Here is a 72089-nt window from a genome sequence, read left to right as displayed (position 1 = left end):
TTCTTATTTCTTCTATTTCCTGGCAGAACAAAACTCTTTTTCAATCTTTCTTGAAGTCTCTTATGTCCTTGGCCTATATATGATGGAAAAAAAAAAGTAACCTCTCTTTGGGATTTAATTAGGTCCCTTTAAATGTAATCCCATGATACTATGGAAAAGGTTTTACTCAGCAGCTTTCAGGGATGTAGTATTTACTTATATAGGATTTTCAAATTCTTAAACACTTCATTTATATCTTCTCATTTAACCCTTACAATAGAACTCTGAGGCATAAAAGGTATATGGTAAAAATATCATTATTCCTAATAGGACAGGAGTTCTTAATTTTTTAAAATTAATTATGCAACACCACCATCATATCAGTCTAGTGAATTTTCAGCACAATGTTTTAAAATGCATATTTGTATGTATGTATAATTACAAAATAAATCAATGATATTTTGATTCAGTTATTATGTTTTGAGAAAGTTCAGGCATCACATTAAAAATTCCTGTAATGGAGTAAAAATTCCTTTAGGGCAGGAGGTATTTTATTTTGCATTTTGTATTCCAAATGTCTAGCACAGTACCTGGCATATAGCATACACTCAATAAATGCTTCCTTGCTTGGTTATATATAAGGAGTCTTTGTCTCAGAGAGTTTTATTCATTTTTCCAACAATATAATTCATACTTGAATCAAGGCCTTATATGCCAAAGCATAGGGCAAAGCAGTGCATATACTCGGACATGACATTTCCTTCCCTGTTCCTCTTACAATAAGTGGGACAAAGATAAGGGTATAATCTATGGTCAAGGAACTCAATTAAAATAGTAAGCACAGGAAATCAAATTCATGACCATGGTCACTCTCACCTGATCTTTAAAAATGAGTTAAACAGCTTTGTGTGGGTAACAATCTTTCATGAAAAAAAGCAGAGGATTAGGGACAAAAGTATTGAAATTTTGATTTGGTTAAGAACAAGAATATGGCAATAATGAAGACTGTCATTTGTTTAGATGTTGCTTCTTATCCATAATTACTTCTGTGACTATGGACAAATCGTGAAACCCTTCTGTGTCTCCAGACAACTAAGACTAAGTTATTGATCAATAACTAATGTCACGATTCAATAAAAGCCAGTCACATAGATAGTAAATGTTTAAAATCAGGTTAGGGAAGACGAATCTTCCTGACTCCCAGCCTGGCACTCTATCCACTGTGTGATCTAGCTGCCCCTACTTTTTAATAAAGATACACTATGATCAAATGATTATTAGTAGCATTTTGTTTACAGGGCAACAAAAAACCCTTTTCCTCTGCTGTACTTCCCAACTAAGGAGAGCTAGCAATGAGTCAAGAAACTATTCAGATGTTCCCAGTATTTTTTTTAGAAGGGTTGAGTTACAGTGGGATAATTAAGGAACCTTTAAATTAAGAAACCTTTATATAAATTATTCTAAACAAGGTTGACCAAAGTGAATAGCTCATAGTTAAAATTTCTGGCAAAAGGTGTTCCACAGGAAAAATAAATTTCAAACTAATCAAATTTATTTGCCCAGAAAATCCCATGAACAATATTAAAATGAATGACATGTGAAGATACGTCCCTCAAGTCAAAGGACTGGTGTGCTATGGTTCAGGGTCCTGAACAACAACAACAAAAATGGAAGCGAATTAATGGGAATCTGAATTATAAGTCAAAGTCAAAAGTTTGTAAATTTTAGCTATTATTGTAGCCACTATTCCTGAGACAACAGCTTAAATGAAAGTGGAAATCTAGGTTCTGGAAATATCCCTTTAAATGATTTATGAACAATGGTGCTGTTGCTTGGTCATTTTCAGTCATGTTTGAGTGTGACTTATATTGGGGTTTTCTCCAGCTTGTGTTATAGATGAAGAAACTGAGACAAATAGGGTTGTGACTGGCCTAGGGTCATTCATCTAATAAGTGACTGAGGCCAAAATTGAACTTAGAAACATATCTTTCTGATTCCAGGCTCAGCATTGTATTCATTGCTCTGCCTAGTTGCCCATTTATAAACAAAATTGAATATCAATAAAATTGATTTAACTTGTTTTGCAACTACATTTAAATAAGTTAAATTCAGGTCACTAAATATCACAAGAACTTTTTATTTACTCCTATGTTCTCATAAGCATTTTTGTTCACTGATTCCTATTCACTATTCCTTTAATATAGCTATAATTTGTATTACTCTGTTCTATTTCTGTCTAAAAAAAACAACAAAAACAAACAAACAAACAAACACATTCTGAAGCATTTCTTCTCTTTTTCTTTTGCTGATGGAATTGGGGTTAAGTGACTTGCCCAGAGTTATACAGCTAGAACGTGTTAATTCCCTCAGGTAAGATTTGAACTCAGGTCCTTTTGACTTTAGGACTAGTGCAGTAGATAGCTGCTTCATCTAGCTGTCCCTGAAGCATTTTTTAAGGATCTTTTTATATTGACTTATATTCCTCCTACTTGTGATTGTATTTGCACTTAATATTCTATTACCCTAATTTACATATTTTATTCAACTAGTCTTCCAAGATACATGCATTTTTTTCATATATCTAAATAATAATGCTATGAACATCAAAGAATATATACATCTTCTTTTTCTTCTTCTTCTTCTTTTTTTTTTTTTTTTTTTTTTTTGGTTTTGTTTTTGTGTTTGATAACACTTTTAGGGTATTTTCCCAACTAAGGAAAAACTGGGTCAAAAGATGGTATTATTTCTGTAACTTTTATAACATATTGCCAGATTGTTCACAAAAAAAGATTTGACAAGTTTACAATTCCATTTACAAAGAATGTGTGCATTTTTTCTTTATATCCTTGCCAGCACTGAGCTTCATTGCTTTAATTTTTTTTCTATTCTGATGAATATGAAGAGGTTACTCCATTTAGTAAGGCTGAGAATTTTTAGGTAGTTGTTAAAATTCCTATTTTTTATTTTAAAAATATAGTAAATTTACACACATTTTAAAGCACTTTCTTATGTCCTCAGGCATCACATTCTTATCTATCCTATTTTCCACAAACATTTTCCCATATCTCTTCTTTTTCCTTTGATGATAATTTTGACATAGTGTATGGAGTTTGTCATCTTACCATGACTAAGAAAAACTTTTATTTCATTAACTTTCTCATTGTTCATGTTGGTGTGTTATCTATTCTTGATTCCATCCTGAGTTTTCTAGTATAAGGTAACTGTCTGGGATTTTATTCCTAGCAGGTTCTTGCATTTGGAATCTGGATGATTTATATCAAATTCTAACTGTGCTTTTTAATTACATAGGATCCTAGGTTTAAAAATAAAAGGAATTCAGAGAAGTCATCTAGTACAAATAAACTAAATCTTAGATCAGTTAAGTGACTTGCCTATGGTAATTGAGACTGAGAGAAAGGTGATAGACTCAGTAGCTAACTGGAAAGAACAATGACTAATGTCACCATTTAATGAAAGAATACTGGTCCTGAAGACAGGAGGCCTAAGATCAAATCTGGCATGAAACATTTATAGGTATATAAATTTCAGCAAGCTATTTATTTTTCAATTGCTCCATTTCACTTTAAGATAAAATGAGGATAATAATAGCTCCCATCATTAGTCTGCAATGATGCTCAAATGAGATAATATTTGCAAAAGTGCCTGGGACTTAGGTGTCATAGTAGGTGTCACATACAAGCTAACTCCCCTCTCCAGGGTCATGTAACTTGAACTTGAATCTAGGAATTCTGACTCTAGAATCAGGATATCTTCCTGCTGTCTTTCTACATATATTAAGGGGGGGGGGGAATCCTTTCATAGTTCTTCTTCCCTTGAATTCTATAGACTTCCCTTAATAACAAATTCATCATCTTTATCTTCATGTCCCAATTTTCTCCTTTAGGGATGGCATTATAGCCCTTGGAATACTGGAGAGGAAGTATAGGAGATGGAAGTAAGGATATAGGTAGGTTATGTTACATACACATCTTTCTCTCAGAGTTAATGCTTGACCGAGAAAAGGTCTGTGTTTGCTTGGGGGAGGGTCAATCAGAATGGGCACAGACTGAGAGGAGGCAAGCCAGAGAAAGAAAGGCAGCTCACACAGCTCAGACCTGAGGGGGAGGGGTACGATCTCTGCCATTTATGCAAAAAGGCTTTTACTCCAGTGTGGATACTCTGTCTTGGCAGCAAGCCAGGAGCAGCAGAGAGGGTGTAAATACCTGAGGTGAAGAATAAAACCCCAGAAAGCTAGCGTCTCTTGGGACCGGGCCACCCCCAACCCCCACCTGGACTGACTCAGTGCATGCTCAGAGCCTCAGAGCACAGACTCAGTACAGTCATCGCTGTCCTGTTAGTGCCTCTCTGCTGCCCTCCCCCCCCCCAGTCTGTAGAGGAAGCCAATTAACACCATCCAGCCTCATCACCCCCAAAGCAGACCAATTGTTTCTCTTGTCAATTTGGTTTCTTGGATTCCACTATGACAAAATGAACAAAAAATCCGAAAGGGCTCTAACCATTGACAGCTTCTGTATGGAGAGAGAGCAGACTTCAAATACTGAGGAGACTAAAAACCGACTGTTCCCAGAGGAATCCCCTAAGAAGGATATGATCTGCTCCTCAATACAAAAGAATCTGATAGAGGAAATCAAAAAGGCTCTCACAAGAGAGCTAGAAGAGAAATGGGAAAAGGAAAGGAAAGATTGGAAAGAGAGCCTGAAGAAGTCATCCCACACATTTCAAGACAGAGTGGATAAAGAAATCAAATCATTGAGAAACAAGATTAGTGAACTGGAAAAGGTAAACAACTCCAAGGAAAACAGGACTAGTGAGCTGGAAAAAGAAAACAGCTCTCTAAAAAATAAAATGGATAAAATGGAAAAAAATTCCATAGAAGATAAAAACTCAATTGGACAATTACAAAGAGATATAAAAAAAGTGAGTGAAGAAAATACATCATTGAAAATTAGACTCGGACAAGAAGAAATGAATGACTCTAGGAGAAACCATGAGGAAGTCAAGCAAAACCAGAGAAATGAAACAATTGAAAAGAATGTCAAGTACCTTATTAGAAAGACAACAGACTTGGAAAACAGATCCAGGAGAGACAATTTGAGAATAATCAGACTCCCTGAAAAAATGTGAGGGGAAAAAAAGAGCTTGGACACTATTTTTGAGGAAATTATCAAAGAGAACTGCCCAGACCTTCTGGAAACAGAGGGTAAAATAGACATTGAAAAAATTCATCAATCACCTACTGAAAGGGAGCCTAAAATCAAAATGCCAAGAAATATTGTGGCCAAGTTCAAGGACCATTAGACAAAGGAAAAAATACTGGAAGCTGCTAGAAAAAAAGCAATTCAGATGTGGAGGAGCCACAATAAGGATAAACCAGGATCTAGCAGCATCCACATTAAAAGAACGAAGGGTCTGGAATATGATATTCTGAAAGGCTAAGGAACTTGGTATGCAGCCAAGAATAACTTACCCAGCAAGAATGAGCATCGTTTTCCTGGGAAGAAGATGGACATTTAACAAAATAAATGAATTTCATCTATTCTTGATGAAAAAAAAACAAATCTACATAAAATGTTTGCTCTTCAAATACAGAACTCAAGAGATTTCTAAAAAGGTAAAAAGAAATCTTGAGAACTATACTTCTGTTATAAAAATATGTAAAGAACATATGTACAATTTGTCCGGGAAACTAGAGGTGGAAAGGAAATTATATCTTAAAAAGTGTATAGTGGTGGTACTACATCTCATGAAGAGGCAAAGGTAACCTATTATATCTGAGAGAAAGAAAGGAGGGAGATGAACATAGTGTGTATCAATAGACATATTCGATTTGTGGTGAAACTTCTTCCACTTCATTGAAAAGTGAGAGGGAAGGAGTAAGCTAAGGGGAAGGGAATACAGAAATTGTGAGGAAAAGGGGTAAAATAAGGGGAGGAACTTTAAGGTGGGGGAGGGATCCTAAAAAGGGAAGGCTGTGAAAAGCAAGTGGTGTTCACCAGTTTAATACTGGGTAGGGGGGTAAGAGGGAAGGAAAGGGGAAAAGCATAAGCAGGGGTTAACAGGAGGGCAGGCAATATAGAATTAGTCATTCTAACCATAAATGTGAATGGGGTAAACTACCTCATACAGAGGAAGCAGTTAGCAGACTGGATTAAAAGTCATAATCCTACTATATGTTGTTTACAGGAAACACACCTGAAACTGGGTGATACATTCAAACTAAAAGTAAAAGGGTGGAGCAGAATCTACTATGCTTCAGGCAAAGCCAAAAAAGCAGGGGTAGCCATTCTCATCTCAGATCAAGCAAAAACAAAAATTGATCTAATTAAAAGAGATGAGGAAGGGCATTATATCCTGCTAAAGGGCAACATCAATAATGAAGCAGTATCGGACTTCCGGCCAAGATGGCAGCGTGGAGGCAGACAGCTGCTTGAGCTGCTCCTTTTCTCTCAGAACTTACTTCATGACAAGCCTCTGACTTAATGCTTGACCCAGAAAGAAATCCACAAATAATCACCAAGAGAAGACATCCTTGAAAGTTGCCAGAAAAGGTCTGTGTTTGCTCGGGGGAGGGTCAATCAGACTTGGCGCAGACTAAGGGCAGGCAGCCAGAGCAAGACAGGCAGCTCACACAGCTCAGACCAGAGGGGGAGGGGTGTGATCTCTGCCGCTTCTGTGAAGGGGCTTTTGCCCCAGTGTGGATGCTCCGTCTTGGTAGCAAGCTAGGAGCAGCAGAGAGGGTGTAAACACCGGAGGTGAAGATTAAAACCCCAGAAAGCCAGCATCTCTTGGAGCCCGGCCACACCCAACCCCCACTTGGACTGCCTCAGTGCGTTCTCGGAGCCTCAGAGCACAGACTCAGTACAGTCATTGCTGTTCTGTTAGTGGCTCTCTGCTGCCCTGCCCCCAGTCTATAGAGGAAGCCCATTAATACCATCCAGCCCCATCCCCCGCAAAACAGACCAATTGTTTCTCTTGTCAGTTTGTTTTCTTTGATTCCTACTCTGACAAAATGAACAAAAAATTCAAAAGGGCTCTAACCATTGACAGCTTCTGTGTGGAGAGGGAGCAGACTTCAAATGGTGAGGAGACTAGGAACAGACTGTCCCCAGATGTATCGCCTGGGAGGGATATAAGCTGCTCCTCAATACAAAAGAACCTCATAGAGGAAATCAAAAAGGCTCTCACAAGAGAGCTGGAAGAGAAATGGGAAAAGGAAAGGGAAGCTTGGCAAGAGAGCCTGGAGAAGTCATCCCATGCATTCAAAGACAGAGTGGATAAAGAAATCAAATCATTGAGAAACAAGATTAGTGAGCTGAAAAAGGTAAACAACTCCAAGGAAAAAAGGATTAATGAGCTGGAAAAAGAAATCAGCTCTCTAAAAAATAAAGTGGATAAAATGGAAAAAAATTCCATAGAAGATAAAAACTCAATTGGACAATTACAAAGAGATATAAAAAAAGTGAGTGAAGAAAATACATCATTGAAAATTAGACTGGAACAAGTAGAAATGAATGACTCAAGGAGAAACCAAGAGGTAGTCAAGCAAAACCAGAGAAATGAAACAATTGAAAAGAATGTCCAGTACCTTACCAGAAAGACAACAGACCTGGAAAACAGATCCAGGAGAGACAATTTGAGAATAATCGGACTCCCTGAAAAATGGGAGGAAAAAAAGAGCTTGGACACCATTTTCGAGGAAATTATCAAAGAGAACTGCCCAGACATTCTGGAAACAGAGGGTAAAATAGACATTGAAAAAATTCATCGATCACCTACTGAAAGGGACCCTAAAATCAAAACACCAAGAAATATAGTGGCCAAGTTCAAGAACCACCAGACAAAGGAAAAGATATTGGAAGCTGCTAGAAAAAAGCAATTCAGATATGGAGGATCCACAATAAGGATAACCCAGGATCTAGCAGCGTCCACATTAAAAGAACGCAGGGCCTGGAACATGATATTCTGAAAGGCTAAGGAACTTGGTATGCAGCCAAGGATAACTTACCCAGCAAGAATGAGCATCATTTTCCAGGGAAGAAGATGGACATTTAACGAAATAAATGAATTCCATCTATTTTTGATGAAAAAACCAGACCTACATAAAAGATTTGATCTTCAAATACAGAACTCGAGAGATTTCTAAAAAGGTAAAAAGAAATCTTGAGAACTATACTTCTGTCAAAAAATATGTAAAGAACATATGTAAAATTTGTCTTAGAAACTAGAGGTGGAAAGGAGATTATATCATAAAAAAGTGTAAAGTGGTGGTACTACATCTCATGAAGAGGCAAAGGTAACCTATTATATCTGAGAGAAAGAAAGGAGGGAGATGAACATAGTGTGTATCAATAGACATATTCGATTTCTGGTGAAACTTCTTCCACTTCATTGAAAAGTGAAAGGGAAGGAGTAAGCTAAGGGTAAAGGAATACAGAAATTTTGAGGAAAAGGGGTAAAATAAGGGGAGGATCTTTAAGGTGGGGGAGGGATCCTAAAAAGGGAAGGCTGTGAAAAGCAAGTGGCGTTCACCAGTTTAATACTGGGTAGGAGAGTAAAAGGGAAGGAAAGGGGAAAAGCATAAGCAGGGGTTAATAGGATGGCAAGCAATATAGAATTAGTCCTTCTAACCATAAATGTGAATGGGGCAAACTGCCTCATAAAGAGGAAGCAGTTAGCAGACTGGATTAAAAGTCAGAATCCTACTATATGTTGTTTACAGGAAACACACCTGAAACTGGGTGATACAGTCAAACTAAAAGTAAAAGGGTGGAGCAGAATCTATTATGCTTCAGGCAAAGCCAAAAAAAGCAGGAGTAGCTATCCTCATCTCAGATCAAGCAAAAACAAAAATTGATCTAATTAAAAGAGATGAGGAAGGGCATTATATCCTGCTAAAGGGCAGCATCAATAATGAAGCAGTATCAATATTAAACATATATGCACCAAGTGGTGCAGCATCTAAATTCTTAAAAGAGAAATTCAGAGAACTGCAAGAGGAAATAGATAGCAAAACTATAATAGCGGGAGATCTCAACCTTGCACTCTCAGAATTAGATAAATCAAACCACAAAATAAATAAGAAAGAAGTCAAAGAGGTAAATAGAATACTAGAAAAGTTTGATATGATAGATCTTTGGCGAAAGCTAAATGGAGACAGACAGGAATATACTTTCTTCTCAGCAGTTCATGGAACCTATACAAAAATTGATCATATACTAGGGCATAAAAACCTCAAAATCAAATGCAGTAAGGCAGAAATCATAAATGCATCCTTTTCAGACCATAATGCAATCAAAATAACATTTAACAAAAAGCCAGGGGAAAATAGACCAAAAAATAATTGGAAACTAAATAATCTTATATTAAAGAATGATTGGGTAAAACAGCAAATCATAGACATAATTAATAACTTCACCCAAGAAAATGACAATAATGAGACATCATACCAAAATGTGTGGGATACAGCCAAAGCAGTAATAAGGGGAAGTTTTATATCTCTACAGGTCTACTTGCATAAAATAGAGAAAGAGAGGGCCAACGAATTGGGTTTACAACTAAAATTGCTAGAAATGTAGCAAATTAAAAACCCCCAGACAAACACAAAACTTGAAATTCAAAAAATAAAAGGTGAGATTAATAAAATAGAAAGAAAAAAACTATTGAATTAATTAATAAAACTAAGAGTTGGTTTTATGAAAAAACCAACAAAATAGACAAACACTTAGTAAACCTGATTAAAAAAAGGAAAGAGAAAAAGCAAATTGATAGTCTTGAAAATGAAAAGGGTGAACTCACCAGTAATGAAGAGGAAATTAGAACAATAGTTAGGAGCTACTTTGCTCAACTTTATGCCGATAAATTTGATAACTTAAATGAAATGGAAGAATACCTTCAAAAATATAGCTTGCCCAGATTAACAGAGGAAGAAGTAAGTAGTCTAAATAGTCCCATCTCAGAAAAAGAAATAGACCAAGGTATTAACCAACTTCCTAAGAAAACGTCCCCAGGACCAGATGGATTTACATGTGAATTCTACCAAACATTTAAAGAACAACTAACTCCAATGCTATGTAAACTATTTGAAAAAATAGGGATTGAAGGAGTCCTACCAAATTCCTTCTATGACACAGACATGGTACTGATACCTAAACCAGGTAGATCGAAAACTGAGAAAGAAAACTATAGACCAATTTCCTTAATGAATATTGATGCTAAAATCTTAAATAAGATATTAGCAAATAGACTTCAGAAAATCATCCCCAGAATAATACACTATGACCAAGTGGGATTTATACCAGGAATGCAGGGCTGGTTTAATATTAGAAAAATTATCAGTATAATTGACCATATTAATAATCAAATTAATAAAAACCATATGATCATCTCAATAGATGCAGAAAAGTCATTTGATAAAATCCAACATCCATTCCTACTAAAAACGCTTGAGAGTATAGAAATAAATGGACTATTCCTTAAAATAATAAGGAGCATATATTTAAAATCATCAGTAAACATCATATGTAATGGTGATAAACCAGAAACTTTCCCTGTAAGATCAGGAGTGAGACAAGGTTGCCCACTATCACCATTACTATTCAATATAGTACTAGAAACTCTAGCCTTGGCAATAAGAGCTGAGAAAGAGATTCAAGGAATTAGAGTAGGAAATGAAGAAATCAAATTGTCACTTTTCGCAGATGACATGATGGTATACTTAGAGAACCCCAAAGACTCTGCTAAAAAGCTATTAGAAATAATTCAGAATTTTAGCAAAGTCGCAGGATACAAAATAAATCCACATAAATCCTCAGGATTTTTATACATTACCAACATAATCCAACAGCAAGAGGTACAAAGAGAAATTCCATTCAAAATAACAGTCGATAGTATAAAATATTTGGGAATATATCTAGCAAAGGAGAGTCAGGAATTATATGAGCAAAATTACAAAACACTTGCCACAAAAATAAAATCAGATTTAAATAATTGGAAAGACATTCCGTGTTCTTGGATAGGCCGAGCGAATATAATAAAGATGACAATACTCCCCAAACTAATCTATTTATTTAGTGCTATACCAATCAGATTCCCAAGAAACTATTTTAATGACCTAGAAAAAATAACAACAAAATTCATATGGAAGAATAAAAGGTTGAGAATTTCAAGGGAAGTAATGAAAAAAAAAATTAAATGAATGTGGTCTAGCTGTACCTGATTTAAAGCTATATTATAAAGCAACAGTCACCAAAACCATTTGATATTGGCTAAGAAATAGACTAGTTGATCAGTGGCATAGGTTAGGTTCACAGGGCAAGATAGTGAATAAAAATAGCAATCTAATCTTTGACAACCCCAAAGATCCCAAATTTTGGGATAAGACTTCATTATTTGACAAAAACTGCTGGGAAAACTGGAAATTAGTATGGCAGAAACTAGGCATGGACCCACATTTAACACCACATACTAAGATTAGATCAAAATGGGTCCAAGACTTAGGCATAAAGAACGAAATCATCAATAAATTGGAGGAACATGGGATGGTTTACCTCTCAGACTTGTGGAGGAGGAAGGAGTTTGTGTCCAAGGGAGAACTAGAGACCATTATTCATCACAAAATAGAAAATTTTGATTACACCAAATTAAAAAGTTTCTGCACAAACAAAACTAATGCAAACAAGATTAGAAGGGAAGTAACAAATTGGGAAAACATTTTACAGTTAAAGGTTCTGATAAAGGCCTTATCTCCAAAATATACAGAGAATTGACTTTAATTTATAAGAAATCAAGCCATTCTCCAATTGATAAATGGTCAAAGGATATGAACAGACAATTTTCAGATGATGAAATTAAAACTATTTCCACTCATATGAAAGAGTGTTCCAAATCACTATTGATCAGAGAAATGCAAATTAAGACAACTCTGAGGTATCATTACACACCTGTCAGATTGGCTAAGATGACAGGAACAAGTAACGATGAATGTTGGAGGGGCTGTGGGAAAACTGGGACACTGATGCATTGTTGGTGGAGTTGTGAAAGAATCCAACCATTCTGGAGAGCAATCTGGAATTATGCCCAAAAAGTTATCAAAATATGCATACCCTTTGACCCAGCCATATTACTACTGGGCTTATACCCCAAGGAACTACTAAAGAAGGAAAGGGACCTGTATGTGCCAAAATGTTTGTGGCAGCCCTTTTCATAGTGGTTAGAAGCTGGAAGATGAATGGATGTCCATCAATTGGAGAATGGTTGGGTAAACTATGGTATATGAATGTTATGGAATATTATTGTTCTATAAGAAATGACCAACAGGAGAAATACAGAGAGGCTTGGAGAGACTTACATCAACTGATGCTGAGTGAAACTAGCAGAACCAGAAGATCATTATACACTTCAGCAATGATACTGTATGAGGATGTATGCTGATGGAAGTGGATTTCTTCAACATAGGGAAGAGCTAATCCAATTCCAATTGATTAATGATGGACAGAATCAGCTACATCCAGAAAAGGAACACTGGGAAATGAATGTAAACTGTTATTTTTACCTTCTGAATCCAATTCTACACACATATATTTTATCTAGAATATACTGTAATATATTTAACATGTATAGGACTGCTTGCCATCTGGGGGAGGGGGTTGGGGGAGGAAGGGAAAAAATCTGAACAGAAGTAAGTGCAAGGGATAATGTAAAAAATTACCCATGCATATGTAATGCCAAAAAATGTTATAATTATAAAATAAAATAAAAATTAAAAAAAATAATAATGAAGCAGTATCAATATTAAACATATGCACCAAGTGGCACAGCATCTAAATTCTTAAAAGAGAAATTAGGAGAGCTGAAAGAAGAAGTAGATAGCAAAACTATAATAGTGGGAGATCTCAACCTTGCACTCTCAGAATTAGATAAATCAAACCACAAAATAAATAAGAAAAAGTCAAAGTTAGATATGATAGATCTTTGGCAAAAGCTAAATGGAGACAGAAAGGAGTATACTTCACAGCAGTTCATGGAACCTATACAAAAATTGATCATAACTACGGCATAAAAACCTCAAAATCAAATACAGTAAGGCAGAAATAGTAAATGCATCCTTTTCAGACCACAATGCAATTAAAATTACATTTAATAAAAAGCCAGGTGAAAATAGACCAAAAAATAATTGGAAACTAAATAATCTTATACTAAAGAATGATTGGATAAAACAGCAAATCATAGACATAATTAATAATTTCACCCAAGAAAATGACAATAATGAGACATCATACCAAAATGTGTGGGATACAGCCAGAATAGTAATAAGGGGAAGTTTTATATTTCTACAAGCCTACTTGTGTAAAATAGAGAGAGGGCCAACGAATTGGGCTTACAACTCAAATTGCTAGAAAAGGAACAAATTAAAAACCCCCAGACAAACACAAAACTTGAAATTCTAAAAATAAAAGGTGAGATTAATAAAATTGAAAGTAAAAAAACTATTGAATTAATTAATAAAACTAAGAGTTGGTTCTATGAAAAAACCAAAAAAATAGACAAACACTTAGTAAACCTGATTAAAAAAAGGAAAGAGAAAAAGCAAATTGTTAGTCTTGAAAATGAAAAGGGAAAACTCACCACTAATGAAGAGGAAATTAGAACAATATTTAGGAGCTACTTTGCTCAACTTTATGCCAATAAATTCGATAATTTAAATGAAATGGAAGAATACCTTCAAAAATATAGCTTGCCCAGATTAAGAGAGGAAGAAGTAAGTAGTCTAAATAATCCCATCTCAGAAAAAGAAATAGAACAAGCTATTAACCAACTCCCTAAGAAAAAAGTCCCCAGGACCAGATGGATTTACATGTGAATTCTACCAAACATTTAAAGAACAACTAACTCCAATGCTATATAAACTATTTGAAAAAATAGGGATTGAAGGAGTCCTACCAAATTCCTTCTATGACACAGACATGGTACTGATACCTAAACCAGGTAGATTAAAAAGTGAGAAAAAAAACTGTAGACCAATTTCCTTAATGAATATTGATGCTAAAATCTTAAATAAGATATTAGCAAAAGGACTTCAGAAAATCATCCCCAGGATAATACACTATGACCAAGTGGGATTTATACCAGGAATGCAGGGCTGGTTTAATATTAGGAAAACTATTAGTATAATTGACCATATTAATAATCAAATTAATAAAAACCATATGATCATCTCAATAGATGCAGAAAAAGCATTTGATAAAATCCAACATCCATTCCTACTAAAAACGCTTGAGAGTATAGGAATAAATGGACTATTCCTTAAAATAATAAGGAGCATATATTTAAAATCGTCAGTAAACATCATATGTAATGGTGATAAACTAGAAACTTTCCCTGTAAGATCAGGAGTGAAACAAGGTTGCCCACTATCATCATTACTTTTCAGTATAGTACTAGAAACTCTAACCTTGGCAATAAGAGCCGAGAAAGAGATTCAAGGAATTAGAGTAGGAAATGAGGAAATCAAATTATCACTTTTTGCATATGACATGATGGTATACTTAGAGAACCCCAAAGACTCTGCTAAAAAGCTATTAGAAATAATTCAGAATTTTAGCAAATTTGCAGGGTACAAAATAAATCCACATAAATCCTCAGCATTTTTATACATTACCAACACAATCCAACAACAAGAGATACAAAGAGAAATTCCATTCAAAATAACGGTCGATAGTATAAAATATTTGGGAATATATCTACCAAAGGAGAGTCAGGAATTATATGAGCAAAATTCACAAAACACTTGCCACAAAAATAAAGTCAGATTTAAATAATTGGAAAGACATTCAGTGCTCTTGGATAGGCCGAGCGAATATAATTATGATTACAATACTCCCTAAACTAATCTATTTATTTAATGCTATACCAATCAGACTTCCAAGAAACTATTTTAATGACCTAGAAAAAATAACAGCAGAATTCATTGGAACAACACAATGTTGAGAATTTCAAGGGAAGTAATGAAAAAAAAAATTAAATGAATGTGGTCTAGCTGTACCTGATTTAAAGCTATATTATAAAGCAACAGTCACCAAAACCATTTGGTATTGGCTAAGAAATAGACTAGTTGATCATCGGCATAGGTTAGGTTCACAGGGCAAGATAGTGAATAAAAATAGCAATCTAGTGTTTGACAAACCCAAAGATACCAACTTTTGGGATAAGAATTCATTATTTGACAAAAACTGCTGGGAAAACTGGAAATCAGTATGGCAGAAACTAGGCATGGACTCACATTTAACACCACATACTAAGATAAGATCAAAATGGGTCCAAGATTTTTGCATAAAAAACTAAATCATAAATAAATTGGAGGAACATGGGATGGTTTACCTCTCAGACTTGTGGAGGAGGAAGGAGTTTGTGTCCTAGGGAGAAGTAGAGACCATTTTTGATCACAAAATAGAAAATTTTGATGACAACAAATTAAAAAGTTTCTCTTCAAACAAAACTAATGCAAACAAGATTAGAAGGGAAGTAACAAATTGGGAAAACTTTTTTACAGTTAAAGGTTCTGATAAAGGTGTCATCTCCAAAATATAGAGAATTGACTTTAATGTATAAGAAATCAAGCCATTCTCCAAATGATAAATGGTCAAAGGATATGAATAGACAATTTTCAGATGATGAAATTGAAACTATTTCCACTCATATGAATGAGTGTTCCAAATCACTATTGATCAGAGAAATGCTAATTAAGATAACTCTGAGATATCATTACACACCTATCAGATTGGCTAAGATGACAGGAAGAAAAAATGATGAATGTTGGGGGGGTATGGAAAACTGGGACACTGATGCATTGTTGGTGGAGTTGTGAAAGAATCCAACCATTCTGGAGAGTAATCTGGAATTATGCCCAAAAAGTTATCAAACTGTGCATACCCTTTGACCCAGCAGTGCTACTCCTGGGCTTATATCCCAAGGAAATACTAAAGAAAGGAAAGGGACCTATATGTGCCAAAATGTTTGTGGCAGGCCTTTTCATAGTGGCTAGAAACTGGAAAATGAATGCATGTCCATCAATTGGAGAATGGTTCGGTAACTTATGGCATATGAATGTTATGGAATATAAGTGTTCTCTAAGAAATGACCAACAGGAAGAATACAGAGAGGCTTGGAGAGACTTATATCAACTGATGCTGAGTGAAATGAGCAGAACTAGGGGATCATTATACACTTCAGCAATGATACTATATGAGGGTGTATTCTGATGGAAGTGGATATCTTCAACATAGAGAAGAGCTAATCAAATTCCAATTGATCAATGATGGACAGAATCAGCTACATTCAGAAAATGGATACTGGGAAATGAGTATAAACTGTGAGCACTGTTTTGTTTTGTTTTGTTTTGTTTTGTTTTTCTTCCCATATTATTTTCAGCTTTCGAATATAATCCTTTCTTTGCCACAACAACAACAACAAAATTTAGTTCTGCACATATATATTTTACCTAGGATATACTATATTTAATATGTATGGGAATGCCTGCCATCTAGAGGAGGGGGTGGAGGGAAGGAAGGGAAAAATTTGGAACAGAAGCTAGTACAAGGGATAATGTTGTTAAAAAAATACCTATGAATATGTACTGTCAAAGAGAATGTTATAATTATAAAAATTAATAAAAAAATCTTAAAAAAAACCTAGTGTTCCAAATTATTTTCTCTCTCCCTTCCCTCCACTCCCATTCCTAGACAGCAAGTAACACAATATATGTTAAACATGTGAAATTCTTCTATATTTATTTCCACAATTATGCTGCACAATTACTTTATTTTTATTTTATTTTTCCTTGTGGGGTTTTTTGGAATTGTTTTGGATATTTGCTTTGATTGGAGTAGCTGACTCTCACAGCTGATAATCTTAAATGTTGCTATCAATTCTCCTTCTGTTTACTTCATTTTTAATTGGTTCCAGAATATCTTCCTGATTTTTTTTTAATCCTTCTGCTCATTATTTTTTTGTTTTTCCTTTTTTTAATGTATGAGAAAATTGGGGTTAAGTGACTTTCCCAGAGTTACATATCTAGTGAATGTTAAGTATCTGAGGCTGGATTTGAATTCAGGTCCTTCTGAATGACTTCAGAGTCAGTGCTCTATCCATTACTACATTTAGCTGCCCCACTCATTATTTCTTGTAGCACAATAGTTTTGTATATATTTGAGAAATGAGCCAATTATTAGAGGAATTTGATGTAAATTTTGCCCAGTTTCCTGTTTTCCTTCTAATTTTGGTTGCATTAGTTTTGTTTTTGCAAAAGCTTTTCCATTTCAAGTAAGCATTATGCATTTTATTTCATGTGCTTTTTTCTCTTATTAAGTCATAAATTCTTTACTTATCCACAGATCTGACAGGTACATTTCCCCATAAGTATTATAACATCATGCAAAATGTGATGGTTTTGATTCCTCATTACCTATTCATATTAACTATTCAAATTCCCTTAATTTCTTTTTCTTAACTTATTGTCATAGCTAGCAGTTTTAATATAATTATCTCTGGCTATTCTCATGATGATTACTCTGCTGAAACAAAGGCTGGTACAAGGACCTCCAGAAAACTAACCAGAACATTACAGTGTCTCATCCTTTGTGTAATAGTGGTGAAAATAGACATATTTGCTTCATCCCTGATTTTATTGGGAAGGCTTCAGGTTTATCCCTATTACAAATAATGCTAACAAATAGAGTAGTTGATCAGTGGAATAGTTTAGTTTAAAAGACACAGTAGTCAATGACAATAGTAATCTAATGTTTAATATACCCAAAGCCTCCATCTTCTGGGATAAGAACTCATTATTTGGTAAAAAATTTTGGGAAAATTCAAAATTAGCATTGCAGAAGCTAGGCAATTACCCACACCTAACACTGTGTCCAACATAAGGTTGAAATGTGTTCATGATTTAGACATAATGAATCATGCTACAAGGAAATTCGAACAAGGGATAGTCTACCTCTCAAATCTGTGGAGAAGGAAGGAATTTATGGTCAAAGAAGAACTAGAGTACTTTAAGGAATGCAAAAAAAGTACTGGAAAAATGATTTTGATTATATTAAGTTAAAATATTTTGTATAAAAAAAACTAATGTAGGCAAAATTAGAAGGGAACCATGGGAATTTTTTTTTATATATCTAAGGGTTCTGTTAAAGTTTTCATTTCTAAAATATATGGAGAATTGACTCAAATTTATAAGAATGCAAACAATTCTCCAATTGATAAATAGTCAAATGATATGAAAGATAATTCTCAGATGAAGACATTAAAACAATTTCTTTTCATATGAAAAAATGTTCTAAATCATTATTAATCAGATAAATGTAAATTTGACAATTCTGAGGAACCACTACACTCTTCTCAAATTGACTAAGATGACAGGAAAAGATAATGATGAATGTCCTTGTAGGGGATCAAACCATTCTAAGGAGTAATTTGGAACTTTGCCCAAAGAGCTATTAAACTGTGCACACCCTGAGATTCAAGTGTCTCTACCAGGTTTATATCCCAAAGAGATCATAAAAAAGTGAAAAGGGCCCATATGTGCAAAAATGTTTGTAGTAGACATTTTTATAGTGGCAAGGAACTGAAAAATGAGTGGATTTTTATCAGTTGGTGAATGGCTGAATAAAATTTGGCATATGAATGTAATATAATATTATTATTCTATAAGAAATGATTAGGAGGATGATTTCAGAGAAGCATGGAGAGACTTATGAGAACTGATGCTAAGTAAATTCAGTAGAGCCAAGAGAATACCGTACACAGCAAAAAACAAGATGATCACTCGATGTGGCTCTTTTCAGCAATGAGGTAATTCAGGCCAATTCTTGGACTTGTGATGGAGAGCCATCTGCAATCCTGAAAGAGACTATGGAGACTGAAGGTGCATCACAACATAGTATTTTTGCCTTTTTTGTTGTTGTTTGCTTGTGCTTTTTTTTTTTTTTTTTCCTTTTTGATCTGGAGCAGCAGTGTGATAAATGTGAACATATGTTTAGAAGAATTGTACATGTTTAACCAATATTGGATTACTTGTCTAGGGGAGGTGAAGGAAGGGAGGGAGAACAATTTGGAACCCAAAGTTTTGCAAGGGTAAATGCTGAAAACTATCTTTACATGTATTTTGAAAATTAAAAAAATACTGTGAAGAAAAAAAAAAAAAAACAATAATGCTAGTTCCGGATTTTAGATAGATACTACTTATCATTTTAAATAACTCACCATTGATTCTTGTACTTTATGGTGTTTTTCTTAATGAGAATGGGAATTGATTTTTAAAGGCTTTTGTCTGCAATTATTGATACAATAATATGATTTTTGTTGATTTTGATGTAGCTTGATTAAGTTAACTTCAATAGTTTCCCTAATGCCGGTTCTGTATTCTTGATATAAATCACACTTAGTATGACATCTATGATATATTGCTGTAATCTTTTCTTTACAAAATATTTCATTTAAATTTTTTGCATTGATGTCAATTAATGAAATTACTCCATATTGTTTTTTCTCTCCCTCATATAGTTATTAAAAACATAGTTGCATCATGAAACAAATTTGATAAGGTGACTTCTTCTTTGCCCATTTTTTCAAATAGTTTACATAATATATTTTTTCTTAAATATTCAGTAGAATTCATTCTGAAATCCATCTGATCCTGGAGATTTTTCTAAGGGAGTTAATTGATGGCTTGTCCAGTTTCTTTTTTTCCCAAGATATAGCTATTTAAGTATTCTTCTTCTTCTTCTATAAATCAGTACAGCTTATATCTGTAAATATTCATTTATTTCACTTAAATTGTTAACTTTATTAGTATATAATTTATGAACAAAACAACTGTTCATAATTGTTTTAATTTCATCATCATTGATATGATATATACCCTTTAATTTTTGATGCTGTTACCCTAGTTTTTTTCCTTCTAAATTAACCTATGATTTGTCTATTTTATTAATTTTTTCATAAAATAATTCATCTCTTTCATTTGTTAGCTCAATTTTTTCTTTTAATTTTATTAATCTTCTTTGATTTTCAGGATTTCTAGGTTAGAGTTTATTTGTATATTTATTTATTCATTCACTTATTTATTTTCAAGTTTTTTTTAGTTGCATGTCAATTTGTTCATCTGTTTTCTTTTCTTTTACTGATTATGCAGTTATAAATTTGTGACATGCAGCCAAAATATAATTCAGGGTACAATATGACTTTTTCCTTCAATATAGTTTTTTTCTTGCATCATGGTCTGTAAAGAATGCATTTTAAATTTTTGCTTTTCTGCAATTGGGTGTGAAATTTGTATGCTCAAATACATGCTCAATTTTTCCTATGGTACTACATATAGCTGAGAAAAAGGCATACTCTTTTATTTTTCTGTTTTCTTCAGAGGTTTATCATATCTATTTTTTCTAAGATGCTATTCACCTCCTTAACATCCTTCTAACTTATTTTATTGTTAGATTTGTATAGTTCTGAAAAGGGAATATTGAGGTCCTCCACTGGTACTGATTTACTATTTCTTCCAGCAATTCATTTAATATTCCTTTTAGATTTTAGATGCTATGTTATTTCATGCATTTATCACTGTATTTTCTATGGTTCCTTTTAGAAAAATGTAGTTTCCTTGCTTATTCATTTTAATTAGATTTATTTTTCCTGAGATCAAGATGCTGTTTCTTTCTTTTTTACCTCAGCTGAAACAAAATAAAATTTTCTCCTTTCCATAAGTTTAACTCTGTGTGTGTCTCTCTATTTTATGTGTTTTTTGTAATAAATTACTATATATATATATATATATATATAGATAGATAGATAGATAGATATGTATAGATATATATGTGTTTGTGTGTGTGTATGTATAGATAGATAGATAGATAGATAGATAGATAGATAGATATATGTATTGTTGAATTCTGGTTGGTGATCTATTTTCCTAACTGCTTCCCCTTTATGGTTATATTCATCTTATTCACATTTAAAGTTATGAATACTAACTATGTATCCATTTCCCTTCATCCTATTTTCTTCTGTTTATCTTTTTCTCACTTTTTAAATCCTGTTCCTACTCTCAAATATATTTTGCTGCTTGATCACTACCTTATTTTATTAGCCCTCCCTTTTATTATCCTTTCTTTCCTCTTTTCCCTTTCCACTCCAGTTTCTGTGTTGAATAACATATATTTTTAGTATCACCTGCATGTATATGTATGTATGTCTGAGTTTGCATATGTATGCATTTATGTATACATGTGTAGGTGTATTTGCTTTTTGAACCAATTTAGATGTGAGTGAGAGTTGCTTGTCTCATTTTTCTCTGTGCCATATAAGCTTTTTCTTGAACAACTCTTTTATGTGAGATAATTTCCCCTATTCTTCCTTTACCTTACCCCTTCTCCCAGGATATTCCATCTTTCTCACATATTCATTTATACATTATTCACATATTCACATATATATATATATATATTATTCCAATATATTCAAATCAATCTTGTACTCTCATTCTTTATATATGTATCATCTTCCCATATAGAAAGATATGTAGATTGTTTCTCTTTCATGTTTCTCTTCTTCTGATTGAGCTTTGTATTTGAAAGTCATATTCAACTTTTGTTTTTTCATCAGAAATGCTGGAAAGTCCTCTGTTTCATTTATTATTCAATTTTTCCCTTGAAGGATTATACTCAGTTTTACTGAATAGGTTATTTTTTGTTGTAATCTCAGATCTTTTGCTTTCTGGAATATCATATTACAAACCCTTCATTTCTCCATTGTGACAGCTACTAAATCTTATGTAATTCTGATTGTGGCTCCATGTTTTTAATAGTTATATTTGGTTCCTTGAAATATTTTCTCTTTGACCTAAGACTAGAATTTAGTTCTAATGTTCCTGAAAATTTTCAATTTGGAATCTCTTACAGATTGTAATTTGCAAATTATTTCCATTTTATTCTTTGTTTATAAGAGATCAGGGTAGTTTTTCTTGTTAATTTTTAAAAATATTATGTCTAGGTTGTTTCTTTGATTATGGCTTTTAGGGAGTCTTAATTCTTAATTAAAAAAATAATTCTTAAATTATTGCTTTTTATGTTGAGAAATTTCATATTTTAATTCTTTTTTCTTGTTTTGAATTTGTTTTTATTATTTTTGATGTCTCAGAAAATAATTAGTTCCCCCAATTCTATTTTTAAGAAATTATTTTTTTCAATAAGCTTTTGTATCTCCTTTTTCATTTGGATAATTCTGCTTTTTAATTACTTTTTTCTTTAATGTATTATTGTATCACTGTTTATTTGGCCAATTCTATTTTAATGTGTTATTTTCTTTACTATCTTTTTTGTGTATATCATTTACCAAGCTGTTCATTGTCATTTTATAATTTTCTTCTCATACTCTCATTTCGTTCTAATTCTTCCTTGTTACTTTGATACTGAAAAACAAAAATAGCTTAACCAAGAATTCTTGTTTTGCTTGTGTCTGACTCACATTCTCTCTCCTCTTTGATACTTTGTAGCTATTTTGACTTCATTGTTTTTTTCTGTGTTTGTGTCTTGGTCATCCCTGCCACCAGAGTACTTTTTATGATTAATTTCTTTGTTGCTGTTGCTATTTGCTCATTTTCCCATCCTATTTCTTGATTTTGAACTTTATGTTGAAGTTAGGCTTTGTTTCTGGCACAAGGGTGAGGAGAATTTTCTGAAGTTACAACCTTTTTCTCACTGCTGTTTTCAGAACTAGATCATTGTATTTGGAAAATTTTGTTGTTTCCAAGGTGGTATGTTCTGAGAAGAGGTGTGCTCACTCTCTACTAATCTCTGGTTCTTACCAAGAAAGATCTCCTAATATCTTGGAATTGCAATCCACACTACTACTCTGAATCCATGCTCCCTTAAGATCAGAAAATACTGTTTGTTAGGGTTACTGATCCCTTGGAACTAGAAATGAGACTGTTTCACAGTGTACCTGATCCCTGTAGTCAAAGGTGATACTGCTTTTTATTATTCCTTTACCCTCAAGACCAAAAATATTATTTTCTACCTTAAAACTATGTCCCAAAACTTGGTATAGGCAAAAGCTTTCTATAGTCCTTCATCCAATGTTTAACAAAGGGTTCACCTTTGACCTATTCCTGACTAGATGCCTGATTCTCTTATTGTCCTAGCTTGAGAGTTCTTAAATCTATGGTTGCTTCTATCACCACTACCTAGTCCCATCATTAGTGTTTTATCCATGAAGACTCTGGGCCAGCCTCTGCCCATATTTTTTGTTTATCTTTTTTGTCCTTCTAAATGGTCTTAAGTGTAAATAATATTTCACTCTCACCTTTTTTTTGGAATCTGCCTCTCCAGATATCAATTTAAGGCATTCAAGTTGCTTAGTAGAAATGTTGGAGAAGCCAGGTGAGTATTTTGTCTACTCTGTCACATTGTCTCTATCCCAAGAAGTTCCAACAAAAGAGGATTTTAAACATGCTGTGTAATGGTAATGCTCTGTGGTCTCTCAGTTGTAATCCTTCTCTGGGAGGAGATTTCTTTTCTGTATAATCCTTTTCTCTGTGAGCAGGTTTCTTGCGAGGCTTCTGGAGCTTCTAGCCAGAGCAAAGGTAGAATCTCGAATCCTCTTCTTCCTGAATTCTGGCTCTGAATCTCCTTGAGCTTCCCTGAAGTTCTCCTGGGAAGTCTTGTTCTTCTCCCAATCTAGACTGTCCCCTTCCAGACTGCCATCCAAACTCAATGTCCCAGTCTAGACTGCTCTTCAGACTCAATGTTGCCTTCTTTTATCCTCACAGAGAATGGGCTCGTGAGAACTCAGGGGCTTGTGGGAAATACTTCAACCAATGAACTTGTTCCTTTTAAAGGTGTAAACTCCTTTAAATATGTAAACTCCTTTTCAGTAGTCTAAAGGTGTAAACTCCTTTTAAAGGTTTGAACTAAAGGTGTGAATTCTGAGCTAGAAAATTATTTAGACAATCTGAGTTATCGCCTTGTAATCCTAATATCTCCCCCTTTTTTTTGATTTAGAACATAGGGTGGTCATGGCCTTGAAACATAAATCCATCAATATGGGAGGTATTACACATAATTACATAAATTATATAAACACATAGTAACATAACACATGTTAGAAGTGATGTACCAAATAACATGATCAAATAATCATAAATTGAGAATTTATACATGTCCATAAGTCCATTGTCCATTAATTCATGTGCCAGAAATCCAATAATTCCTGCAAGTTTTGAAGTCCTCCAATAATCTCATCGTGTGTTAGGAAATCCAATGTTTCCCACTGGTTTTAAAGTACTTTAACAGTCTTCTTATTAGCTATGCTCTTTCAGTGTCAGATGTTTCTTAGATTTTCTCCTCTGTTTTGAGGTCTTTCTCTTTTTCTGTCTCTCTCTGATGGACAAGATGAATATGATTCATTGGCACCCATCTGATTCCTTCTTCATCTGAAGAAATACAAGCAAACCCTCTCTCCCAGGCAGTTGACCTATCTAATTTCCTCCTATTTACCACTTTCTAAATCTCTTCTCATCCTCTGGCAATTACATTGGAGCTATTTGCACTGGATAATGCTCTGTTGGTTTAAAAGGCCTGCATTCTCCCCAAGTGTAATCCATTTCTGCAATCTGATTGCCTTTTGGCTGACTGATCAGGTAATGCCTTTCTTCCATGTGATTGCTTTTCTGCTGTTGATCAAATCAGAGTCTTGACATTCTAAAGGCTTTTTGGGTATAGCCTCAGTTGCTATCATGTCCCACCTATCTTTTGATTGATATCTTGGAGCTGGGCTCCACCTCTAGTTTCCCTGAGTCAATCTGCATTCTGAGGCCCAGTGGAAGCCCTTGTGATAGTTTGGACATGGAGTTTTAGGGCTTCTCTCACCCTGTCTTCTCACTCTATCTCTATATCTACACTGAGCTCTTAGATGTCCAACAACTTTTCCACGTTGAAAACATCGACGAATTTCTCTAGAAGTCCTTTGCCAAGAGGGACCTGTCTTTCTATGTTCATCATAGTCAAGGTGTAAAAAGTATTTGTTCCCACTGTAGCACAGCGTCTTATGATCTCCTCTAAAGAAACATCTTTGTCTAGTCCCCATATAATTCTTTTGCAAATCTCATTGGCATTTTCCTAAGCCAGATGTCTGGTCATTATTTCTGTAGCTGTATTTTCTCCAGTAGTTCTTTTGACATCAGTCTGCAAACGTTCCACAAAATCCACAAAAGGTTCATTGGGACCTTGCTCTATTTTAGTGAAAGCCTCCCCCCGATCTTTCTGTCCAGGGAGGGAACCCCAAGCTTTTGTTGCAGCCTTAGAAATTTGCTCATACACTGTCATGGTATAATTAATGTGTTCTGAATTCTTTCCATACTGACCTTCACCAGCTAATTGCTCAAAAGTGAATTGTGTGTTAACTCTTGTTTCCAAATTGCATCTGACTTGGATCTTACATAATTCATGAAACTCTGCAAGCCACAACAGATTTTTTCCAGGTTCTAAACATGTCCTTGCTATGGATTTCCAATCATTTGAGATTAGGACTTCATAAGACAAACCATCTAGTAACATTTTAACATAAGCTGATACATCCCCATAAAGGGTACAACTATTTTTCAAATCTTTAATTTTATTCAAATCTAAAGGTGTATATCTTCTCCTTTTTTGACATACAGAGTCAATCTCTTCAATCACAGGATATGCATGTGTAAAATCACTTATATCCTGTCCTTCACTCTTAGCTTTAACCAATGCTTTTTCTAATCTTGTCATAGGCTGCTTCATAGGCTGTTTGTGTCACTGCCTCTTCCCCTCCTCCTTCTTGCTCCATCCCTGAAGGCTCAATTGAGGGAGGAGATGGGAAATGTTCCTGTTGTTCAGAATTCTACTTAACTCCATTGTTATCTGATTCATCCTCTTCACCTAGTTTAGTTGGATCCTCCCCCTCTGGCTCTTTCTTCTTTTCCTTTAGTCTAACAATTTTTAAAGCCACTTGGATTAAATTGTAGGTATGAAGTGTATCTTTGGAAATTAAGTTTGGTTTGTAATCATAGTGTTCTCCTAGTAGCTCTCCTACTAATTCCCATTCATCTAGATCCAATTCTTTTTCCAGAGAAAAACAAGGACCTGCACAGTTTTTAAAAGTTCAGTGATCTCCTCCAAAATTATAATCAATTTTTGGCTTTTCATAACCTTGATAATGCTCTCTAAACATTTTCCTTGAACAGAAACAAAAGGCTGTTTTTTAAACATTTGTCCCATTTCACTGAAATTTTACTTTAGCTCTTTAACAAAGTTTCCTTGTTACTCACGATTATTTCTGGGTCAGAGAGACTTTTCCACTGAGATCTGGATCAGAGGCTTTTCCACAGGAATCAGGATCTTGTCTATCCCTGTTTGGGTGCCAAAATGTCAAGGTCCGGGTTAGCTCCTCTGAAGGGCTCAGAATAAGTCCTAGTCAGGATAAGCAAAAGTCTTTGCCCCATGTTGTGGGCACCAAATTGTAAATGTTCTGTGGTCTCTCAGTTGTAATCCTTCTCTGGGAGGAGGTTTCTTTTCTGTATAATCCTTTTCTCTGTGAGCAGGTTTCTTGCGAGGCTTCTGGAGCTTCTAGCCAGAGCAAAGGTAGAATCTCGAATCCTCTTCTTCCTGAATTCTGGCTCTGAATCTCCTTGAGCTTCCCTGAAGTTCTCCTGGGAAGTCTTGTTCTTCTCCCAATCTAGACTGTCTCCTTCCAGACTGCCATCCAAACTCAATGTCCCAATCTAGACTGCTCTTCAGACTCAATGTTGCCTTCTTTTATCCTCATAGAGAATGGGCTTGTGAGAACTCAGGGGCTTGTGAGAAATACTTCAACCAATGAACTTGTTCCTTTTAAAGGTGTAAACTCCTTTAAATATGTAAACTCCTTTCAGTAGTCTAAAAGTGTAAACTCCTTTTAAAGGTTTGAACTAAAGGTGTGAATTCTGAGCTAGAGAATTGTTTAGACAACCTGAGTTATCACCTTGTAATCCTAGCAATCTTGGCCCTTCTTGTTCAAAGAGAAGAACCCTGTACTAATCCAGCAAGAATTTTTCCAGATCAGGCTGATGGGACAAAAGGAGCCATGGATTTGAAATAAAAAAACCTGTATTGAAATCTCAGCTATATAATTTCCTAACCATATGGTCATAGAAAAATTATTTAATTGCATTGTGATTTTGATTTAAAATATTATATAGGTATAATGCTAAATCAACAATAAACCAGTATCATCTCAAAACATACAAAAATAGACAAGCAAGAAACTTTGGTAAGGGCTAAACTAATCACTTTTGTTTTGCATCTGAAATGGGGCAAATACTAAGAAAAGAGCCTTCCCCAACCCAAGGGAAGCATCTAGTTTAAAGATTGTCTGGATAAACTAAAAAAAAAAAAGCCTAAAGTTTTAAAATCTCATCCCAATCAGGATTTTTGGAAATCTCTTTCTTTATCTTTATCCTTTTTCGTCTCCTGCTCAGAAGTTTCTTTCTCCACTTGTTTTGGTCTGTCACTTTTATTCTACTGTACCTATGCATAATATGTGTAGTAGCTCTGTGGATTCCTTTAAGTGCTCTAAAATCCCCCCTGCTATGGGAAGCTTTTACTGATCTCTCCTTTTTCTGTTGATTATTTTCACTTTGTTTCTCTATATACCTGGTATGTACATAGTTGTTTGTATTTTATTTTCCCCATTAGAATGTGAGCTCCTAGAGAGTTGGAACACTCCCTCTCCCTCTCTCTCTCTCTCTCTTTTTCTCTCTCTTGTATTTTAGGTACTTACCTGATATATGATAATATATAGTACTTTAAGTTTTACAAATTTTTTTTTCTTTTCTTCCAAACAACTCTGGGTATTGAAATAGATATTAGTCTTTTCTGTCTAACTCTGTATGACTTCATTTTGGATTTTCTTAGCAAAGATCATGGAGTGACTTGTCATTTCCTTCTCTATCTTATTTTATGAATGTTGAACTGAAGCAAATAGAGTTAAGTGACTTGCCCATGCTCATATAACTATTGTTTGAAGTCAGATTTTGACTCAGGAAGATGAATCTTCCTGATGTCAGACCGAGTATTACTAGGCTATATAGCTGCCCACTGATGGTATTATTGTCCTTATTTTATAAAAGAGGAAAATTAGGTTCAGAAATATTTGTGAAGAGGGTTATGGTCCCTTTAAGAAACTATTCCTTTCAGATTGACCTTTCTGATTCCCAAGCCCTCCTGGTTGATGCATTATCAATTCAGGAAGCTAGGACCTTTGATTCACAAATTCTGGTCAAAAGCACCCCCTTTGAATTCTAATAGGATATCTGGGCTTGTCCCATCCCCTACTGGGTCTGAGCCAACTTGGTCTCTCACAGCCTCCATTGCATCTGAGCCAACTTGGGACTCCGCCCATGGGTCCTCTTTAGCTAAATCTCTCATCATAAAAAGAGCTAAACCAAAATCCTCTCTTTGAAGAGGTTCCAAACTTGCTATCTACCATACTTGGTATCCCAAGGAGCCTCTACCAACTGGAATACTGTTTCCAGTTCCATCTTCTCTTTACCCTCACCTATTTCCTTAACCAGACTTTAACCTTACTTCCAATCCCCATAATAAACCTCTTTTAGCAATCTAGGTTTTAGGATCTGTAAATTCTTTTATAGAGGACTTCTTGTGCCATCAGAAGGGAGTTCCCAAAACTCCCTACCCTTGCACTGAATCCAAAGGGGTTGCAAAGGAGCTCCATTTGACTCCCTGAACCCCAAACTTTCCACTAGAACTCATATAACTCCTTGACCACCAGTAACCCTAAGTTCATTTGGGTTCCCCAAATCTAAACCTCATCATTTGGAATTTGCAATTCATCATATAAGTACTATATTAAGTGTTAAAGCAGTGCACAAATGTACTTCTTACATCATAAACTGTGCCATTTATATGATACTACTATAGTAAGTTATGTGCCAGTGTATATAAGCTGCAGTAGGAAGTATCTGAGGATATCAAGCTGGAAGTACCCTATGCTTGATTGGACACAAGTCCTTCCTTTCATAGATGGGACTGAGGCCTATTGTGGCTTAATGACTTCTTCAAGGTCACGAAGTTATTAAATGACAAAGTCAATATATGAACTCTAGAACTCATGAGCTTTCCATTTCACTAATTTATAAGACAGTAGTAGAGGGCCTTGAAAGACAGACTTCATTTTATGAAAAGAAATTTGTCATTGAGGCCAAAAACTAATTAATTTTTGAATATGGAAGATGATAGTAGAATGCTTAATGTTTAAATCATTTAAATCATTTATTTACTTTTCAATAGCAGAAAGTCAACAGGCATTAGTTTGGTCTGTCTCATGATTCACCTAGTCTTTCCTCTTGCCAAACATGCTAATCCTTCATTTTCCTAAATGCTAATTTATAAATTGAGATTTTTTGAATTATAATGGGATATAATCTCATTTTAATTCTTGATTTCCTTCTCTTTTCTGACAACAATCAGAAAGAAGTAAGAGGAGGTAATGTCTAGAGGTTAGAAAATAGTGGATCAACTAGTTCAGCCAACTCAATCACAGATTATCTCAGTTGGCATCTAACCTTAGCCTCTAGCAACTTTCCATGTATCTCTGGCAATGTGCCTCCAAGGAAGTAAATATAAAGACCATTCAGATCACACCAAGGCCTCTGTTCATACCTATTTCAGAATTACTCCAGATGCTGATTCCTTCCTGGGGATAGAAAACAAAGAGTTGCCTTTATAATGACTTTGCAAAAGTTCCTTGCTTAAGTTTAGGCCTTGCTGATCTTGGTTGCCTTCCAACCAAACCCTGGCTCCTCCTAGGAATTTTGTCTTTGGCAGGTAATCTGTTGGCCCCAAGCTTTTCACCATTTTTGTGATTATCTTGCAGATCTTTTAAGATCAAATGAGATATTTGCAAACCACATTAACTATATTTAAAGATATATGTTTGGTCCCTTCCCTTCCCATACTTAATTTTCCATCTCTAGACCAGGAAACCTTTTTTTTTTCCTGCTTTATTCCCTGGAATGAGAGACATGTTGAACTTGATTCATTTTTTTATCTCTCCTCTTAGGAGCACAGATAAAAATATACCTACATACCCACTCCTTCATTTTCTTCTACCTCTCCTTTGTAACAAAATTCGAGAGAGGCTATTTTAGGGTTTATGTACAAGGAAGAAGCAGAAAATATAGATTCTAAAATAATACAACATAGAAGAATTTAGAAGTATTTTAAAGAGATTCTGCTCCTATGCAGAATATTTTATACTTAACAAAAAGGAAGCTAAGTTTAATCAGTATAAGCATTTATTAAATGTTGACTTGGTACAGTCTGGCACATAGTAAGTACTTAATAAATGGTTATTGACTGATTATTTATTAGACATTATGTTGTGCCCAGGAACATTGTTTAGATCAATGTTTTGAGCCCTTGTTCCTGGTCCAATTAAGTTTTAAAGATGGTTTTATTTTATTTAAATATCCCTGTCACCAAACCCATCAATATGGGACTGTCTCCTTGTTGGTGGAAGTGAATGAATTGTCCTATGTGAGGGATGTGGTACTCAGCAAGTCCCCACAATGGGGATTCTTCAAATAAAATCTCCTCTTTAAGAAGGTTCCCAAAACCTTCTTTGCATAATATCTAATCCATTTCCAGTTTTGAAAGAAGATGGAAGAAGTAGACTCTTCTTCCAGATGATAAAGACTGGTTAGATTTGAAAAGTATAGGCAGCCTCCATCATATTACTATTCTCAGATTGCTACTCTAGAGGCATTGAGGAATTTATTTTTGGGTAAGAATCAGTAAACTCTCTCTTGACTTAGCTGCATTATTCATTCTCAATGGACAACTCTTTTATTCTATATTGTCTAATATATGTTCAGCATTTAGGTAGAAATTAGGAGGTATTATATAGGAAAGGGGTCAAATCTTGATCATAAAACTTAGGGTCTTCCTCTCCTTCCCAAGTGACAAAGTGATCACAACTAGATGAAAGTCAAATGTATCCTCTAGACAAACCAGATTTAAGAGAAAAGAAAAAATATATTAGCCTGGTACCCTCTCTCTCTAAGGAAAGTAGAGTAATGGCCTTTGGCTGCAAGATCTTGCTTGCTCTACTGGAATAGTAGCCTTAGAGAAGGGGGTGGGGAGAAAAAGCTAGAGGTCCTATTTTGCTTCTGTGAGTCACACAAGGAAAGGTACTAGCCATATGTAAGACCTCTCTTTCTCTCTCTCTCTCTCTCTCTCTCTCTCTCTCTCTCTCTCTCTCTCTCTCTCTCTCTCTCTCTCTCTCTCTCTCTCTCTCTCTCTCTCTCTCTCTCTCTCTCTCTCTCTCTCTCTCGCTATTATTTATCTCTCTGTTGTAAGGGAAAAAAACACTAATTTATATGGGATAAAGATTACTCTTGAAAAAGGAAGGTTTTACAGATGAAAGACAAGAATGGTGAATTTGATATTCCAGGCAAAAAAGAAAAGACAGAATTGGAGATGAAAGCTTTATATGGTAGAAGATAATATATAAGCACAGAAGGGTTGAAAGATTGTAGAATATAAAATGGAAGGGTAAGAAGTCTGGAAATACTCCTTTGGTTAGTGGAGATACATGGAGATGTTTTAAGTAGAGGAGTGACATAGTCACTTTGATATAGGAGAAATAAAATTTCCATCCATTAGTAGCACCAGGGACTATGATTCTAGTATATTCAGAGTCCCATATTTGTGTAAGCCCCCAAGTTGAGCATTTGTCTTACACTGACAGTTCCCCCATTAGGCATTATAATTTTTAAAGCAATTCTCATGGGTTATTTTATCTAATCAATTACTAGGTAATACTCCAAACTAAAATAAACTTCAAAGTTGGAGCTTTATCACTTCACTTCTGGTATATGTTTGGAATACCAGTTTCAAACTATTATATTATTTAAACTATTTTTTCTAGTCTTGTCCTAAGTTCATTGCCTAGACTAGAGACATGAAAAAAATCTGTGATGGCTTAGGCACCATACTATTGAGATTCTAATATCTTTTCCAATTTCATGTGATTAGAAAAAATTACTTGATCATATAAATATTATATTATGTTTACTAAAACAACAAATAAACAAAATCAATGGTTAGAATTCATTGGATAAATTGAAACCACAGCTCCTTTAACATATGATTCTGTGCTTGGTTTTTCCCAAGTCTGTCTAGAGAACATATTGATAAGAAATAATCCCTCAAATATATATATATATATATATATATATATATATTTGTTTCAAAGATAAAGTGTTTGACTCATTCTCACTCTCGGTTCATTATCATATTTACTATTCACAATGTGATTGCTGCTGTAATGACCCTTACTTGACACCTATTCTGTGGTCTAACAGTATAATGGTTCCATGATTTAATGTTCACTAAGCTGTAGACTGGAATTCACAAAGATTAGATAGGTCTAGATATAGGTAGCACATCCTATGATGTGAGAGTCAGTCACAAAGAGGTGATATTTGAAGTGAGAGAATGAATGACTAATTTTCTAAACTACAGACAGAGAAAAGGTGTCTTCTTTTAATATCTCTAGGTAATGAATTGATAATGAATTCCACAAACTGAGCATAAACTCCAGAAAAAGAATTGGTGATTTAGTTAAGAAAGACATCAGAATAGAATCATCCAAGAAAAACTTCCTGGAAGGAAGGGATTTCAATTGAGGAGGCCTTCCACATACTGATCCCAAGTATTTTGGCAGAAATTCTTGCCTTCTCATTAAGACCACACACAGGGACTTTGACTCTATCATCAATTGGGTAACACACAGAAAACATTCTTTTATATTTTATCTTACAGTAACAACTCTGGCAGGAGCAGAGCATTATCAAGGGAACAATGTGTGTCAAAATAAAACTAGTTTTTATGGATGTCTCTAGATTTGAATCACCCATTGCTTCCATAAAAATAAATCCTAACCAGAGATTGAATCATAGTTGACCCCTTCCACTCCTTCATTTGCCATATCCAGAAAACATCATCATATCCTATTCGTTCTTCTTATTGAACAGATCACATAGTATAGTAAAATGAACTGTCAAACTATTGTCAAAAATGTGGGTTCTAGTCTCAACTCTGTGGTTTGGGAATTGTGAGCCTCCTGATAATAGCTTGCCTATTTTTCCTGGGAAATACCCTAAGCATAGCTAATACCAGATTATTTTATAGTTGCTTGGAATTGGAAGCAGAATAACTAATCAGTCAGAACATTAAATTACTGGAAAAAAACAAACAATCTGCAATTTCATTTAGGCAGCAGTTTTCTATGTGGTATAACAATGTAGATTCTGGGATTGATGTGAGGAGGCAGGAAGACCAAGGTTTGAATTTCTCTTTTTGTATTTATTAGCAGCATTTCTAGGGGCAACTCACTAAACCATTCAGAACCTCAGTTTTTTCATGTACAAAATGGGGATAAGCTTGCAGCTCTCTTATGGCCTTTTTATGAGGATGAAAAGAGTTAAAACATTGCCATTCTCTGAAGTTATTATTCTAGAACTACTTCATTTCTCATCAAAAATCATAGAAAAATTGTTTTCACTTTTTGTCTTATTTCTCACCTATTCACTTCTTGATTCCTCCTCTCTCTTCCCTTCTTCTCTTTTCTCTTTTCCTGTAGTTTTTCTTTTTTCCTTTCCTAATTTCTTCTCTCCTTCCTTCCCCTCCTTTTTCTCTTTCTTCCTCTCTACTCTTCTCTCCCTTTCCTCTCTATTCCTTTTCTTCATTCTCCCCTCTCTTCCACTCTGTTTCTCTTTCTTTTCTTGATCCCCTTTCTTATTTTCTTTTCCCTTTTTACTCTTGTTTTTTCCCCTTTTCTCTTCTTTACACATAGTCTTCCTATGATTTCATCAGTTTCTTTGTGTTTAATCTATTTTTGAAAATTCCTTCTTCATAGCTATTCAGTCCTTAACTGCCTATTGAATGTCTCTATCTAGATATCCTACAGGCATCTCAACTTCAACATGGTCAAAGCAGAATTTACTATACTTTTCCCTAAACTTCTCTACTTTTGTAATAGGAAACACTGTCCTTCTGGAAACTCTAGTTTTTTATTCTAGAAGTAATATTGTACTTCACCTATCCTTCATTTCAAATCAATTGCCAAGTGTTGTCAATTTTATCTTAATGGCATCTCTTTAATCTGTCCCCTTGTCTCCACTCATACCACAATGATCTGAGTTCATGCACTTATCACCTTATATCTTTAGTATTGAAATAGTCTATACATTGATCTCTTTGCACTGTCTCTTTCATTTCCAGGCCATTGTCAATATAGCAGCCAAATTGATATTCCTTTTGAATCAAAGATGTAGGTCCTATTCTCATTCCTTTGATCAAGAAGTTCTACTGTCTTCCTATTGTCTCTAGAATTAAAAACAAAACAAAACAATAAAAAAACAGTTTTACCCTTTGACACATTCTGTCTCTAACCTATCTTTCCAGGTTGATAATATATTATTTCCTGTCATATACACTATATTTCAGCCAAACTGTCCTATTTTTTGCTTTCTGGGGAGGACATTTTGTCTCCTATCTTTATGTTTGCATTACTGAAAACCATACCTGGAATGTTACCTCTTTTCAGTTCTGTCCCTTAAAATTCTCAGCATCCTTCAGAGCTCAGCTTCATTGTCCAATTATAAGGTAACTTCCTATAATAACAACCTTTGGAGAGAATAGTACTAGCAAAATCCCTGAAGTTTTAGAGTTAATTATATTATATTTAAATTCTCTCATTTTACACATAAGAAAACTGAGACATATAGAATTTATTTTCTTTGACTAATGTCTTTGACAGAGATGAGATTAGAGAGAATTAGGTCTGACTTCTGATCATATAGGATCTTTCATCATTTTTTAAAAATGACTTCATTATGTTATAATAAGTAACATTAAAGTAATGCTTACTATATGCTGGTGACTGTACTTAGCACTTACAATTATTACCTTACTTGATCCATACAACAAACCTCTGAGGCAGGTACTTTTATTATTATTATCCTTAGTTTAGTTAGTAAATGTCTGAGATCAGATCTGAACTCAGATCCTCTTGACATAAGGACTGGTTCTCTACCCACCATGTTACTATTAATAGTTATCCATCTTATTTATAGATGAAAACAATTACATCCTGGGTAGGTCATGTAAAACCCGGGGCACAGGGTTAACTTCAGCTTAATTTAAAGGTCACCAATTTTAACTTTCTTCCTGCTCACGTCAATAATTCTTCTATCAAATAGAATCTGTAAAAATTTGAAAGATCCCATGCTTTTAGGTCTCTAGAGACATTTAGAACAGGAATTAGATCTTCTGATTTAAATTCTGTCACATTGAATTCTGCTTTGATCAGAACAAAATCCTTTTGCAAATGACAATGTAAGCCCTCTTCCCCACGTGGCAGAGATAAAAATAGATTTCTTGCTTTGGGGAGTGCAATCACACTTCACCTTTTATTTCCCTCTTCCATACTCCCTCTTTCCTCTCCAAAGCTGAGTGTCCAAAGTGACAAGCTTAGTTTACATATGACAGTATGAGGGATAGGGAGTAATCTAATGATTTCACTGGCATAGGGAATCCCAGGTGAGGAAACTCTTTCAGTGGAAGAAAGGTAACATTTTCTCTGCCCCTTATATTCTTAGAGAGCTTTCCTAGAGAACTTAGAATTAAGTAGTTTGACCATAGACACCATATAACCTATATGTGTCAGGTCCAGGCTTGAACTCAAGTCTTGGCTCAGATTCAGCTTTTAATATATCACAACAGAAACAAAGACACTGAGAGATCACACAGCTTTTTATCTACCAACAACAAAAATAGCTCACATTTCTAGAGCCTTATGAAATTAGCAAAGCACTTCCCTCACTTCAACACTGTGAGTTAGGTAGTGTTAGTAAGATTATTCTATTCCAGATGAGGGAACTGAAGCACAGAGTTATAAAGTGACCTACTCATGAACATAAAGTTAGTAGGAGCCAGAGCTGAGAGTCAATTTATGATGTTGAGACTCAAAGACTAGTAATGAAATGCCTTTTATTTTAAAAAAATTTTAAATTTTATTTTTTTATTACAGCTTTTTATATATAAAACATATGCATGGGTAATTTTTCAGCATTGACCCTTGCAAAACCTTCTGTTCCAACTTTTCCCCTCTTTTTCCCCACCTCCTCACTTAGATGGCAGGTAGTCCCATACATGTTAAATGTATTAAAATATATATTAAATACAATATATGTATCCATATTTATACAATTATTTTGTTATACAGGAAAGATTAGATTTAGAAAGAAGGTAAAAATAACCTGAGAAGACAAAAACAAAAATGCAAGTAAACAATAACAGAAAAGTGGAAATGTTATACTGTGGTCCATATTTAAAGATTTTTTAAAAAATCATTGGGAAAGAGGAAGATGGTCCTCTCTAATGTTTCAATCTTGTTCACAAAACTTGAATGTTTAAGCTTATTGTCTTTTTGACTTTCTGTGGACAAAGATAGTCATGATCTATTGCATAATCCATTAGTAATAAATCTTCTCTGGTATTTAGCAAGGTTGTTCCTCAGACAACTAGATCTGGAGAGATATCTGAAGCTGATTTCATTTTGGGAAGATTTAGTAGTTCACTTGTAGTTCTATTGACATTTAATAGCTCTATAGGCATGACCTCTGAAAAGTCTTCAGGTATCAGAGTAAGACTTTTTATAATAAAAACAATATTTAACATTTTCAAACACTATATTAATATAATATTTTATCATAATTTAATCTTGACAATTAATTACTCTGTGAAGTAGATTTTGAAGGTATTGTTATCCCCATCTCAGAGATGCAGAAAGTAAGACACTGAGAGATCACACAGTTAGGATGACAGATTCAAATAACCAAACTTCATAACTATTCCTTTTGTTTCCAACTTCTTTCTTCTCCAATTCATACATTATTTTTAGAGATTTTTAAAAAACACTTTTTAACATAGTAAAAAAAACCTGCAATCTTCCCAAGTATCTATGAAATAAATATCAAATTATTTAGCCTGGCATTCTAGGCAATATGATTTGACCCTAAAACCTTTTCATCATTATTTCTCAATACTTGTCTGAAAAGCAAAGCAAAGCAAAGCAAAACAAAACAAACAAAAAACCTCAAACTCTACACTGTGGTCAAATTGAACCACTGACTGAAAATATCTTATCTTTTCCACTTCTCCATTTTAGGGAATTCATTTCTTCTCTGGCTAGAATTCATTCATTAATTTAGCAAATATCTTCTTTGTACAGTGCAGTAAGGAAACTTTTACCATATTAAATAATATGATATTATGAATCCATGAATCTCCATTCATTTCCTTTTTCACTCTAATAATACTTTTTGCTTTTTAAAATTCTCTACCTTATTCTAATTTGTAATTGTTGTTTGTTCATTAAATAGTTTGCCTTATTTGAAAGTAAGTTCTTTAAGAGGAAGTACTACATCCAATTAATCTTTATATTCTCCCTGGCACTTTGTGTGGTTCTATGTATACTCAGATACCAAAATATTTATTAAATACTGGTTTCTTAGTTTGACTTAAATTATATATTAAAAATCTTAGCCAGCATCCCAGTCACTTAGAGCCCATCAAATATGCCTTTTTCTATCATGTCTTTGTTAATGTTTTAGTAGAGGATATTTCTGTCAAATATTGATTAAACTAGATAACTTTGCATGAGATTCCTTTCAATTCTCACTGACTTGTGACCCTAAAAGAAATATTCATATCTATAGAGATGAAAAGAGTCTGAGACCAATTAATCCAATAGATAATTTTACAAATGAGTAAAATGATACCCAAGGTATGTAAGTTAAATTTTCAAGGTTATAAAATAGCAATTACCAAAGGCAGTATTGGAATTCAGGTGCTCTAATTCTAGAAATAGGACTCTTTCCACCATACTATTTTCCCCCTTTATATGATTCTTTGAGTGTACTAATGAGAAGAATAGCTACCACACACAAAGAGTGTGTTCATGTCAAAAGATGCACTTTTGAAGAATATCACATAATATTTTTATAGAAAATATTTCTATAGAAAAAAGACATATATGTCAAAAAATTGGCTTTTCAGCAATGAAAAGAATCTTAGCAATTCTGTCATCCATTTTCTTCATTTGAAAAGATTATCTGGGTGCTAAATTGAGAAATATGCAGTCCAGAAAGATGAAAATCAATGTTTAAGATCCAGTAATAGTGGCAAATCTGCATTGAAACTACTCTCTCTCAAGTTATCAATGATCATGTTGCTGCCAAATCCTATAGACTTTTCTTAATCCTCATTTTTCTCAAATCCCTGAAGCCTTTGACACTGTTGATCACCCTTTTCTCCTTGATATTCTCATCTCACTAAGTTTTTAGGACAACAGTCTCTCCTAGTGGTCTTCCTATCTGACAGGCCACTAATCATTCAGTGATTTTTGCTGAATAAAACCAGATTATCTCCTCTAATCTTCAAGTTCCATAGGTTTTTTTTTTCCTACACCCTCTGATAAAGGTCTCATTTCCAAAATATGTAGAGGATTGATTCTAATTTATAAGAAATCAAGCCATTCTCCAACTGATAAATGGTCAAAGAATATGAACAGACAATTTTCGGATAATGACATTGAAACTATTTCTACTTATATGAAAGGGTATTCTAAATCACTATTGATCAGAGAATTGCAAATTAAAACAACTCTGAGATACCAATACATACTTGTCAGATTGGCTAAGATGACAGGGAAAGATAATGATGAATGTTGGAGGGGATGCAGGAAAACTGGGACACTGATGCATTGTTGGTGGAGTTGTGAAGAGATCCAGCCATTCTGGTGAGCAATCTGGAATTATGCCCAAAAAATTATCAATCTGTGCATACCCTTTGATACAGCAGTGTTACTACTGGACTTATATCAGAAAGAGATCTTAAAGAAGAGAAAGGGACCTGTATGTGTCAAAATGTTTGTGGCAGCCCTTTTTATAGTGGCTAGAACCTAGAAAATGAATGGATGCCCATCAATTGGAGAATGGTTGGGTAAATTGTGGTATATGAATGCTATGGAATATTATTGTTCTGTAAGAAATAATCAGAATATTGTATGTATTCTGATGAAAGTGGATATCTTTAAAAAAGAGAAGATCCAATTCAGTTCCAATTGATAAATGATGGACAGAATCAGCTACACTCAGAGAACGAACACTGAGAAATGAATGTGGACCACTTGCAATTTTGTTTTTCCCCCAGGTTATTTTTATCTTCTAAATCCAATTCTTCTTGTGCAACAAGAGAACTGTATGCAGTTGCACACATATATTGTATCTAAGACATACTTTAACATGTTTAACATGTAAGAGACTGCCTGCCATCTAGGGGAGGGGGTGGAGGGAGGGAAAGGAAAAGTTGGAACAGAAGTGAATGCAAGGGACAATGTTGAAAAATTACCCATGCACATGCTCTGTCAATAAAATGCTATAATTAAAAAAAAGAAATAAAAAATAAAATAAATTCTTGAATGACTTTCAATTTTGTGTCTTCAACTGCTGTTTAGATACTTTATTTATTTATTTATTTATTTAGTTAGTTAGTTTGTTAGTTAGTTAGTTAATTAGTTAGTTAGTTAGTTATTTTTGTTTAGATAACTTTAACTAGATTCCAGTAGAAATCTTAAACTCAATATATCTGAAACATCTTATCTTTCTAAACTCTGTCCCCATCTTTCCTTCCTTACTATTGTTATTTTTCCTTGGTTTTTGAAGGGGATCAATGACATCACGGGTGAAGTCTTGACTTGAGCACAAATTGGATTTAAGTTTGGCAGATTTACACAGTTGTTGGTTTCATTCTTTTCAGTGAAGTCGATTGGCAAGACAAAAGTCAAGACAACTGGTAATGGCTCAAGATAGAGTGGATAGCCTTGGTGTCTTCAAAGTCTAATCAAATTTTTAAGCACTACACAGTAACTGCTTCAGCTGCTTTCACTGACCATTGGAATATATTATTCTCACCAGTCCATTCTGCTGGACCGAAGTCTTGACATGTTGGGATAGACATCTTTCTAGGTCACCTATGGTCATCTGAGCAGCCACTAATATTATTTTCTTAAAACAAACCTCTGACTATGTTACCTTACCTATTCCTTGAGGATAAAATATATTTAAAAAATCATCTGATATTCAAAGCCCAAGATAACCCAGCCCCCTCTTATTTTCCATACTTCTTAAACTTTACTCCCTGACCCATATTCATTGATTAGTAACACTGGATTAATAATTGCTACTTTTGTACAAGACACTTCACCTCTTGGCCCCAGGCATTTTCTCTGGCTATCATACTTCTTGTAAAGTTCTCCCTCATTATCATCACCTCCTTACTTGCTCATTTGCTTTAAAATCTAGTTAAAAATGCATATTTACTGGAAGCCTTTTTCAACTCTTTTCATTACAGTGCCTTCCTTCTATTATTTGTTCCCTGTTTACCTTGTATATAGTTTCTCTGTATTTATGTGTTCTTCATTAGATGGTCAGATCCTTCAGAGCAGGGATTGTCTTTTGCCATTATTTTCTTTCTTCTTTTTTAAATTATAGCTTTTTATTTACCAGATATATACATGGGTAATTTTACAGCATTGACAATTGCCAAACCTTTTGTCCCAATTTTTCCCCTCCTTACCCCATCCCTCAGATAGCAGGTTGACCAATACATGTTAAATATGTTAAAGTATAAATTAAATACAATATATGTATATATGTCCAAACAGTTGTTTTGCTGTACAAAAAGAATCGGACATTGAAATAGTGTACAATTAGCCTGTGAAAGAAATAAAAAAATGCAGGCAGACAAAAATAGAGGGATTGGAAATTCAATATAGTGGTTCCTAGTCATTTCCCAGAGTTCTTTTGCTGGGTATAGCTGGTTCAATTCATTACTGCTCTATTGGAACTGATTTGGTTCATCTCATTGTTGAAGATAACCACGTCCATCAGAATTGACCATCATATAGTATTGTTGTTGAAGTATATAATGATTTTTTGGTCCTTCTCATTTCACTCAGCATCAGTTCATATAAGTCTCTCCAGGCCTTTCTGAAATCATCCTCTTGGTCATTTCTAACAGAACAATAATATTCCATAATATTCATATGCCACAATTTATTCAGCCATTCTCCAATTGATGGGCATCCACTCAGTTTCCAGTTTCTGACCATTACAAAGAGGGTGGCCACAAACATTCTTGCAATACAGGTCTCTTTCCCTTCTTTAAAATCTCTTTGGGATATAAGTCCAGTAGTAACACTGCTGGATCAAAGGGTATGCACAGTTTGGTAACTTTTTGAACAGAGTTCCAAATTGCTCTCCAGAACAGCTGGATGTGTTCACAATTCCACCAACAATGTATCAGTATCCCTGTTTTCCCACATCCCCTCCAACATTGCACATTATCTTTCCGTGTCATTCTAGCCAATCTAACAGGTATGTAGTGGTATCTCAGAGTTATCTTAATTTGCATTTCTCTGATTAATAATGACTTGGAGCTTGTTTTCATAAGGCTAGAAATAGTTTCAATTTCTTTGTCTGAGAATTGTCTATTCAGATCCTTTGACCATTTATCAGTTGGAGAATGGCTTGATTTCTTATAAATTAGAGTCAATTCTCTATATATTTTGGAAATGATTTTACCATTATTTTCTTGTGTCCCCAGCACTAAGCACAGTGTCTGACACATTGAAAATAACTAATAAAATTTCATTAACTAATTGGTTGACTGATTAAAACCCAAATCTTCTGATTATTTCCCAAACTTTCCCTCCTGTTCTAGCAGGTTACTACAGTCTTATGGCTAAGATAGAAATAAACCAATAGATTTGATTTTCGTCAAGGAATACTTTAACAAATTACATGTTTTTTTGCCAGACTCTTCCAGAGTATCCTCGCTAATTGAAGGTTTATTTGACCAAAATTGACAGCATCTTATGTGTCAAAATGATCTTTCTAGTGAAAACTCTTTGTTATATATATTTTGAACATATCCTAATTAATTACCAGACAGAATGACTGGTTGGAATCTTTAATTGCTTTCAAAAGTATCCTCAGGGGAAACAGGAATCCTTGTTCATAAATCAGGCTGAGGGAAGAGTCTGTCCATCTTGATATGTCATGAATGTCCTTTGCATTCATGGATGACATTGGTGATGATGGGGCCTCTGTTATTATTATTTTTATCATGATGGTAATATTCTAGCATATAAATTTCCTGTACTTTACAAATTCAAACTTTTTCCACCTGTTAGCCCAGGTTGCGGTTCACAAAGCACCTTCAAGTTTCTAGATACCCAAACTTTCTCTCTTTTGACTGGTATCTTCAACTTCCAGTTGTACAGAGGAAGAACTCAGAAATTTTTTGCCTGCTTCTATTATACACCAAATCTGCTTAGTTTTTGTCAATGTTTGTTACTCTTTTGAGCATCTAGGTGGTACAATGGTCAGTGGTGGAACTTGGAGTCAGGAAGACTCCTCTTTCTGAGTTCATACACTTCCTGCCTATGTGATCCTGGACAAGTCACTTAATTCTGTTTGCTTCTATGACCTTATCTGTAAAATAAGCTGGAGAAGTAAATGGAAAAAGCATTCCAGCTGCTTTGCCAAACATACACACACATACACACACACACACACACACACACACACACACACACACACATACAAACCACCACCACCACCACCACCACCATCACCACCACCACCAACAACATCCCAAATAGTGGTAGAGTCACACATGACTGAACAACTATTATTTCACTTCTTTTGCTAACAGAACCTCTCATTTCTCTTAAGCAAAACTCATGTCAACTTCTTGTTGAAGCCTTTCCCCAAGTAACAGTCAGAGTTTTGGTCCTATAGCAAAGAAGATCTAAATTGAAATCTGGTTTCAGATAGTTTATTAACTTTGTGACCATAGATTCTTTTTAACTTCTTGATGTCACTTTTTTCTTTTGCAAAATGGAGATAATAATACCACTTACTTCCCAGGGTTTTTGAACAGATAAAATGAGGGAATATTTGTAAGGAATTTGGCATAATATCTGGTATACAATAGGCATTTAATAAATGCTTATTTCCTTCCCTTTCCTTTTTATTCCCTGAAACATTAGAATCTCTTCTCCAAAAACTGCCTTTAATTTATTTGACATTTATTCTAATCTTACTAATAAATGCACATGTCTTCCCCAATAGACTCTTATCTCTTTGAGAGCAAGAATTATTTCATTTTTGTCTTTTTATTTCCAGTGCCTAGTCCAGCACTACTACATAGTTGGTACAAGTAAATATCTATTGACTAGTTTAATCCTTCAGTGAGCTGCCTTAGATTTTGAAGGTGCCTTAGACTGTGGAAGGTGGACTGGATATGAAATCAGAAAACCCTAAGTTCAAATTTGGCCTCAGGCATTTACTAGCTGTATTATCCTGGATGAACGAGTTAATCACAGTTTCCTCATTTATAAAGTAGCTTTAATAATAATAACACCTTTTTTTTTTTACCAGGGTTTTTGGGAGGATCAAATAATAATATTTTTAAATGCTGTGTAAACCTGAAAATGTTATGTTATCATCATCATCATCATCTTCATCTCCTGGTTCTCCTCATTCTCCTCTTCCACTCTTGCTCCTGCTCCTCCTACTCGTGCTTCTGCTCTTTCTTCTCTTCCACCTGCTTCTTCTCTCCTACCTTGAAAATATTCAGAGGCTCATGTACTCAGAGATAAGAAATATTGTAGAGGAAATTCTTGATCAGGTACACATTTAATTATGTGACCTCCAAGGTTCTTTTGAAAACTTAGATTCTATAATCCTTTGAAGACATCATAATTTCATGGATGTGTGATTTCCTCACTAAAGCAAATTGCAACCTTTCTATGTTCTGTTGGATAATTCCTGTTTTTAAATCATCCATAGAACTAGTCAGTAAGTCTGTAAACATTAAGTGCCTGCTATGTATGAGGTACTGTGAATTCAATCAAATCCAATTGAAATTTGCAATCATTGCCTGGATAAGCCCTCAGTCTAATGGTGGTGGGGAGCTTTATAATGAATGAAAAAATATTAGGCATTTAATGTATCAATCAATCTTCTGAACACTGTTGATATGAATATAAAGTTAAGGAATTTCCAACTTTCAAGGTGCTCAGATTCTAGCTGGGAAAGACAACACTGAAATATTTAGCTAAAGAGAGGAAGTTCTAAAGAAAGCAGCAATAGGAAGGATAGTAAGGTCTGAGAGTCCTTAGAATACATTGATAGGTCAGACAGTAATGCTTGGGGACCTGGAGGACCTGGATCATTAACACAATGATGAATGTCTAGAGTTCTTATTCAATAGAATTTCAAAGATAGAAACAAGGATGGACATAGAGAAAGGTGGACAAATAAAAGATAGACAAGAAGATAGGTCATTTTCCATTCATTCACACATAAATTTTTATGGCTCTCTATTGGAATAGATATTCATATCCATTTATCATGATGAATGCTTGTTGAAAAAACAAAGTGAATACTGAAAACTTTGCAATCTCAGTGTCTCTCAGTCAATCTTGACTCTGTTGAAAAGCACTTTAGAAATCTGTCTTTCTTCTAGATCAGGCAAATGATAAACCATATAACAGAGGTTTTTTAGGCAGAGCTTTTTGGCAATTTTCTTCTTCCTTTGTGAATGAATGCATGATCCCTCCATTCCCTTCTCATCCCAATTCCTTTACCCTTTCATTTCACTAGTAGAGTGACAAATCTCATTATAGAATAATAAATTTAAACTTTATCTATCCAGGCTATATAAAAATTAATTTAGACTAAAGACTGTCTTCCAGTATGGAAGGCACTACAGTAAGTGATTCTCTTGAGTTGGGCAAGGAAGGAATCTTAAGTCATTTATCCACAGTTAGGGAAGTTTTTACTAAACATAATTTTATATAGTAACAAAAACAAACAAGAATACCAGACCCAAAGTCAAAATGAGTCCATGTCATTTTGGAGGGAAATATTTGGAGGACTACTCTAGAGATTTGTTTACAATCTTGTCTTTTTAGTACTTTTATCAATGTCTGAATGACATTTTAAAAAAATCAAATGTGTAGATAACAGAGCTATAAGGGATTGTTAACATGTTTTATGACAGATTTGGGATTGAAAGAGATATCAACTATAGACTATAACAAATATCTCAAATAAAATGAGATGTAACAAATATAAAATTACATAGATATGGACAGAGAATAGTGAATATAAAAAACATAAAGGGGTTTTAGAAGATTGTACTCTCTAATACAAAATAAATGTGAGCTATTGCTATTTATTTTATTTAAATAAAAATATTAGCAAAGAGATTATAGCAATTTATCAGCAGAATAATACACTGTGACCAACTGAAATTTATATCAGGAATTTATATCAGGGCTAGTTCAATATCAGGAAAACTATTGCCAAATTGTCCATATCAATGATAAAAATAATCAAAATCATATGATAATCTTAGCTGTAGAACATCAATTTCTTTATAATAAATAAAATTTAAATAAGATATTAGCAAAGAAATTGCAACAACTTATCAGCAGGATAATACACTATGACCAAGTAATATTTATACCAGGAATGCAGAGCTATTTTAATATCAGGAAAATTATTGCCATAATTGTACATATCAATAATATAACTAACAAAAATCATATGATAATCTCAATAGATGTAGAACACTAGAGAGCATAGAGCATGTAAATGGAGTTTTCCTTACAAAGACAAATAGCATCCATTGAAAGCCATCAGCAAGTATCATATGTAATTATGATGTAATATGTACATCATAGTAATAAACTAGAAGCATTCCCAATAAGATCAGGATGAAATAAGTGGTCAACCACTATCACCATTACTATTAAATATTTTATTAGAAATGTTGACTTTATCAATAAAAGAGGAAAAAGAAAATGAAAGAATTAGAGTAGGTATTGAGGAAACAAAATTATCATTTTGCAGATATGATAGTATAAGAGAATCAATGAAAAAATTACTAGAAAGAATTAAAAACTTTAGCAAACTTTCAGGATAAGAAATACATCCACATAAATCATCAGAATTTCAATATGTTACTAAAAAAGTCTATCAGTAAGAGGAATATAAAGAAATTCCATTTAAAATAACTTTAGATAATATTAAATATTTGGATGTTTACCTGTCAAGATAAAACCAGGAACTATATGAATACAATTACAAAATACTCTTCACACAAATAAATTTAGATTTGAACAATTGGAAAAATATCAAGTTCTAAAGGGTAATTTGAGGTGATAAAATAAAAATCACAATTCTGCCTAAATTAATCTACTTATTCAGTGTTATGTCAATCAAACCACCAAGAAATTACTTTGTAGAGGTAGAAAAAATAACAAAATTCACCTGAAAGAACAAAAGGTCAATAATTTCAAGGAAATTAATGAAAAATGCAAATGAAGGTGGCTTACTTGTACCAGAGCTAAAACTATATTATATATAAAGGCCTCATTTCTAAAATTTATAAGAATATAAGCCATTCTAATTGATAAATGGTCAAAGGATATGAATAATTTTCAGACGAAGAAATTAAAACTATTTCTAGTCATATGAAAACTAAATCACTTTAAATCACTATTGATTAGAGAACTGCAAGTTAAGACAACTCTAAGGTACCACTTCATATCTCTCAGATTGACCAAGATGACAGGAAAAGATAATGATAAATGTTGGAGAGGGTATGGAAAGACTGGAACACTACATTGTTGGTGGAATTGTGAACTGGTCCAAACATTCTGGAGAGCAAGTTGGACCTATGTTCAAAGAGCTTTCAAAATGTGCATATCCAGCAGTATCTCTATTGGGTCTGTATTCCAAAGAGAAAAAAAAAGGGGGAGAAAGGACCCACATACAAAAATGTTTGTAGTAGCACTTTTTCTGGTGGCAAGGAATTGGAAACTGAGTGGATGCCTATCAGTTGGGGAATGGCTGAATAAGTTATGATACATGAATAAGAAATGATCAATAGAATGATTTCAGAAAGGCCTAGAGGGTTTTACCTGAACTGATATTAATTGAAGTGAGAACTAAAAAAAACATTTTTCATAGCAGCAACAAAGTTATGTGATGATCAACTCTGATAGACTTGACTCTTTTCAACAATAATGATGTTCAGGCCAATTCCACTTGACTTGTGATGGAGTCATCTGTATCTGCAGAGAGGACTATGAAAGATTTAATGTAGATCATAACATAGCATTTTCACTTTTGTTGTCATTGTTATTGTTTGTTGCTCTTTTTCTCATTTTTTTCCCTTTTTGATCTAATTTTTCTTGTGCAGCATGAATATGTGTTAGGTTCTTACTAAGTGCTAAGTCGGTACTTGACAATTCTCTAGTTCTGGCCTTTCCTGGGGAAGAGCTTGCATGCTTAGGAGGAGCAAGTTCATTGGTTGAAGTAATTCTTCCCAGAAGCCCTTGCATTATCCCACACCCATTCTCTGGGAGGATAAAGAGGGCAGCTGTGGAGTAAAAAGGGAGTTGTTTCTGGACCAGACTTGAGGCTGCTTTCTGAAGGAAGGGAAATCGGGTCTCTACAGGAAGAAGAATTTGTCTGAGAGATTTGAGTTGATACAGCAGATCTCCTCCCAGAGAGCGATCAGCAGCTTCTGGAGACAACAGCACATTACAAATATGGAGATATGTTTAGAAGAATTGCACATGTTCAATTTATATTGGATTGGTTGCTGTGTAGAGGAAGGGATAGGTAAGGAGGGAGAGAGATCACAAGGTTTTGCAGGGGTGACTTTTGAAAACTATTTTTGAAGAGATTACCTTTTTCTTTCTTTCTTTCTTTCTTTCTTTCTTTCTTTCTTTCTTTCTTTCTTTCTTTCTTTCTTTCTTTCTTTCTTTCTTTTCTTATTTTATTTTTAAATTCCTTCCTTTCTTTCATTTGTTTTTTCTTTCTTTTTGAAAATTGTGACATTTACTTGTTTCCAGGGTTTTTGATTTGATTTAAGGAATTTTATTCAAACTTTGAATTTTCTGCAATCATATTTAAAATATCATTTCTCTGAGATGTTGTTTATTTGTTTGGTTTTTCCTGATCAGATACCTTGATTGTGTCTGAGTAATCACATATACTCTTATCATCTCTATCCATTTATTTTGGTTTTGAACTCTCTACTAAAGACTTTTTATAGTTACTTTAACACCCTGAAAAACACATTTCATGGTAGAAAAAGGAGAAACAAAATGACTATTGGGTATTTCTGCTTTCTTACATTATTTACCTCCTTCAGTACCATTATATTATGAATCCCAAGTAGCAGTACATTCTCTTTTTTAATCTTGCTCATTACCCAGTACAGTTAGGAAAGCTCTTTTTATTGTAAATGGATGTGCCCAGATATAAACTGATTATAGACCTTAGCCTTAATTTCTTATAGAACTATATCACTATTTTTCATTGCTCTTCGGGAAATTTGCAGAAACATCAGTTACCTTGTGTTGCTTCTACTTCATAAGGTATTGCCACTAAGTAGCTCTATGATAGTAGACATTTTTTGCCTTGCTCTCTCTATTATTTTTTGAATATGTAAAATTACCTGCAAGGTCCTTTTCACCTCTAAAATTCTATAATAATAAAACCCTTGTTCAGTGCAATCTCAAGACACACATTATTCTTGCTGTCATGAACAGTACCTTCTAAAACTAAATGACTCTGACGTGAAGAAATTATTTCAATTTAGATCAATAAATAGCATGAATAGGATAGGGTGCTGAAAGCTACAAAATTCAGACAAAAGCTAGTCCTTATCCTCAGGGAAATTTCAGACTGATAAAGGAGTGTAAAACCCAGAGAAATCTATTGTTTCAAGTTTATTACATATATATATATGTATATATATATATATATATATATATATACACACACACACACACACATTTGTAAATTGCATATTGTTCTTTTAAAATGAGTTTTAAACTCCATGTTTTGAGAAAAGAGGAGGGGAAATCTACCATCTCAAAGTATGGAAAGAGGTTTTTAAAACAATAATAGGTTTTTATTTTCCAAATTACAAAATCTCTTAGATGCAGCTCAAAGTAGAATGGACTGCTTGAAGATATACTGGGTTTTTCCTCTCTCATTAGAACATGATAGGATCATAGTTGTGGGTTAAAAAAGGACTTGGGTGCCATCCAATCCAACCTCCTTATTTTATAGATGAAATTGAAGTTAAAAGAGGCTAAGTAATTAACCCCAAATTACATAACTAGTAAAGATATGAGTCTGTATTTGAAATTGGAACAAAGTCCAGGGATCTTTCTGTTGTGTCTCCTATCTACACATTAATATTTAAGTAGAGGCTGAATATGTGTATTATAGTCATATACAGAACCAGAGGAGTCAAAAATTTGAGAGTTGGCAGGGATCTTAGAGGCTATATAATTCAACCCATAAATCCAAGGAGTCCTTATTATAGAAATCAATTCGTGAATCCATGTGTATTTAGTACCTATATTCTATATAGTAGGCACTGTGGTGAATAAGCCAGACAAAAAAGAAGTAGGCAAAAAGATCATCCTTATTCTCTAGGAATTTACTGGCAATGATTATCAAGGTGCTATTTCAAAGATATTATATGAATCATATTTCAGATAAAGGTAATACAATATGAAGCCTTTCCAAATCAGAACTGCTAATGACTTATATTGCAATAGGATTTTGCTATGTAGAATTACATTTTATGGGATATTTTTTTCAATCATAACAGAATTAAATTTCAGTAGAGACAGCTAGGTGCCACAGTTAATAAAGTACTGGGTCTAGAGTCAGGGAGATCTTATTTCAAAATTCAGCCTCAGATATTTATTATCTGTGAGCCACTGATATGTCACTTAACCTTTATCTCTCTGTTTCCTCAATAGCAAAATTTAGATGAAAACATGACCTACATTACAAGTTGTTGTGAGGATCAAATGAGATAATATTTGTTAAGCACTTAGCAGAGAGCTTGGCACATAGTATGTATTCAATAAATGCTTCCTTCATTCCAATAGAGATTTTTACCCTGTCTCCTTAATGAAGTTTCATTCTATTTCTCAAAATCCTTAAATTATATTTAAAAAATTATTAAATACTTCACTATGTATCCCTGTAGAAGGAAATGACAAACCACTCTAATATACTTTCCAAGATAATGCTATCAACTGCATTGGTGTACTATGGTCTACAGGGTCACAAAGAATTGGACATGACTGAATGAGTGAACATAAGCCAAGAAATGTGCTCACATCTGGGAATATAAGTCCCAGATCTTGCATTTTATCTTTATTTTTTTTCCAAAATACTATTTTATTTAGTATATATGGTATACAGCCCTGAGCTAAATACTAGTTAAGATAAAAAAAATTAGATAAGAGATACTATATATGCTTAGATAATTTAAAATATAGTGGATGCAACTACATACATACATATAGAATGCATACACATAAATACAATATACATACACATAATAAAAGATACATATACATAAATCCATATATGTATATATATAAATATATGTATACTCAAATAAACCTATACATATATGCATATAGTTAGATTTGTTTATATGTATGTATACATGCATACATACATATTTTACACAAATGTTATTTAGTCATTAAGTCTGGTCTGACTCTTCATAACCCCATGGAACATAGTACGCCAAACCCTTCTATCTTACACTATCTCTCTTTTTTTAATTGTAGCTTTTTATTTTTAAAATATATACATGACTAATGCTTTACACTCACCCCTACAAAACCTGTGTTCCAATTTTTCCCACCCTTTACCCCTCTCCCCCTGTCTGGAAGTGATACAATATATGTGCAATTCCTCTATACATATTTTCACAAATATCATGCTGCACAAGAAAAATCAGATCCAAAAGGGAAAAAAAAAACATGAGAAAGAAAACAAAATGAAAGCAAATAACAACAAAAAGACTGAAAATGCTATGCTGTCAATCCACATTCAGTTCCCACATTCTTCTCTCTAGGTGTAGATGGCTTTCTTCATCACAATTGAACTCGTCTGAATCATCTCATTATTAACAAAAGTCATGTCTATCAGAAAATCATTGTATAACCTTGCTGTTGCTGTATGCAAAGATTTTCTGGTTCTGCTCATTTTACTTAGCATAAGTTCATGTAAGTCTCTCTAGGCCTTTCTTAAATCATCCTGTTGATCATTTCTTATGGAAGAATTATATTCCATAGCATTCATATGCCATAACTTGTTCAGCCATTCTCCAAATTAATTAGCATCCACTCAGTTTCCAGTTTCTTGCCATTATGAAAAGATCTTCCATAAAATTTTTGCACATTAAAGTCCCTTTCCCTCCTTTATGATCTTTTTAGGATATAAATCCAGTAGAAACACTACTGACCAAAGGGAATGCACAGTTTTAGAGCCCTTTACGCATAGTTCCAAACTGCTCTCCAGAACAGTTGAATCAGTTCACAATTCCACAAACAATACATTAGTATCCCAGCTTCTCTACATTCCCTCAATATTTGTTATTGTATTTTCCTATTTTAGCCAATCTGAGAGGTGTGTAGTAAGTTGTTTTAATTTGCATTTCCTTGATCAATAATAATTAAGAGCATCTTTTCATATGACTAGAAATGGTTTTAATTTCTTCATCTGAAAATTGTCTGTTCATATCACTTGACCACTTATCAATTGAAGAATGGTTTGAATTCTTATAAATTTGAGTCAATTCTTTATATATTTTATGAATGAGGCCTTTATGAGAGCACATGAATATAAATTTTGCCTCACTTCTAATTTTGTCTGCATTGGTTTTGTTTCTACAAAACCTTTTTAACTTAATATAATCAAAATTACACATTTTGCATTCATTAATGTATTCAATTACCTCTTTCTCATAAATTCCTGCCTTCTCCACAGATTTGAGAGGCAAACTATCCTATGTCCTAATTTGCTTATAATATCATTCTTTGTCAAAAACATGAACCCATTTCAACCTTATCTTGGTATATGGTATTAGGTATAGGTCAGTACCTAGGTCCTGCCATAATAGTTTCCAATTTTCCCATCAGTTTTTGTCCAAAAGTGACTTCTTATTCCAAAAGCTGGGGTCTTTGGGTTTGTCAAACACTAGATTACTATAGTTTTTGGCTATTTTATCCTGGGAACCTAACTCATTCCCCTGATCAACTATTCTATTTCTTAGTACCAAATGGTTGCGATGACTGCTGCTTTATAATATAGTTTTAGGCCTGGTACAACTAGGCCACCTTTATTTTCAATTTGTTTTATTAATTCCTGTTGTGATATGGGAGCCACCTGCCAGTGGCTGCTGGAGGTCTAACTCAGACCTGGAGAATGGATCTCTTCATGTGAGAGGAGGATGATGATGATGATGATGATGATGATGATACAAAGAGACAGAGAGGCAGATGCATTCTCTGACTCTCTCCTCTTTCTTCTTGCCTCCAATTTATTTCATTCCTAATCCACAAGGGACATCTGCATCAAAGGCTGCTTTGCAACTACTTCAAGTGTTATGATTCACAGCTATGGAGGCTCTTGGAGAATTGACCTGCCCCATTCACTTAGGCATGGTCCTTAACAAATTCCTTTGAAATTGTAGAGTTTTTGTTTCTCCAGATGAATTATTTATTATTATTATTATTATTATTATTATTATTATTATTATTATTATTATTATTATTTCCAGATGTCATTATTTTTCTTAGCTCTGTGCAGTGCTTTCTGGGGGGTTTGACTGGTATGGCACTGGATAAATAGATTAATTTAGATAGCATTATTACTTCTATTATATTAGCTTGGCCTACCCATGAGCACTTGATATTTTTGTAATTGTTTACATCTGACTTTATCTGTGTAGAAAGTGTTTTGTGATTATGTTCATATAGTTCCTGACTTTGTCTTGGCAAGTAAATTATCAACAATTATTTTAAATTGAATTCCTCTTTGTATGTCTTGCTGCTGGACTTTGTTGATAATATGTAAACATACTAATGATATATAGAGATTTACTTTGTAACCTGCAACTCTGATAAAGTTGTGAATTGTTTCTCATAGTGTTTAGTTGATTCTCTAAGATGCTCTAAGCATACCATCATATCATCTGCAAAGTGATAATTTGGTTGCCTCTTTATCTGTTCTAATTTCTTTAATTTCTTTTTTCTCTTATTGCCAAAGCTAACATTTCTAATGCAATATTAAATAGTAATGTGATAGTGGTATTTACCCTGATCTTATTGGAAATGGTTCTAGTTTATGCTCTTTACAGATGCTTGTGATGGCTTGAAATAGATGCTGTTGATTATTTTAAGGAAAACTCCATTCATTCCTATCTAGTGTTTTTTTAAATAGTAATGGGTGTTGGGTTGCATCAAATTACTTTTCTGAATCTATTGGTATAATTACATAATTTTTTTGCTAGTTTAGTTATTGATATAGTCAATTATGCTAATGATTTTCCTAATTTTGAACCAGCCGTGCATTCCTGGTATGAATCTTCCTTGGTCATGCTGTATTATCCTAGAGATAACTTTCTTTAATCTCTTTCCAAATATTTTATTTTAAAAATTTGCATCAATATTCTTTAGGGAAATTGGTCTATAATTTTCTTTCTCTCTTTTGACCCTATCTGGTTTAGGTATCAATACCATGTCTGTGTCACAAAAATAATTTACTAGAATTTCTTCTTTCCATATTTTTCCAAAGATTTTGTATAATATTAGAATAAATTATTCTTTGAATGTTTGCTAGAATTTACAAGTAAATTCATCTCACCCTGGATATTTTTTCTTAGGGAGTTGATTAATAATTTGTTCAATTCCTTTTTCTAAAATGTAATTTGTTTAAACAAATGTAATTTGTTTCCTTCTCTGTTTATCTGGGTAATATATATTTTTTGTAAATATTCATCCATTTCACCTAGCTAATTATATTTATTGGCATACAGTTGGGCAAAATAGTTCCTACTTATTGCTCCAATTTCCTCTTCTTTGGTGGAAAATTTATCCTTTATTTTTGATACTAACAATTCAATTTTCTTCTTTTCTTTTTCTGATCAACTAAAATATTATCTATTATAATAGCTTTTTTCATGAAAACCAAATCTTAGTTTTGCTTATTAGTTCAATACATTTTGCTTTCAATTTATTTATCTCCTGTTTTATTTTCAGAATTTCAAATTTGGTACTTATTTGGAGGTTTTTAATTTGTTCTTTTTCTAGCTTTTTTAGTTGTAAGCCCAGTTCATTGATTTTTCTCTTTCTCTACTTTAGGCAAGTAAGCATCTAGAGATTTAAAATTTCCCCTAAGAATAGTTTTGGCTGCATTCCATAAATTTAGGTATGTTATTTCATTATTATCATTTTCTTGAATGAAACTATTGTTTTTATGATTTGTTGTTTTAGCCACTCATACTTTAGGATCAGATTATTTAGTTTCCAATTAACTTTTTGTCTAATTTTCTCTGGCTCTTTATTACGAATAATCCTTATTGCATCATGATCTGACAAAAGATAAATTTACTATTTCTGCCATTTCACATTTGATTTTGAGGTCAATTTTTTCATAGGTTTCATGAGCCACTGAGGAAAAAAGTATACACCTTTCTGCTGTATTGAATTTTCTCCAGAGATCTTCCATACCTAACTTTTCTTTTTTTTTTAATTCTTTAAAACATTTTATTTTAAAAATATATGCATGGATAATTTGTCAACATTGACCCATGCATGGCTTTGTGTTTTAGATTTTCATCTCCTCCTTCAATCACCTCCCCTAGATAGCAACCAATCTAATATATGTTAAACATGTTAAATATATGCTAAATCCAATATGTGTAAACATATTTATACAATTCTTTTGTTGTACAAGAAAAATCAGATCAAAAAGGAAAGTAGATGAATAAGAAAATAGAATATAAGTGAACATCAACAAAATAAGTGAGAATGTTATGTTGTGATCTATATTCAGTTTTCACAGTCTTCTCTCTGAGTGTAGTTAATTTTCTTCTTCATAAAATCATTGGTCAGTCAGATCATTGTTGGAAAGAGTCACATTCATCAGAATTGATCATCGTATAATATTGATGTTGCTGTGTACAGTGATCTTCTAGTTCTGCTCATTTCACTTCACATCAGTTCATGTAAATTTCTCCAGACCTCTCTAAAATCATGCTCCTGATCATTTCATATAGAACAATATTTTTCTATAACATTCATATATCATAACTTATTCAGCCATTCTTCAACTGATTAGCATCCATTCAGTTTCTAGTTTCTTGTCACTATGAAAAGGACTTCCACAAACATTTTTGCACATGTGGGTCCCTTTCCTTCTTTTAAGATCTCTTTGGGATATAGAGCCAATAGAAACACTGCTAGTTCAAAGGATATGCACAGTTTGATAACTTTTTGAACATAGTTCCAAATTGCTCTCCAGAATGAATGGATCCATTTATAGTTCCAGCAACAGTGTATTAGCTTCCCACTTTTCCCACATTCCCTCAAACATTTGTCATTGTCTTTTCCTGACATCTTAAACTGAGAGGTGTGTAACATTATCTCAGTATTGTCTTAATTTGCATTTCTCTGATCAATAGTGATTTAAAGCACTTTCTCATATGGTTAGAAAAGGTTTTAATTTCTTCATCTGAAAATTGCCTATTCATAACATTTGGCCATTGATCAATGGAGAAAGGCTTAAATATTATAAATCTGAGTTAATTCTTTATATATATATGTTATATATATATATATATATATATGTATATATTAGAAATTAGGTCTTTATCAGAACCCTTAAAGGTAAAAGTGATTCCCCAATTTATTTATGATCTTATCCCTTATGATCTTGTCTGTATTAGCTTTATTTGTACAAAAACTTTTTTAAATGTAACATAATCAAAATTATCTATTTGATGTTCAATAATGATTTCTAGTTCTTTGGACACAAATTCCTCTTTTTGTCCAGATATTTGAGAGGTAAACCATCCTATGTACTTCTAATTTGCTTTTTTATTATAATTTTTTTTTCATTATAGCTTTTTTATTTACAAGATATATGCATGGACAATTTTTAAGCATTGACAACTGCCAAACCTTTTGTTCCAATTTTTCCCCTCCTTCCCCCCAACCTCTCCCCAGGTGGCAGGTAGACCAATACATGTTAAATATGTTAAAGTATATGTTAAATACAATATATGTATACATGTCCATACAGTTGTTTTGCTGCACAAGAATTGGACTGTGAAATAATGTACAATTAACATGTGTAGAAAATAAAAAATGCAGGTGGACAAAAATAGAGGGGTTGGGAATTCTATGTAATGGTTCACACTCATTTCCCAGAGTTCTTTTGCTGGGTGTAACAGGTTCTATTAATTACTGCACTATTGGAACTGGTTTGGCTCATCTCCTTGTTGAAAAGAGCCATGACCATCAGAATTGATCATCATATAGTATTGTTGTTGAAGTATATAATGATTTTTTGGTCCTTCTCATTTCACTCAGCATCAGTTCATATAAGTCTCTCCGGGCCTTTCTGAAATCATCCTGCTGGTCATTTCTTACAGAAAAATAATATTCCATAACATTCATATACCATGATTTATTCAGACATTCTCCAATTGATGGGCATCCACTCAGTTTCCAGTTTCTGGCCTCTACAAGGAGAGCTGCCACAAACATTCTTGCACATAAAGGTCCCTTTCCTTTCTTTAAGATCTCTTTGGGATATAAACTCAGTAATAATACTGCTGAATCAAAGGATATGCAAAGTTTGATAACTTTTTTGAGCATAGTTCCAAATAGCTCTCCACAATGGCTGGATGTGTTCACAATTCTACCAACAATGTATCAGTGTCCCAGTTTTCCCATATCCCCTCCAAAATTGCACATTATATTTCCCTGTCATTCTAGCCAATTTGACAAATGTGTAGTGGTATCTCAGAGTTGTCTTAATTTGTATTTTTCTGATTAGGAGTTACTTTCTACTAAAGCATTGCACTAATTACCTATTAGAGGGGTCTACTAGAGGAGTCAGCATTCAGAGTGATTAGATATAGAGAGCTTCTCCCAATTGGTTGATTAAGAAGCAGCTACTCTCTTTGTAATCTACATAAGTAAACTGGGCCTAATCTGGGACTATTGAGAACTTGCTTTTTGACATTTCCTTTGTATCTTTTTGTAACTGAGGCTAAGTGAAAAGAACCAGAAGATCATTATACACTTCAACAACAATACTGTATGATGATGTATTCTGATGGAAATAGTTATCTTCAGCAAAGAGAAGATCCAATTCAGTTCCAATTTTTAAGTGATGGACAGAATCAGCTACACCAGAAAAGGAACACTGGGAAATGAATGTGAACTACTTGTATTTTTGTTTTTCTTTCCAGGTTATTTTTGCCTTCTGAATCTAATTCTCCTTGTGCAGCAAGATAACTGTATGGTTCTGCACACATATATTGTATCTAGTATACATTATAACATATTTAACATGTATAAGACTGCTGGCCATCTAGGGGAGGGAGTGAAGGGAGGAAAGGGAAAAGTCGGAACAAAAGTGAGTGCAAGGGATAATGTTGTAAAAAAATTACGCAGGCATATGTTCTGTCAATAAAAAGTTATAATAACAGAATGATTGTTGGATTTGTGAAATGCTTTTTCTGTATCTATTGAGATAATCATGTGATTTTTGTTAGTTTGGTTAACATAATAGTCAATTACACTAATAGTTTTCATAATATTGCACCAGCAGTGAATCCCTGGTATAAATCCTACTTGGTCATAATGAATTATCCTGAGGATGATTTTCTGTAATCTTTTTGCTAATATTTTATTTAAGATTCATTAGGGAAATTTGTCTATAAATGTCTTTCTCTGTTTTTATCCTACCTGGTTTAGGTATCAGCACCATATTTATATCATAAAAAGAATTTGGTAGGATTCCTTCTTTCCCTAATTTTTAAATAGTTTATATAGTATTGAAATTAATTGTTATTTAAATGTTTGGTAAAATTCACATGTAAATCCATCTGGCCCTGCCAACTTTTTGCTAGGGACTTGATTAGTAGTTTGTTCTTTTTTTTTTTTTTTTTTTTCCTAAAATGGGACTATTTAAATAATTTATTTTTATTCTGTTAACCTGAACTACCTATATTTTTGTAGATTTATACCATTTCATTTAGATTATCAAATTTATTGGCATATAGTTGGGCAAATTAATTCCTATTTATTGCTCTAATTTTCTCTTCATTGGGGGAAAGTTCTCCCTCTTCATTTCTGAGACTTAACAATTTGATTTTCTTCTCTCTGTCTTCTAATCAAATTAACTAAAGGTTTATCATTAATTAAAGGCTTTTTCATAAAAGAAATTCAGTTTTAGTTATTAATTCAATAGTTTTCTTATTTTAATTTTTATTAGTTTCCCCTTTTATAGTCAGAATTTCAAATTTGATATTTAATTGAGGGCCTTTTGATTTGTTATTTTTCTAGATTTTTTTTTTTTTGTTGTAAACCCAATTCATTGATCTCTTTCTCTGTTTTGAGCAATGAAGTCAATAGAGATATCAAATTTCCCCTAATAACTCCCACAAATTTTGGTATATTGTCTCTATTGTCATTGTCTTTTATGAAGTTGTTGATTGTATCTATGATTTGCTGTTTCACCCATTCATTCTTTAGAGTTAGATTATTTAATTTCTAATTAATTTTTGCTCTATTTTTTCCTGGTCTTATATTGCATGTGATTTTTTATTGCATCATGATCTGGAAAAATGCATTTAGTATTTCTGTCTTTCTGCATTTGATTTTGAGTTTTTTATATGCTAATACATGGTAAATACATGAACCCACGAGAAAAAAATAAACTCCTTTCTGTCTTCATTCAATTTTCTCCAAAGATCTATGATAACTAACTTTTCTAACATTTTGTTTATCTTTAACTTCTTTCTTATTTATTTTGTCCTTTGATTTATCTAGTTCTGAAAGAGCAAGGTTGAGATCCCTCATTAGTATAGTTTTGCTGTCTATTTCTTCTTTCATCTCTCTTTGCTTCTCCTCTAGCATTTGGATGCTAAACCACTTGGTACATATATGGTTAGTGTTGATATTGCTTCATAATGTATGGTACCCTTCAGTAAAATACAGTTTCCTTCCATTTTTTATATTTTCCCCCTAATACTTTTGTTTTCCCTTCTATTAGTGTTTTCTTTTCCCCCTTTCCTTCCCACTTCCTTTATAAAGTGAGACAAGTTTCTCTGTGAAACCAAATATATCTGATATTCTCTCTTTGAGCCAAACCTGATGAGAATAAAATTCAAACAATGCTCATTCCCCTCCCTTCTTTTCCTTAATTATAATAGGACTTCTTTGCCTCTTCATGAGATGTAATTTCTCTTATTTTTACCTCCTTTTTCCTCTTTTTCCAGTATGAAATATTTTCCACCTCTAGTTTCTTTTTTCATATTATCATACTGAAATCAAATTATACCCTCTCTAAGTATATCCATAATAGAAATATAGTTCTTAATAGCTTTTTTTCCTTTTTACCTTTTTATGCTTCTATCGAGTTCTGTGGAGATCAAATTTTTGTTCAGTTCTGGTCTTTTCATTCGAAATAGGTAAAATTGGGGCAGCTAGGTGGTATAGTGGATAAAGCACCAACCCTGAAGTCAGGAGGACCTGAGTTCAAGTCTGGTTTCAGACACTTAAAATTTCCTAGCTTTGTGACCTTGGGCAAGTCATTTCACCCCAACTGGCTCTGCCAAAAAGAGAGAGAGAGAGAGAGAGAGAGAGAGAGAGAGAGAGAGAGAGAGAGAGAGAGAGAGAGAAGAGAGAGAGAGAGAGAGAGAGAGAGAGAGAGAGAGAGTGTGTGTGTGTGTGTGTGTGTGTGTGTGAGAGAGAGAGAGAGAGAGAGAGAGAGAGAGAGAGAGAGAGAGAGAGAGAGAGAGAGAGAGAGAGAGAAAGAAAGAAAAAAGGAGAAATAGATAAAATTCACCTATATCATTGAATGCCCATCTTCTTCCCTGAAAGATAATGCTCATTTTAGTTGGATAGCCCATTCTTGACTGTAATCCAAGTTCCTTTGTCTTTAGGAATATCGGATTCTAGGTCCTTTGATACTTTAAGGTGGAAGCTGCTGTCTATTTCTTCTTATAGCTCTCTTAACTTCTCCTCTAGGAAGTTGGATGCTATACCATTTGGTGCATATATGTGGCTCCTTAGTATTTAAATTGTTTCTTTCTGGTTGTTTGCAATATCTTTTCCTTTGTGCAATCATTCTGGAATATTGTTTGGGAGTTTAATTTTGGGGTCTCTTTCAGGAGGTGATCAGTGAATTCTTTTAATGGCTATTTTACCTTCTGATTTTAAGATATTAAGGCAGTTTTTCTTTATTATTTTCTGTAAGATAATGTCTAGGTTCATTTTTTTATCATGGCTTTTAGGAAGTCCAATAATCCTTAGATCGTGTCTCCTAGATCTATTTCCAGGTCTGTTGTTTTTCCTAGGAGGTATTTTATATTTTTTCTAATTTTTTTTCTTTGTTTAACTGATTCTTGATGTCTTATTAAATCATTCACTTCATTTTTCATTCAATTGTTCAATTGCAATTTTTAGTGTATTATTTATTTCAGTTACCTTTTTTAAACTACTTTTGTATTTGGCTAATTTAATTGTTTTGTTTTATGGATTTTTTTTTCCATTTCACATATTTTGTTTCTCAATGATTTGGTACCTTTTTCATATCAACTTGTAAGGCATTATAAGCTTTTTTTTTCAATTTTGCCAAATCTCTTTTGTAGCAAGTTATAATCTCTTCCCATTCCTTCTTGCAATGATCTCATTTCTTTTCCCCAATTTTCTTCTAATTCTCTTTTAAGATCCATTAGGAAATCTCAGAAAGATTTGTAAAATGGGGACCAGCTCCCTTTGGGGGTTTCATCTGGAGTTGATTTGCCTTTATGAATCTCAGGATTTGAGGTCTGTTTTTCTCTGTGTCCATAAAAGCTGTGATAAGAGTTATATATTTTTTTAAAGTTGAGGTCTGCTCTTAAAAAAAAGGAGCCACAAATGCTTTAGTTTGCCCCTGAGACAGTTCCACTGATTCACTTCTGATTCTGAGTAATCTAGTCTAGATCCCATATTCTTCTGGGGCTCAGTGGTGCACAATTTGCTTTTGGTAGCAAATCTGCCAAACCACCTGCTTGCAACCAGGACAGAGTAGCGTGAGAGGCTCACAGAAGATTCCCAAATGGCTGGAAGCTGCAGTCCTCTCACTGGCCACCCCAGCTTCTTGCCCATGTCTCCCTGTGCTGCAGTTTGGGCTCCACAGACTGTCCCCCTGCCAATTCTTCTGAAGTTCTTTCAATATATCTTCTGGAAATGTGTTGTATTCCAATTTTTTTTACTCTAAAACCAGTTTAGAGGCTTTATTTACTGTTGATTTGAGAGAAAATCAGAAGTCACAGTCTTGTGTGCTCTCTGTCATCTTGGTTCTGCCCCATCTATGTCTAAGATTCTATTTGCCTCTTTAACTTCTTTCTTATTTATTTTATGGTTTGATTTATCTAGTTCTGAAAGAGTGAGGTTGAGATCCCCCAGTATAGTTTTGCTGTCTATTTCTTCTTATAGCTCTCTTAACTTCTCCTCTAGGAAGTTGGATGCTATACTATTTGGTGCATATATGTTTACTATTTCTATTACTTCATTATCTATGGTAACCTTTAGCAAGATAGAGCTTTCTTTCTTATTTCTTTTAATTAAATCTTTTTTTTTTTATTGGCTTGATCTAAGATCAGGATTGCTACCCCTGCTTTTTTTCTTCACTTGAAGTATAGTAGATTCTGCTTCAGCCTTTTACCTTTACTTTGTATGTATCACTCTGTTTTAAATATGTTTCTTGTAAAAAACATATTGGAAGATTCTGGCTTTTAATTCAGTCTGCTATCTGCTTCTGTTTTATGGAAGCATTTATTTCATTCACATTCACATTTAAAATAACTAATTATTTATTTCCTGACATTTTATTTACCCTAAGTTTTGCTTTTCCCTTTTCTTTCCCTCTTTTCTTCCTCTCCAGTATTTTGCTTCTGACCACCACCTCCCTCAAACAGCCCTCTCTTTTCATTACTTCCCCCTTTTTTACATTTTCCCCTACTACTTCTGTTTTCTTTTCTGTTACCCTGCCCCTTTCCTTTAACCTTTCCCTTCCCATTTCTTTATTTGGTTAGACAAGTTTGTCCATGGAGTCAAATATGTCTGATATTTTCTCTTTGTGACAAATCTATTGAAAGTAAGATTCACACAATGTTTATTCTTCTTTCTTTCTCTTAATTATAATAGGTCTTCTTTGCCTTTTCATAAGATATAATTTCCCTCATTTTACCTCCATTTTCCTCTTTTTCCAGTAAAATCCCACCCATTTCATTTCTTTTTTACATTATCACAATAAAATCAGATTATACCTGCACTCTCTAAGCATACCCATAACAGAGCTATAATTACCAAGAGTTCTTTCCTTTTTACTTTTTTATGCTTCTCTTGAATTCTGTATTTGGAAATCAAATTTTTGTTCAGCTCTGGTCTTTTCATCAGAAATAAATGAAATTTATGTGTATCATTAAATGTCCATCTTCTTCCCTAAAAGATAAAGCTCACTTTAGCTGGATAATTGATTCTTGGCTGCAATCCAAGTTCTTTTGCCTTTCAAAATATCAAATTCTAGGGCCTTTGATCCTTTAAGGTGGAAGTTGTTATGTACTAGGTAACCCTGATTGTGGCTCCTTGATATTTGAATTGTTTCTGGCTGCCCCCAATATTTTTCTTGAGCCTGTAATTCTGAAATTTGGCTACAATATTCCTTGGAGTTTTCATTTTGAGGTCTCTTTTAGGAGATGATTGGTGAATTATTTTAGTGGCTATTTTATCTTCTGGTTCTAGGACATCAGGGAAGTTTTTCCTTGATGATTTCCTAAAAAAATAATGTTTTTATTCTATTTTTCATTATCATTTTCAGGAAGTCTAATAATATCTATATTGTCTTTCCTAGATCTACTTTCCAGTTCAGTTGTTTTTTCCAATGAGACATTTTGCATTTTTTCTATTTTTTCATTTTGTTTGACGATACTTGATGTTTTGAGTCATTCATTTCCATTTGTTTTTAATTCTAATATTTAATGAATCATTTTCTTCAGTTACCTTTTTTAGTTCTTTTTGTATTTGGCTACTTGAATTTTTAAATGAGACATTTTGTTCAATTTTTTTTTTCAGTTTTACAAAATCTGTTTTTTCAAGTTGTTTTCTTTTTCCATTTTGTCAAGTGTATTTTGTATGGAGTTATATGCTTATACTATTTCATCATATCTATTTTGTAAGGAGTTGTTTGCTTTTTACTTTTTATTAAGTCTATTTTTAAAGGAATTTTCTTCAGATAATTTCTGTGTTTGCTTTTCCAAAATCTCTTGGAAAGTTCTCATTTTTCCCCCTCTTTTTACACACCTTTCTGAAGTCTTTCAAGAGAGCCTTGTGAAATGGGCACCAATTCATATCACCCTTTTGGGCTTCATCTGGAAATGATCTTTTAGTATCCTCAGGGTTTGAAATCTGGTCTTCTCTTTCTCAATTAAATCTATTTATGACCAGAGTTCTTGTTGTTTTTCTGCTCATTTAAAAAAAAAAAAGTTGATGCCTGCTTTTAAGGCAAAGAGAAAAGACTGTCCAAGCTTCCACTAAAGGTGACAGTACCTGCACTGAGTCAGTGCTGACTAACTTCCAGTGCTGGCCAAGTCCTTGTTAATTTGAGGGTTAGGGGATCACTATTTGCCTTTTGTATTTGTGTTGGATGTCGTGCAGCTAATCTACTGATCTACTGGCTTGCAAACAGGACAGAGTAGATAGCACTGCTGCAGATTCCTCCAGTTATATTCACCATCTTGGTTCTCCTCTACCCTCTCTACCCCTACCCCACAAAGAGATGGTTCAGTGGCCAAGGTAAGGCACTTTTGGCTAGAAAGTTATAGGAATAGTAAGTTGTGGAGTGTTAAGGGTAGGATAAATGCATATGAATATGGCCAGGAAGTAAAGAGAAAAGTGAAGTCTGACTAAATGTCCAAGAAAATGTTCAATGTGAAAAAGATGCCAATCATAACAGAAGTGCTCTATGATAGAAATTCAGGAGATGCAAGAATATAAATCTATAAGATCGTACAGTCCCATAACAATGTGACTGATCAGAAAGTGGCTGGAGTATAGGGACAAAAACAAACTATTTGAATTGCCTCTATACTGTATTTGACACTTGGGGAGAGTACATAAAAATAATAAGAGAGCAGATACATCAATTTATAGACCATCAAGTTAGATGTGATCTCTAATTCAGCTTCAATATTTTTGTTGGTCAGTAATTTATACTCATTCCTGACTCCTTTGGTTCCATTTGAATTTTTCTTAGCAAAAATGTCAAAGTTGTTTGTCATTTCCTTTTCCAACTTGTTTTGTAGATGAGGAAACCAAGACAAACAAAGTTAAATGAACTACCCAGGGTTACCCAGCTAGTTTCTGAGGCCAGATTTTTACTCAGAAAGATGAGATTCCTTACTCTCCACTGCCCACTCTATCCACTGTACTATCTTGCTTCCCCCTATTTACCCATATATCTACATTGATAATAATCAACAAAATAATATATACATATAATAATAATCTACATAATTCCAAAGCTGAGAACCTGTAACCAAATTAGTTGACATAAACAGGTTTGGTACAAATTATTTGATTCCTAATACAATGCTATTTCTATGATAAAATTTTGACATGAAACTCTTATTTCAATCTTAGTCATTAAAAATGATAATTGACAAATGACAACAAAATGACAAAAATTACAACAATAAAGCAACACTTTTCCTTCTGCAACAATGATTTTTCACAATGACTAATTTTTACCTACTGTTGGTTTTTCAGCATCTGTGACTGGGTATTGAATTTCACAGTTGAAGTCCAGAAACCCTGGAGCAACAATATTTAATATAGTATTGAATCCCCCAAGCCTTGGAAGCCAAATGAAAATTCCTTCCTGCTAAAGCTACCAGATCTTCACAAACCTTGAGAAAAGTTAGACAGAACACAGATGTTTAGGGAATTTTTATTGGTCATTTTGTAGGCGTATAACTCTGATAAGAATATTAATATTCTGAATGTGTGCATCATTCTGATACTAATCCTGGAAAACCAGGAGGCAATCATCCTTTATGTGGGGTTTTGAAACATTTTTCATCACAGAAATATGAAAAAGACAATTTTTTTCTTTATTTGTTTAGTGCTTTATTGTTTATTCTTATGGTATCATTGAAGAAGGAAAAGAAACACAGTCTGTTTCACTGGGGTGGTAAAAAGCATTAATATTAAACAGTCATTTCTTTAATCACAAGCTCTAGTTGTGATTAAATTGTGTTAGAAAGCACAAAGGCTAGAGAAGGAAGGGCAAATATAAGGAGAATTGCTAATAACTTCTTGTTTATTTTATCAGAGGTGCAATATGGCAGGGTGATAAGAGTATTAGTTCAGAATCCAATCCAATTCATCACTTATTAAGTAATTATGATATGATATGATATCCCTAAATTCAAGGGGATATTTTGTACTACTTATTCTTTCAATACTGCCTTTGGAAAAGCATTTGCTAACAACTAGTTTCTTGGATTGCTTTTTAAAAATATATTAAATCAACTTAAATTTATATTGTCTGCTTTTTTTTTTACCCAAAATTGCACCTAATATCCTTTCCCTCTACTCCTGGAGAACTTTCACATGTAACAAAGGCTATCTTTTAAAGAAAAAAAAAAAGAAAAAGAAGACAAATATTAAAATAATGATTTCATTGCAAAAGTCTGAAAGTTTCTAATATGTCATTCCTTGGAATCCTTGCCATTGCAAGATGTGAGATGAGAGTGTCTCTTTTTATTGCCACACTGGAAACATACTTATTCTTTGTAATTTTGCAACATTATCTTTTGATTTTTTTATTGTTATCTTTTGATTTACATTACTATAATCATATAAGTGTGTTCTTTTAGCTTCATTTACATCATACTATTTGAATCTTGAATTCATTATATTCCTTATTTCCTAAGAAAATTGATATTCTAATATGTTTATATACTATAATTCATTTAGTTAATTCCCTAGTTATGTTTCCTTTACTTCAAAGAGCACTGCAACAAAGTTTTTGGTGTGAGCCATTTTTTTCCCTTAACAATTGGTTCAGTTATTTTTTTTTTTTCTTCATGAAATAGATGCTAGGGCATTTATAGAACATAAGTTTAATGTCTATTAATATCTTCTTCCCTTTTTTCTTTTCAGCTTTAAAAAAAATTTCTGTACCTTTTCTAAAAAATTATTTTCTTCCCTCATTCTCTTCATTATTTAACTCCCCTATCAATGCTTGACTCTTGTTCATTGATTCATAGATCTTATCCATGTATTATTTTTTCCCCTATTCTTCTGGGAATTAAAGTTTCTAAGGTAGATATGTTGAGTTCCCTGTTCTAAACATTTTCTATAGCATTACCTTGTATATTTTATTTCAAATTTATTTTTTCATGCTTTGCCTCTTTAGAAGAATTAAGGAATGAATGAGTGGGCCTCACATACATAGTGAGGACTCCATGTATAAGGAGTGTGGTGCTAAAATAGAGAGTCGATCAAAGGGAAGCAAAATAGACATCCATAATCTATTGTCTCACTCTCTTCCAAAAGAGACTTTTAAAAAATCGAATTTAATAAGAAAGAAAATATACCAGAGAAGGAAAATCAAAAATGCAAATAAATAATAACAGAAAGAGTGGAAATGCTATGTTATGGTCCACATTCATTTCCCATAGTTCTCTCTCTGGGTTTAGCTAACTTTTTTCATTATTAAACAACTAGAATTAGTTTGAATCATCTCATTATTGAAGAGAGCCACATCTGTCAGAAATGATCATTGTATACTTTTGTTTTTGCTGTGTATAATGATCTTCTGGTTCTGCTCATTTCACTTAGTATCATTTCATGTAAATATCTCCAAGCCTCTCTGAAATCATACTGTTGGTCATGTCTTACAGAAAAATAATATTCTGTAGCATTCATATACCACAATTTATTTAGTCATCCTCCAATTGATGGGCATCCATTCAGTTTCCAGTTTCTTGCTGCTACAAAAAGGGCTGCCACAAATAGTGTTGCACATGTGGGTCTCTTTCCTTTTTTTAAGATTTCTTTAGGATGTAAGCCCAAACATTGGTGGGTCAAAGGATATGCACAGTTGGATAACTTTTTGAGTTATCCACTTCCAAAATCCAGAATGGTTGGATTCATTCACAATTCCACCAACAATGCATCAGTGTTCCAGCTTTCCCACATCTTCCCCAACATTTGTCATTATCTTTTCCTGTCATCTTAGCCAATCTGAGAGGTGAGTAGTGATATCTTAGAGTTGTTTTAATTTGTATTTCTCTGATCAATAACTGAAAATTATCTGCTCATATTCTTTGACCATTTATCAATTGGAAAATGGCTTGATTTCTTATAAATTAGAGTCAATTGTCTATATAATTTGGAAATTAGGCCTTTATCAGAGGTTTTGAATGTAAAAATGTTTTAAGTGTATTGCTTCCCTTCTAATCTTGTTTGTGTTAGTTTTGTTTCTACAAAAATCTTTTAAACTTAATATTATCAAAATGATCTATATTGTGATCAATAATGATTTCTATTTCTTCTTTAGTCACAAATTCCTTTTTCCTCCACAGGTCTGAGAGGTAAACTATCCTATGTTTTTCTAATTTATTTATAATCTCATTTTTTATGTTTAGATCAGAGATCAGACCCATTTTGACCTTATCTTGATATATGGTGATAAGTATGGGTCAGTGCCTAGCTTCTGCCATATTAGTTTCTGATTTTCCCAGCATTTCTTTGTCAAATAGTGTATTCTTATCCCAAAAGTTGGGGTCTTTGGGTTTGTCAAACACTAGATTACTATAGTTATTGACTGTTTTGTCCTGAAAACCTAACCTATTGCACTGATCAACTAGTCTATTTCAGTACCATGTCTGTATCATAAAATCTATCTGGTCCTGGGGATTTTTCTTAGGGAGTTGATTAATTACTTGTTCTATTTCTTTCTTTTTTTTTTTTTTAAATGGGGCAATTTAAGCTATTTACTCTCTCTGTTAATCTCAGCAACCTATATTTTGTAGGTATCTCTTTATTTCATTTGTGGTATCAAATTTATTGGCATAAAGTTGGGCAAAGTAACTCCTCATTATTGCTCTAATTTCCTGTTCTTTTGTGGAAAGTTCTCCCTTTTCATTTTTAAGACTAACAATTTGATTTTCCTCTTTCCTTTTTCTAATCAAATTTATCAAAGATTTATCTATCTTGTTGGGGCTTTTTTCATAAAACAAAGCCTTATTTTTATTTGTTAATTCAATAGCATTTTTACTTTCAATTTTATTACTCTCTCATTTAATTTTTAGAATCTCAAGTTGAGTTTTTGATTGAGGTTTTTTAATTTAATCTTTTTCTAGCTTTTTTAGTTGCAAGCTACATCCCACAAATTTTGGTATATTGTCTCATTATTGTCATTCTCTTGGATAAAATTATTAATTGTGTCTGTGATTTGATGTTTGAACAATTCATTCTTTAGAGTGAGATTATTTCGTTTCCAATTACCTTTTTGTCTATTTTCCCCTGGCTTTTTATTGAATGGATTTTTTTATTGCATCATGATCTGAAATTAATGCATTTACTATTTCTGCCTTTCTGTGCTTGATTTTGAGGTCTTTATGTTCCCAATATATGGTCAATTTTTGTATAAGTTCCATGAACTGCCAAGAAGAAAGTGTACTCCTTTCTGTCTCCATTTAATTTTCTTCAAAGATCCAGCGTACCTAACTGGTATTCTATTTACTTCCTTAACTTCTTTCTTATTTATATTGTAGTATGATTTACCTAGTTCTGATAGTGCACGTTTGAGAGATCTCACAGTATTATAGTTTTGCTGCTTATTTCTTCTTGCAGCTCTTTTAACTTATCCTTTAGGAATTTAGATGCTCTACCACTTGGTGCATCTATATTTAGTACTGATATTGCTTCCTTATATATATGGTACCCTTTAACAAGATATATTTTCCTTCCTTATCTTTTTTAATTAGATCAACTTTTGCTTTTGTTTGATCTGAGATCAGAATGACTATATCTGCCTTTTTTACTTCACCTGAGGTGTAGTAGATTCTGCTTCAACTTTTTACTTTTACTCTGTATCACCTTGCTATATGTGTTTCTTGTAAACAACATATTGTAGGATTCTGATTTTTAATCCAGTCTGCTCTCTGCCTCCACTTTATGGGAGAATTCACCCCATTCACATTTATAGTTAAAAGTATTAATTCTGTATTTCCTGCCATCTTATTATCCCCAGATTATACTTTTCTCTTTCCTTTTCCCTTTTCTCCCTATTCTCCCATATTTAGCTTATGGGCATCATTTGCCTCAAGTAGCCCTCTCTCTTTCTTATACCTTTCCCTGAGTATTTCTGTATTTCCTTGTATTTAGCCTATCCCTTCTCTTTTCCCTTTTCCTCTCCCTCTTTTCAGTAAGGTGAGAGAAGTTTCTCTGTAAATCAAAATGTCTAATATTTGCTCTTTGAGTCAAATCTGATGAGAGTAAGATTCACACAATGTTCATCCCCCCTTTCTTCTTTCCTTCAAATACAACAGGTTTCTTTTACCTCTTTGTGAGATGTAATTTCTCTCTTTTTTCCTCCACTTTTTCTGGTGCAATCCCCTTTCCACCTAGTTCCTTTTTCATATTATAACAGTGAAATCAAATTATATTTGCATTCTATGTGTACCCATAACAGAAATATAGTTCTCAAGAGTTCTTTTTACCTTTTTATGCTTTTCTTGAGTTCTATGTTTGTAGGTCAATTTTTTTTTGTTTAGTTCTGTTTTTTTCACCAGAAATAAATGGAATTCACCTGTTTCATTGAATGCCCATTTTCTTCCATGCAAGAAAATGCTCATTTTAGCAGAGTAATTTATTCTTGGCTACATTCTAAGTTCCTTTGCCTTTTAAAATATCAGATACAAGGCCCTTTGATACTTTAATGTAGAAGCTGCTATACCCTGCATAATTCTTATTGTGACTTCTCAGTATTTGAATTGCTTTTTCTGGCTGTTTGTAATATTTTTCCTTGGTCCATTAGTTATGAAATTTAGCCACAATATTTCTTGGAGTTTTGGTATTAAGGTCTCTTTCAGGTGGTGCTTGGTGAATTCTTTCAGTGGCTATTTTACCTTCTTATTCTATGACATCTGGGCAGTTCTCTTTGATGATTTCCTGAAAAATAGTGTTTAGGCTCTTTTTTTTTTTATCATGGTTTTCAGGGAGTCCAATAATTCTTAGGTTATCTCTCATAGATCTATTTTCCATGTCTGTTGTTTTCCCAAAGAGGTATTTTGCATTTTTTTCTATTTTTTCTTTTGCTTGATTGATTTTTGATGTCTCATTAAGTCATTCATTCCATTTGTTCAGTTCTGATTTTTAATGGATTATTTTCTTCATATACATTTTTTTAAACTTCTTTTTGTATTTTTCCAATTGAATTTTTAAATGAGTTGTTTTGTTCTATGGAATTTTTCTTTTCATTTCACAATTTTTTAAGGAGTTATTTTCTTTTTCTAATCCACAATTTTTTTTCTGGTAGTTCTTTAACTTTTCCAATTCACAATTTCTGTTTTTCAGGGAGTTGTTTTCTTTTTACATTCTTTTAATGAGTGATATGCCTTTTCCAGACCCTATTACAAAAGTTTTCCTTTCCTTTCCCCATTCTTCTTCTAGCTCTCTTGTAAGATCCTTTTTAATATCTTTTAGAAGAGCCTTGTGTGGTGGGGACCAGGTTATATCACTCTTTGGGGCTTAATCTGAAGACAATCTTCTTTTAGTCTCCTTAGGGTTTCACTATAAAAGCTCTCTATAGTTAGAGCTTTCTTTGCTTTTCTACTCATTATTTTTTTAAAAAAGTTGTGATCTGCTTTTAGAGCAAGGAGAGCTTTCCAGGCTTCCTCTACAGGCAGGGTGAAGCAGTACTGGAGTGGCTGGGATTGTGCTGAGTCACTCCTAGTGCTGGGTGAGAATGGCCAGGTTCCATGTGCCTCTGGAGCTTGAGGATTCACTCTGTACCTTTTGCACTTTCGTTGGATGTTTTATAACTTCTTCACTCATCTACTGCCTTACAACCTGGGCAGAGTAGCCAATACTGTGATAGAGTCTTCCCAATAGATTTTCTACCCTGAGGAGAATTCATCTCACTCTGTCTGCTCAGGGTGCACTGACTTCCATGCTCTACTTTCCTGCTTGCACCTGACCTCCTCCTCTCCTGCCACCAAAATTCTGGAACTCTGTCTTCCCAGAAATCAGCCAGAGTCAGGATAATCAAAAGTCTTTATTGTTGGTCTTTTGAGGTCGTTGTCAGGGGATTAGATCTAGCAATCTCCACACCCCCTTCCTCTCTCCCCACTACCAGGAGAATGCCTCAATTTCCTCCTCCTACTCCACCCACCCACACAAGTCATTTCCCCTTCTTTGTCCCACCAATCAAGCCAGCACAGAATAGTAGGAGAGGGTCATCCTTCAAACATGTTAATAGAGAATTGTCTGATTGGCAGTTAGTCCTACTTGCTCCATTATCCAAGTGCATTTGCTGAGTTCTAGCCCTTTACACCAAAACAAACCTTTTCTTGCCATCCTAGAAATTATATTCTGCTGGTAATTTGCTGCTCTCCCAATATTCGTGTGTTCTGCCAGTCAAGCACTATTTCAGAGGCTGAATTTCATAA

This window comes from Sminthopsis crassicaudata, chromosome 1 (assembly GCF_048593235.1).
Source record: "Sminthopsis crassicaudata isolate SCR6 chromosome 1, ASM4859323v1, whole genome shotgun sequence".
In the NCBI taxonomy this organism is placed as follows: Eukaryota; Metazoa; Chordata; class Mammalia; order Dasyuromorphia; family Dasyuridae; genus Sminthopsis; species Sminthopsis crassicaudata.
This window is presented reverse-complemented; position numbering follows the sequence as displayed.